The 65,129-nt window shown below is 38.2% G+C and overlaps 4 protein-coding genes and 2 long non-coding RNA genes across 9 annotated transcripts; 5 read left to right on the forward strand and 1 right to left on the reverse strand.

The window, feature by feature from the left end:
* Positions 1–4,234: 4,234 nt before the first annotated feature.
* Positions 4,235–13,694, forward strand: LOC131331087 (cyclic nucleotide-gated ion channel 1-like). 2 transcript variants are annotated; one of them, XM_058364916.1, is made up of 8 exons: positions 4,235–5,072; positions 5,343–5,559; positions 6,064–6,340; positions 8,133–8,244; positions 10,237–10,479; positions 11,336–12,032; positions 12,967–13,150; positions 13,184–13,694. In XM_058364916.1, exons 1-8 carry the CDS (start codon positions 4,746–4,748, stop codon positions 13,416–13,418), a joined length of 2,292 nt encoding a protein of 763 aa, XP_058220899.1. In that variant the 5' UTR covers positions 4,235–4,745; the 3' UTR covers positions 13,419–13,694. The 2 variants fall into 2 exon arrangements, with proteins under 2 accessions (XP_058220899.1, XP_058220898.1); XM_058364915.1 differs by having other exon boundaries at positions 5,343–5,555; positions 6,060–6,340; positions 12,967–13,694.
* A 4,191-nt stretch (positions 13,695–17,885) lies between these two features.
* On the forward strand, positions 17,886–20,835 carry LOC131331088 (uncharacterized). 2 transcript variants are annotated; one of them, XR_009201309.1, is made up of 3 exons: positions 17,886–18,248; positions 19,040–19,214; positions 20,310–20,835. It is a non-coding gene; the product is annotated as an uncharacterized LOC131331088 (long non-coding RNA). The 2 variants fall into 2 exon arrangements; XR_009201310.1 differs by having other exon boundaries at positions 17,926–18,248; positions 20,334–20,835.
* Positions 20,836–20,968: 133 nt separating this feature from the next.
* Positions 20,969–22,902, forward strand: LOC131331089 (uncharacterized). The gene is made up of 3 exons (XR_009201311.1): positions 20,969–21,256; positions 21,379–21,457; positions 22,477–22,902. It is a non-coding gene; the product is annotated as an uncharacterized LOC131331089 (long non-coding RNA).
* Positions 22,903–29,782: 6,880 nt separating this feature from the next.
* On the reverse strand, positions 29,783–33,137 carry LOC131331090 (type IV inositol polyphosphate 5-phosphatase 11). Of its 2 annotated transcripts, XM_058364918.1 has the most exons (8): positions 32,998–33,137; positions 32,705–32,873; positions 32,200–32,330; positions 31,281–31,357; positions 31,057–31,182; positions 30,661–30,848; positions 30,416–30,553; positions 29,784–30,118 (listed from the first exon to the last, which is right to left on the reverse strand). In XM_058364918.1, exons 1-8 carry the CDS (start codon positions 33,036–33,038, stop codon positions 29,945–29,947), a joined length of 1,044 nt encoding a protein of 347 aa, XP_058220901.1. In that variant the 5' UTR covers positions 33,039–33,137; the 3' UTR covers positions 29,784–29,944. The 2 variants fall into 2 exon arrangements, with proteins under 2 accessions (XP_058220902.1, XP_058220901.1); XM_058364919.1 differs by lacking the exon at positions 32,998–33,137 and having other exon boundaries at positions 29,783–30,118; positions 32,200–32,343; positions 32,705–32,846.
* A 14,250-nt stretch (positions 33,138–47,387) lies between these two features.
* LOC131331091 (protein DETOXIFICATION 33) lies at positions 47,388–55,187 on the forward strand. The gene is made up of 9 exons (XM_058364920.1): positions 47,388–47,828; positions 50,055–50,250; positions 52,551–52,896; positions 53,037–53,123; positions 53,560–53,616; positions 53,818–54,056; positions 54,234–54,352; positions 54,657–54,743; positions 54,893–55,187. Exons 1-9 carry the CDS (start codon positions 47,553–47,555, stop codon positions 54,947–54,949), a joined length of 1,464 nt encoding a protein of 487 aa, XP_058220903.1. The 5' UTR covers positions 47,388–47,552; the 3' UTR covers positions 54,950–55,187.
* Positions 55,188–56,399: 1,212 nt separating this feature from the next.
* LOC131331092 (uncharacterized) lies at positions 56,400–58,857 on the forward strand. Its single transcript, XM_058364921.1, has 3 exons — positions 56,400–56,676; positions 58,226–58,560; positions 58,647–58,857. The coding sequence occupies exons 1-2, from the start codon at positions 56,421–56,423 to the stop codon at positions 58,423–58,425; spliced, it is 456 nt and encodes a 151-aa protein (XP_058220904.1). The 5' UTR covers positions 56,400–56,420; the 3' UTR covers positions 58,426–58,560; positions 58,647–58,857.
* Positions 58,858–65,129: the final 6,272 nt, after the last annotated feature.

Here is a 65,129-nt window from a genome sequence, read left to right on the forward strand (position 1 = left end):
CCAATAAATTAATCCAATTGGGTACAAAACCCCAATACAAAATAATAAAAGGGTACTAAGGAAGACTTAGGCCTTAAAGGCTACAAGGCTACTAAGTACTTTCAAAATAAAATTTTGGTACTTCATCACATGGGTTTTAAGAAAAAAGACTAGTTTAATAAGCCCATGTACTTGGTGAAAGAATAACTCTATTACCCAATGGATAATAAATACCCTAACGGTTATCGTCCAATGGATAATAAGGTACGAGTACTTTAAATCATAATTTAAGTCTTTTAAAAGACTACATGTCCTTTTGAAATTTACCCATGTGTTTATATATATGTACTCTAGTCAAATATAATAAAAGAAAAGCTTTTGTCCAATGGGTAAAGATTTCCCTAACAATCTTTGTCCAATGGACAATAGTTATTATGGTACTTTTATTAGAAAAAATAATCAAAAGTACTTTTCAAAATAATTATAAATGTCATTTCTTTTAAAAGATCAAAGTACTTGTCAAATCTTTCAAAAACCCTTTTAATATAAAGAATTGGGTTTCTATTATCCACTGGATAATAGTTCCCCTAACATTTATTGTCCAATGGACAAAGAATAAAACCAAATTAATAAAAAGAAATAAACAAGAAATTCCTAGGGTTTGAAAAGTTTGACTAGTCACATCAACTTTATTGGAAGATTCTCTAGTCACATCGGTACTTTATTTGGTCAAAAGATTTTATTACCCAATGGTTACTAACTTCCCTAGCGGTTATTACCCAATGGATAATAGTTTCCCTTGCGGTTAATAACCATTGGACAAAAGAGTACAAGTACCTTTTATTAAAATAAAATTTTGAAAAGACTACATGTACTTTTATAATAAAAAGTTTATTATCCAATGGACAAAATTTACCCTTGCGGTTATTAACCAATGGATAATGGAGGGGTGGGAGAATCCCCAATAAACAAAGAATAAATGTACTTTGCACATGTTTTTATAAACCATTAAAATACTATATTTTGTACTTTACCAAAATATTTAAATAGGGGGCCTATTGTCCAATGGACAAAGATTACCCTAACCATCATGGACCAATGGGCAAAGGCAAAAGGTTCAAAAGTTTCAAAAGGTCCAACTAGTAACTAGGTAAGTTGGTTGCTCGGTTCCTCCAAGTAGTCGGTTGGAAATTAACCAAATTGGCCAAGTAGGGTTTCTAGTTGAGACCAAAATCTAACTACAACGAATTTTACAAGAAAACATATAGTCACTCAAAAGAAAATAAGTAAATTAAATAAAATTCAAATTTTTAACGAAATTTTTATAGACCAAAATTCAGGGTCGTTACAAGAAAAGATTTATATTACAATTTTTTTTTGTGGGGATCCAAAAGTTAACTAATCCGCTCATTGATCTTAAATTTTTTTTTGCATGACCCTGTAAAAAATCAGCTCAATGGGGCAAATATAAGTGTTTGATGTAATCTTACAACTTTTCATACAGAATTTTAATTCGGAATTCTGAATAAAAAGTTGTACAATTGGATCATACACTTACATTTATCCGATGGAGCTAATTTTTTGCAAGTGTTCTCGGAAAAATAATTTTGACTTAATCAATGGATCGGATAATATGTGTGAGACCCAAAAATGAGCCCCACAAAAAAATATATGCAGAATTTGTGAAAAAATGTCGGTGTCGAGTAGCAAAATTGGAGAGAGAAATATGTTTTCCTTTTGTTTTTGGACAAAGATTAACAATAGGGGTTTAATTGATGAGTACTTTAATACGTCAGGTATTTATGCGATGTTTCGTTAAGGTCAAATGTTTATATGTAATTTGCGTGAAAGATCATGTGCTAATATGAAAAGTTTTTTGTCAGTGACTTTTCCCAGTGGATCAGTGAGAAAGTAGACTTTTGTATTGAAATTGCGTTAGGTTACCGACACCGTGTAGATCGGATAACATGTGTGAGACTCAAAAATGAGCCCCACAAAAAAAATATGCAGAATCTGTGAAGAAAAGTTGATGTGGATAGCAAAATTGGAGAGAGAAATATATTTTCTGTTTGTTTTTTGACAAAGATTAACGGTAGGGGTTTAATTGATGAGTTCTTTAATACGTCAGATATTTATGTGATGTTTCATTAAAGTCAAATGTCTATATGTAATTTGTGTGAAAGATCATGTGCTAATATGAAAAGTTTTTTGTCTGTGACTTTTCCCTGTGGATCAGTGAGAAGTAAGACTTTTGTATTGAAATTGCGTTAGGTTGCCGGCACCGTGTGGATCGGATAATATGTGTGAGACCCAAAAATGAGCCCCATTAAAAAAATGCAAAATCTGTGAAAAAAAGTCGGTGTGGGTAGCAAAATTGGAGAGAGAAATATGTTTTTCGTTTGTTTTTGGACAAAGATTAACGGTAGAGGTTTAATTGATGAGTTCTTTAATACGTCAGGTATTTATGTGATGTTTCGTTAAGATCAAATATTTATATGTAATTTGCGTGAAAGATTATGTGCTAATATGAAAAGTTTTTTGTTTGTGACTTTTCCCTGTGGATCAGTGAGAAGTAAGACTTTTGTATTGAAATTGCGTTAGGTTGCCGGCACCGTGTGGATTGGATAATATGTGTGAGATCCAAAAATGAGCCCCACAAAAAAAAATTGCAAAATCTGTGAAAAAAAATCGGTGTGAGTAGCAAAATTGGAGAGAGAAATATGTTTTTCGTTTGTTTTTGGACAAAGATTAACGGTAGGGGTTTAATTGATGAGTTCTTTAATACGTCAGGTATTTATGTGATGTTTCGTTAAGATCAAATGTTTATATGTAATTTACGTGAAAAATCATGTGCTAATATGAAAAGTTTTTTGTCTGTGACTTTTCCTTGTGGATCAGTGAGAAGTAAGACTTTTGTATTGAAATTGCGTTACGTTGCCGGCACCGTGTGGATTGGATAATATGCGTGAGACCCAAAAATGAGCCCTATAAAAAAAAATGCAAAATTTGTGAAAAAAAGTCGGTGTGGGTAGCAAAATTGGAGAGAGAAATATATTTTTTGTTTGTTTTTGGACAAAGATTAACGGTAGGGGTTTAATTGATGAGTTCTTTAATTCGTCAGGTATTTATGTGATGTTTCATTAAGGTCAAATATTTATACAGAAATCCTATTGGTACCGACGGTACCCATAGGGAAAATGCACCGACGGCCACCGGACGGCCGTCTCCGGTCACCGGACGGCCGATCCGAGCCGTCCAAAAATTTTAAAAAATAAAACCGAGTGGCCTTACGCGGGAATCAATGGCATCCGAGGTGTGTAGGGTACTTGATCCGAGTACCCCTTTTTCGTGTATATACACGTATATACAAATATACACGAAAAATGGGTGCTCGGATCAAGTACCCTACACACCTCGGATGCCATTGATTCTCGCGTAAGGCCACTCGGTTTTATTTTTTAAAATTTTTGGACGGCTCGGATCGGCCGTCCGGTGACCGGAGACGGCCGTCCGGTGGCCGTCGGTGCATTTTCCCTATGGGTACCGTCGGTACCCATAGCAGTACTCATATTTATATGTAATTTGCGTGAAAGATTATGTACTAATATCTAAAGTTTTTTGTCTGTGACTTTTCCTTGTGGATCAGTAAGAAGTAAGGCTTTTGTATTGAAATTGCGTTAGGTTGCCGGCACCGTGTGGATCGGATAATATGTGTGAGACCCAAAAATGAGCCCTACAAAAAAAAATGCAAAATTTGTGAAAAAAAGTCGATGTGGGTAGTAAAATTGGAGAGAAATATGTTTTTCGTTTGTTTTTGGACAAAGATTAACGGTAGGGATTTAATTGATGAGTTCTTTAATACGTTAGGTATTTATGTGATGTTTATGATCAAATGCTTTTAATATTTGCGTGAAAGATTATGTGCTAATATGAAAAGTTTTTTATTTGTGACTTTTCCCAGTGGATCAGTGAGAAGGTAGACTTTTGTATTGAAATTGCGTTAGGTTGCCGACACCGTGTGGGGACAGCGGACAGAGGAGAGAGAGGAAGAGAGCGTGCAATTTTGTGGAAAAATACTTGTATAATTCAGGCTAAGGCATAATGTCAGGTTTTGGGGAGCATAAATGTATCCTTGCATGCACATATATGCTTGCTTGCTGATCGAATGGTCATGCAAACGTAAGGGGGATGAGGTTTTTCTAACAGATTAAAGGACCCCTCTCTCTCTCTCTCAAGAAAAACTTCCTGGAAATCAAACCAACAAGCTTCCTCGACTAAAGATGAATCTTCCTCGAAATTTCCCTCCATGTCTATCCTCTTTAAAAGCTTTCCTGTCGTCACGCCCCCGCTCGCAGAAATCCAGTTTAGTACCTAATGAATCTCCCAGTTTTGAAGAGTACCTCAAAGATGGACCGTCTATCAATATTTTGGACACCGTCGTATGCACGCTGAGAGAAGCTTGCGAGTTAGTTTTTTCTGCCTTTTGTTTTTCAGGAAAAAACGTTTTGTCGATTGTTACCTTAAGCTTTATGTTGTCGAGGTATTCCAGTACAGTAAGCATCTCTCCAGTACAGTAAGCTTGGGGGTGGGGGGAAGACGGAGGAGTAATTCTCTAGAGAAGAAGGTGTTCCTTTGGGGATTAATGTTGGAGCCACAATAAAATTCGGGGGCTGATAAGTTTCGAAGAAGCTTGGATTGCGGTTCTGAAAGGAGGAGAAAGCTTAAAAAGGTCATTGGAATCGCGTTGCTCAAGAATTGTGGGAAATATGAAAATCCTTGACCCGCGAGGTCCATTTCTTCCGAAGTACTGGACTAAAATAGTTTTCTGGTGGTTCCTGCTTTCAAATTTTTTCGATTATTTGTTCCTTTACATTCCTGTGATTGATGATGACAAGCAATGCCTTGGGTTGGACGAAAACCTGCAGACTGCGGCAATTGTTTTGCGTACCATTTTTGATGTATTTTATATCATTCATATGATCTTTCAATTCCGAACTCGTTTTTTTAATGTTCCCTCTGCTTCGGAAATAGCATTGAGATGTTCGTGCACGAACTTCCTCATTGACGTTCTTGCAGTTCTTCCTCTGCCACAGGTACGAGAAATTTCTTGAACTAGGCAATGATTAGTTGTGGTTTCTAATCATCACTATCTTCAACTTGGGGAAGCGGGCCGGAATGTCGGAGGGATTTATATTTATTACAAAATTCGGGTTCTAGAGATGATATATATCGAGCTTTTGTATTTATTTTGTTATGTCCAATATATATTTCCAAGTTGGATGAAAAGTTAATGGACAACACGTCAACACGTCACTTTAGGTACTTTCCGATATTGATTTCTGTCTCTATTGTAATGTGTCCAGGTGTTTGTTTTATCTATCATTCCACGCATGGGAGGTTCAAGATCTTCGAATACACGAAGCTTTTTGCGGTGGGTGGTTTATTTCCAACTTTTACCTAGGACATGTCTCAAACAACGTTTGTACAAAGAAGCAAAAATACCTTCTGGTATGTTCACTGGAGCTGCTTGGGATGGCGCTGCATTTGGTCTCATTAACTACATGTGTCTCAGTCATGTAAGTTTCCTCAAAGCAAGGTTTTCAAATCGTGAATCGATTAATCGAATCGGATTGACCCTCCTCGGAATCGTGAATCGTAATGACTCGGTGCAAATATTGAAAATACATTGAAAAATGTATCTACGCATCTACATAGTAATATTAAAAAAATTTAAGCTTACCATCCATATTAAATTTTGTTTTTTATTATTAATTGACCATCATATGGTCTAATAGGAAAGACACCTGTACATAATAAAACGATTAATACTACAGTAATGAATCATGAATCGATTTGTATCATTTTTACATGAATCGCGAATGGTTATCGTGAATCGTATGATTTTGACAAACATGGTTGAAAGTTTGAATGAATCCTTTGGACCCGTTAAGTTTGCTGTGTACCATAAAGTTTCTATGGCCATACATCACCAATAAAAACCTATGTACATGGACTTCTATTCTTTCTACTCTTAGGTTTCACCAACCTTTCTGATTATTCTACCATTCGATATCTTTTAGACAGCGGGAGCAACTTGGTACGCGCTTTCTATAGACCGAGGAATTATGTGCTGGACGAAAGCCTGTGGAAATCGGACTGAGTGTGTAAACTCTTTCGAGTATTGTGATCATAGTACAGGGTTTAAAGTATTTCTGAATGAGTCCTGCCCCATACAGACACCAAATGCTGCTCTTTTTGATTTTGGAATCTACCTCGATGCATTTCAGTCCGGTGTTCTAGGATCATTAAATTTTAGGGAGAAGTTCTTTTACTGCTTTTGGTGGGGCCTGCAAAATCTGAGGTAAGTACAGATAAGATCCTCTATTGCATGATCATATTCATCTCTGTTAGAATTTTACATCAACAAATAGATTGGGGCTACCTTACAATATGTTCAGCTACCAGTAAGTTTGTCATGTAAACTTGTTTGCTGCCTGTTCACTATCTGCGAAATGATGCCTTATCCAAACTTTTCATGATACCATGCTGCATGTGTCACAGATTTACACATGCGAATTTCACTTTAACAGTTAGACGTTTTTGCTTGAAGAGAAATTTGCTGACCAGATCCTGATCATATTGCTTTAAATAGGATAAGTAATACGAAACAACAATAATTGAACATCGAGGTTTTTTTAGGCTTCGTTAGTTTCGATATAAAATTTTTTTCTCATGTTTCGTTGTTTGGTTGGACAAAAATAGTGTAAAATATTTTTCAAAGTAAAACGTTTTACCTTATATGACTGAAAATATTTTCCTCTTAAATTACCTCTATGTTATTTTTATCTCTTTAGACGCCAGCCTTCCCTCTCGCTTTCTTCACCCCGCACTCCTGAAATTACACTCCATAAAGGCTATTAACCTTGAATGATGAGAGAGAGAGAGAGAGAGAGAGAGAGAGAGAGAGAGAACATGACATGACAATCTATCTATCTATATAATAAAACACAATGGTTTGGGGACAAGTTGTTAGAATGGCTAAAATTAATTTGATCCAAAAGCTGAGAGGCTTTCTTCCAAATTTATTAAAATGCCCATCGTTTTTGCCTAAATTACAAAGCTGCCACCAAGCCCAAGTATGCAGAATGTATAGTGCCGTAGACACGGACAACCACTAGTCTATATTATAAAACAGGACAATTTTTGTCTACACATATAAACAAGAACACCTCTCCAGACATCCAATCAACTCCTTTAATAAATTTATTCTCTCCCTCTCTCTTTCCTTACTTCTTAGGCAATGTTGCCTTTTCTAGAGAAGTCAGACATATTATTTATGTCTTTATTTAACAGTGTGCCTTTTATTATCAAAACGTTTTATTCTCTCTATCATCAATCTTTATCTCTATCATTGGGGTGATGTGCATTATCCACTCTTCCATCAACTGAGGTAATAATAGAAAAACATTATAAAAACTTAATCATTAAAGAATTAACTTAGTTTTTTTTTCAGTAACAAGTTGTTTCACCTATTTCTTGGATGCATGATTCACAGTATTAGTGCTTGATAATTTGTCTCAGTTATAGGCCTATAGCATTCCTTTGATTTGAATGGAAAAAGAAAAAAAAACCTTAAGTTGTAGCATTCCATTGCAAGAATCATTTTCACTGTTAAAGAAAAAGAACATTCGTTAACTTACGAGAAGTAGAGTTTTAAAATTGACAAATTTTGCATCAGGAAAACTATTCACCTTTTTTGGGTTAATTGTTGGTTGAACTATATTAATTGTATACAAATGTGATATGAGTATTGGTTGATCGTGATAGCTGTTAACGAATGGTTGGTATTATTTTGTTGTGAAACTATTGTTACAAGACATTAGTTAAGTTTACCCTATTTGAAGAGAATTTTACAAAATAAATTATAAAATTTTTCATTTGGGTTTGTCAAGTTGTGATCGCTAGAAGGGAAGGATATTTTTTTAAAGTTGTAATCAAAACGTGTTATGTCGTGCCTTTAGCCACGGCAATCACTAGTTAGTTTAAAAGGCAAACCCCCTATACACCTTTGCCGCTGGCTGTTTATGGGAAGAGTGGCATTATCGTTACCAGAAGTTAACCTTTGATAATTTGTAAATTGGCAAATTTTGCAGTTCTCTTGGTCAAAACCTCAAGACAACTACCTATTCCGATGAAATTTTGTTGGCAATGTTCGTTTTCATGTATGGCTTGATATACTATTCAATCCTCAGCGCAGAGATTCAGGTCAGTTTTGGACATTCTTTTATCATTACTCCTAGTCTGTTAATGTGAGCATGAGAATCTGTGGCAGCTAAATTAACAATGGAAAACAGCGCAAACGTGGTTAGTATGGCAACCTAGTACCTAGTAGTCATAATAGCTCACAACGGATTGTTTAGACCTATCATTTTAGTCTTGATGAAAACGTGATCACATATTCTCCAAATGCTGAAGAAAATGTTTTTCTTTAAGTCTAAACCATTATTATGGTTCAAAGAAACTGCCCTTTATAATGTCTTTGGGACACCAGAATGATGTTTCTTAATTGACAGTTCCACAATTTTGAACTGAAGTTTCTACTTGACCCTTTATAATAGCTCGAGTCCGGTTCGAGCTTGAACAGTTGAGCTGGAGTTCCACTCGTCTAAAATTTTCGAAGCTCACACTCGGGTTGATTTGGCTCGTTTAAAATTTTTTGAGCTCGTTAAACTCAAACGAGCAAAATTCAAGCTCGAGTTTGATAATTTTAATTTCATTGCAATATATCAATATTTCTTAACATCTATATTATAAAATAGAGCGGTCTTTTGTCTACCCATACAAACATGAACATCCTTCCAACCATTGGATCGCAATTTCTTCAATAGGTTATGGCCGTTGGATTGAATCATTGATTCCAACCTATTTTCCACGCCTGTCTACCCAGCAGTTTTCCTCTTCTCCATCTTGTCTTCTCCTCTTCTCCATCGTGTTTCCTCTCTTCCTTCTCTCTCTCTCTCTCTCTCTCTCTCTCTCTCTCTCCCTGCAGAATCCACACCTCGGTGCTCCGAAAAAAAAAAACAGCGCCCACAAAGCTTCTCCACCAATCAATCGTCCTGCACACTCACCAATCAGTCGTCCACAAAATTGATTTAGTTCTCCCTTTTCGGTACAACTCTCATCGTCCTTAGGGTCTTCTTGTAGAAAAAATAATGTGGCCTAAATTGCTATTTAGGATGAGAATTTTTTTATGGGAGTCTTACGGGGAAAAAAAATTATTATTTAGGATGAGAATTTTTTGCTGTTTAGAAAAAGAAAATCGATTTTGCTGATTAGGATAGGAATTTTTTTTATCTATATCTTTTGTTATTTGTCTTTCAAAGGTGCTCATTTTGAGTTTATTAAAATGCATATTTGACAAAGTGAAAATAGTGAGGAGTGAATTAATTCTTTATGCCCACTTTTGTATAGCTCTCTTAATTTTTTGATAGACTTTGTGGTCTGATACTACGAGAACAGGCAACATGACGGTAATAACACATGGAGACATGTCTTGAGAAATGTTGGGGACACGACAAAGTGAATTCAACACTTTTTAAAAAGAATTCCAATTGAGAGTTTATTTGTTATGGACTTTGTTCCTCTTTCGTTTGAATGGTATTGTTTGATCAAATCAAATCATGTTAGGACCAGCACATCCCTTTCCCTAGGTAACAATGTGATCATTTTATTACAGGACCAACACATTCCTTTCCCTTGCTCTCCCCCCTATCGCCAAGCTTATGACCGAAACGTGTTGCGCCGTGCCTTCAGGCACAAACATGCACTAGTAAGCCATAAAATTAAAATAATAAAATCCATCAAGAACATGATGAACAGAAACCTTATATGATATCTCTATAACAATGCATATATTATACTACCTGCTAAACTAGTAGTAGTATTTATGAATAGACATTCAAAAAATTATTACATATGTTTTGATCCCAAGTTCGCGAGCCTCATTGAACCAAATACTCTTAGGTTTGGGTTCAACTCGTTTATGGAACGAGCTAAAAGATAAGGCTTGGGTTTGGTTCCTTTATCGAGCCGAGTTCCGAATAATTTGCAAACAGCTCGGTTCATTTGTAACCCTACGTTGAAGTGAGTGTTGGGATAAAATGGCTGTTTTATTTCATGGTCTACATGCTCAAAGACCACCTCAATACCTCATTGGGGTGTAAAATCTTCAGCATCTAATTCCTTTTGGTGTAACAGAAGTTTCTGCGGCAACGGTACAAAGCAATGGGATTGGAGGAACGGGGAGTCAAAATGCTTGAAGTAGAACAATGGATGTCTACTCGTTCGCTCCCTGCAAGTCTGAGGGAGCGAATCAAACAATATGAACAGTACAAATGGCAGAAAACTAGAGGTGTTGATGAAGAGAATCTGATCCGTAATCTTCCAAAGGATCTAAGGAGGGACATAAAGCGCCATCTTGGTTTGGATCGGCTTATGAGAGTGAGTTCGATCTTTCGCTTTTGTTCAATGTAATTCATCCATTTAGGGCTTGTGAATGATGTAACAGTACTTATCCCAGTTCCATTGTTTGCTGCCTTGGCTGCTGACCTGCCCTGCATATATATATATATATATTTATATTTATATATATATATATATATATATATATATATATATATATATTTATTTATTTATTTATTTATTTATTTATTTATTTATTTATTTATTGCCTCAAGAGATTTCAAGATCAAATTTAGTTGATGAAATTTTCTGGTTAACTTTTACTATTGTTTTCCCTTTTCTATTCCCCAGTTGTTTCATTGGTGATTTCAAATGGGCCTGTATATTCTCTATTGCATTCTTGATCACTTGATCTATTATTAATTGATACTAATACTATTCTGCTCGAGGCTATGTTCAGTAGAATTGTAGTTTAAAGAACCCAAATGAAGATACAAATGCGAAGGTTTGAAAGCTTTTTTATTTGTACAACGAAGCAAAAATAAATTATTGAGAAGAAAAGGGTTACAAAGGAAAGCTCAAGTTGGTAAGAAACCAACAAAGCATCCAATGGGCCAAGCCCAGATCACCATAGGGGTCTAAATGGGTAAAAATATAACATTGAAGCCCACATGAAATCCAAAACTCAAATACAACAATGAAGTCCAAAACACCGAAAACCAATACAACAAGGTTTGAAGGCTCTATCTTATGGATACTTGCACAGTGCATGTGCTGCCCATTATACGTTGTTTGCTTATTGTTCCAAGGCCACTTCCGGTGACCACATTTGATTCTTACCATGATTATTAGATTGTGATTAAATTTTATCTACTCTTCTGGAATTATCTATAAGGTGCCAGTGTTTCAGCGCATGGATGAACAACTGTTGGACGCTTTGTGTGACCGTCTAGAACAGGTTTTCTACACGGAAGGCAGCTTCGTCATGCAGGAGGGGAAACCAGTTGATGCAATGCTCTTCGTAATGGACGGGAAATTAGCTTCTTCGACCACTAATGGTGGAAGTATTGGGTTCTTTAACATGGAATATCTTGAACGCAGAGACTTCGGTGGAGAAGAGCTTCTTGGTTGGGCTTTAGATCCCCATTCCTCAACTAAACTCCCATTCTCAACCAGAACGGTTAAAGCCCTCTCAAAAGTGGAAGCATTAGTCCTAAAGGCGGACGATTTGAAGATTGTCGCCTCTGAATCCAGGTGGTCACACGACAAGCAGCTCCGCCATTTTTTTAGATACTACTCGCAGCAGTGGAGGACTTGGGCGGCTTGTTTCATACAAGCAGCGTGGCGACGACATCGCAGGAAGAAGTTGGAAGAGTCTCTTAGGATCATAGAGGAAAATAGGTTGCAAGATGCATTGGCCAGAGGCGGCGGAAGCTTGCCGAGTTTGGGGGCCATCATTTATGTTGTTAGATTTGCCGTTAATGCCATCCGTGCCGTAAGGTGGAATGGTTCGGCTCAGACACCCAGGTTGCCGGAGAGAATTTTTCCCACGATGATTCAGAAGCCAGCAGAGCCTGACTTTATTGCAGAAGGTAAGTACTAGTGTACGTAGTTGGATTGTTGTTTTCGTTTCTCTTTTTGTAATAGCACTATTTGTATTGATTCTCTTGTGCTAAATGTGATATAATGCCTAGTACTGTGTCATGTGTCTGTACATGTATTTTCTGAATTGTAGAAGAGAATCCCTATTGTATCTCTTTAAGATAGATGGGATCATTTTCAAGCTCAATTTGTAGAAGAGAATGCCCTATTGTTTTTCTGGAGATAGATGGGATCATTCACAAGAAATGTTAGTGGACACAATGGCTTTTTGCCTTAAGATGTATTGTAGTTTTGGGCGGAAAATGTTTTCTGGAAAAACTCTTTTCTTGGAAAATATTTCCCGGCGTTTGGTAGAAAGGAAAACATAAATCACCGTAAAATCTTTTCCCCAGACAACGGAAATCAATCCTTTTAGGCTGGAAAATGATTTCCAGAATTTAGTCATTTTCTGAGAGACCGCGACTCAAACTCTAATGCCCGACTCAAACTTTGATGTACAGCTACTATCTCTCTTAATCCTTTACGGTTTAGGAAATTGTCTCGTATGTGGATTTGTTCCAATTTTTTCTCTCAAAATTGTTTGGTTTGTTTTAGTTTATAAACCTAGAATGAATATCGAACTCATATCTATTCACTTTCCATGCAAGAATTCGAGTACTCGTTCTTCTGTTTATGCTTGGATGTGTAGTCAGTTGAAGCTGTGTAAACACTACATTCTTTTTCTAGGAATTGGATTGGCTGGTTCTTATGATGGGGTTGGATAATGACAATTCTTACTGGTTTAGGAGGATATCCTTCAAAGGGAAAAAATGGCATAGTCAAGTCTCATTGTTTGGGCATATTCAAGTCTCATCGTTTTTGTACCCACATACTGTTTGATTATTTGGGTAGGCTATAATTTTCAAAATCTTTTTGATGATACAGATGAAGAAACCGCTGCTGAATCAGACTCGACTGAGTCTGGTGTTGCCTTTGAAGAGGGATCAAAAGGGAAATACGCAGCTTCTTCAAGTGAGGTTCCGGGCCTTCCGGTTCCAGCAAGATCTCACCCAAAGAGGAGTCGTGCCGAAGATGAGCGTTACGACAAGTTATCTACACAACTTGAAGAAACCAAGACAAAACTTGAAGAAGTAGGTTTAGCAACCAAGACAAAACTTGAAGAAGTTGGTTTAGCAATCAAGAAACTTACCGATGATCGACTTAATGTGAATGACCTCTATGAGGAAGTTATGAAGACAGAAGGTTTCGATGAACCGACACTTGCATTAGCATTTGACCACTTGGTTGAGAATGAAAAGGTTGCCAAGGCGTTTATTGTGAAGAATGCGAGACTCCGAAGGGTATGGTTGGAGGGTTTTTTAAAAACGAACGCGTGAAGTTAATGGCTTCAATTTGCAGAAAATATGTCCTTATTACCTTTGCATTATATGTTGCGGAACTTGTATTGTGCTTCTATTTATGGATTATTTTACGGTTGTGAGAATTATGTGGACGCTATTTTTGTGTGTCTAAATGAGTTCATGCAGCTATGATAATAGTTGCTCATTTGTGTGCTATACTAAGGATTGCTTGTTTGTGTGTAAATTGAGAGTGAAATGCAAATTCAGGTGGGTGATATGTCACAATTATATTTTGATCACCATCATATATAAGGGCACTTTGGTCATTTTGAAAGGTACGGGTAATTCTTTGTTATTTGAGAATCATAACTTCAATAAAATAAAATAAAAAAGTATTGTGGTCGTTTTTCCATGTTAGTTGTCTCCCGTGTCAACCAAACAGTAGAAAATATTTTCCAAGTTTCAAACAAACACCGAAAACCAAAAAAATGTTGTCCTCTACACTCGGCAGAGCGTTAATCTTTTGAACTACGGAGTGACCAGCTGCATTTGGTTTTAAAATGATCGGCAGCAGTTGACACTTCGGACCCTTGGCAGCTCTCCTGCTGAGCGATGCCGAGCACCTCATCCGGCCGTTCATCTCGGCACGAACGGCTTGGATTGAATCCGAGCGCATGCAAATTTGAACCGTCGATTGTTTGGCAAAGATTTGAGCCGTTCATTGCCAAGATGGACAGCCGGATGGGGTGCTCGGCACCGCTGTCAAGTACCCTGCTTGGCAGCAACACCCACTGCACTTCTAGGACTTCTGTACTTGTGCTTCAAAATTGTCAAATTGGACTATCACCTCTTCTACTTCAACTTATACAGTTATACCCTCTCTACTTCATTATTAGATATAGACACCCCCGGCTGGAGCAAGACTGGCCTTGTTCGTTTTCCATTTTAACTTTGTTTTGTTTTTTAATCATTATCATATTTTTCTCTTCAATCATTACCCTATTTTTTCAATTATTACTTTCATTTCTCTCTCTACTCGTTACCTCTCTTTCCAATCATTATCTTATTTTTCTCTCCACCCACTACCAAAACTAAAATACCCAAAAATGAAACCAAACAAAGACAGTTTTTCTGTCTAAATTAGCAGGCAGCATACCATGAAAAATTGACATATTGTATGAGATCAAAATTACCCACATTTTGTATTTGCTTTCTAGGTCCATGTTCACCACCACCCTCTCCACACACCTCCCGATCCATAAAACTACTACTAATTTGTATGAATTTGTAATCGATAAATGGATTTGACTAAACCAATAGAGCTAGCTCAGTTAATCAGGACTCTTGCATTTTACTAAGAAGTCAGGAGTTCGAATCTCCCCACCTGTGTGTGGGTGTTCTTTCCTTAGATGAGTTTTTTCATTTCTTTGTTTTACCCTATAATGGGCTTATTTCTTGTACGTATTGGTTAAGTTGTTTAGGCTTGGTTGTCTCATAATCTCTCATAATTGATGTAGCGTCCCGAATTGTAATTTGTACTTTATATATGATGTAAATGATCTATTCTATTGATTGATAAAAAATGAATTTGATTGGAGAGAGGAGATTAGAAGAGAGAATGGTCTAAAATATTATAATTAGAAGAGAAAAAGGGTGGTTGTGATTTTATTTTGCATATAGGACAAAAAGTAACCTTTTAAAGAAACGACTAATTTCTAATGATCTCGATAGAATAGGACCAAGAATTAAGAATCCCAAAATTGGATTTTTTTTTTTTTGTCAATATTGTATACATTAGCAAGAGTTAGTGACTTAGTGTGGTGTTAGAGTTAGCAAAGGGGAGTCCAGAGACTATCCATAGCTCTGGCCCCCAAATCCCGCCCTTCATGGAGCTCAAACCGAGGTCTCCACGAAAGAGGAAAATGAGACAACCAACTGCACTAGCAGTGGTCATTGTTGAACAGGTTCTTCTTGTTGTAGTTGGTACGTAGAGTTTTTTTTTCTTTTGTTGGAAGGAGAGTGGAGTGCCCTGCAATCGATCGTGTTCTGATTGTTTTAGAAATTTACATTATAGTGTACCTTTTTAGTTTTGAGTATAAGAAATATATGATTCATTTGAGAAACTCAGACTCCCCATTAAAAATAAACCCACTTCTATGACGGGCCGGGATCGAGTACGAGTACAAATCTGTAGCTCGAGTTTCTTTGGTCGCTCCAAATTTCTATTTAAGACCAGCCCATTTTTATGCAGGTTGTTTAAAACAACATACGTAATTTTTTTGAGACATGGATAGATTCCGTTTCGTTCATATATATATATTACTCCGTAATTAATAGTGGAGTACAACTGTACAAGATCTTCTTGTAGTTGGTACGTAGGAGTTTTTTTGTTGTCGTTGGAAGGAGCTGCAATCGATCATGTTCTGATTGTTTTACTATAGGAGTCGATCAATTGGGTTTGAAACTGATACTATTAATTTGGGCTGGGTCACTGATTGAAATTTAACGGGTTCAATTTGGGTCCTTGTTCAATCATGTATTTTATGATGTAATTTGTACTGTCTTTGGGCTCCTTCGTTGTATGATGAATAAGTTCTACTTGCACTAAACGGATTGCAAGCATTTGTTCTGGTAGTATAATCAAACTAATTTACAACTAAATTGTGTTAAACCTAAGAATTTTAAGATAATATAAATTCTTAACCTAAATTGTGTTAAACCCACTTGGATCAGGTTTTAAAAGTTGATAACCTGATGTAATAATAATATTAAAATGACGATCAAATTCATATTAAAAGTTCACCTACTTTTTATGTAGTTGAAGAAAATCGAACATTTTTATCTATCATATATTTATGTAGGTTCATACACATAATTTTGATAGCACAAAGTAGTGCGACCCAAGAAAAAATTCATGGGCCAGCCATCGTGGCGTCAGCACAAGTAGGAAAAAATTATTGGGGACCGTGCGCAGAGAGAAGAGTTGAGTTTTGAGACCCCAAAACGAACAGTGTCTGGTCACAAAAATTCAAAGAATCACAAAACTCGTGGGTGTCCATACACCCAAAATAAAATGAGTCACAAAATTTCATTAAAGATGAACACAACTTAAAGGGGCAAAAGTTCAGAGCATGCAGTGTGAACTCAAATTGAGTAGTTTCGAAGCTTAACTTGAGGGGAAAGGGAGAATTGCTCATCCAATTCCGAACGAAGGAAGAGAAATTTTTTAAAATTTTCCTTCTTTTTCTTTCCATCCACAAAATATATAGTAGTGGGAACAAAATATATAAATTTATGAATGCTTGCAATTATATGGTAATCATAACTCGATTGGGATTCTATTTTCCAAGTTGGAACGGCATTGATTTCAATAACCCATCATACACGGAAACTAACTACTGTTTTCCTAATTGGTGATGGATTTAGGGTAAACTACAGTTAACCCCCTCTAACTAAGCTTCACATGCACTTTGCCTCCTCTACCTTTTTGTTTTGACACTCAACCCCCTCTAACTAATTGAACTTCAAACGGTCATAACTTCTTCATCTGAAATTGAAAACATGCAAATTGTATATCGACTTCGAGGTCTTGAAGTCAGCTTTCTAATGACACCAAAATCACATCACGATTCAAAGCACACAGAAAGTTATGATCAAAACGGTCTTTCTGTTTACCAGCCCTTACTCTTTTGATCATAACTTTCTATGTGCTTTGAATCGTGATGTGATTTTGTTGTCATTAGAAAGGTGACTTCGAGACCTCGAAATTGATATATAATTTGCATGTTTTCGATTTCGGACGAAGAAGTTATGACCGTTTGAAGTTATGACCGTTTGAATTTCAGTTAGTTAGAGGGGTTGAGTGCCAAAAAAATAAGTTAGAGGGGACAAAGTGCACGCGAGGCTTAGTTAGAGGGGGTTAACTATAGTTTACCCATGGATTTATACAGGAATCATAACCCGATGTGTTCTGGATTCTATTTTCCCTGTTGGGAATGGCATGGAAATCAGTAACCCATCATGTCTAAAAGCCGTTGCTTTCCTAAGTTGTGATGAGTTTCACTAATCTAAGATCTACCACATATGGAATAAAGAAAAACTTGTAGGCCAGGTAAAAAAAATTAAGCTCATAATTTGATCTCCATGTTTAACTGAATTTCCTAGCGTGTATCTTCTCTTACATTGTTGGAAATTACATAGTGAGCCCAAATTGGTCATTCATAGCGTGCATTAGTTAAGAGTGTAGCTATAATTGCTTATGTGAAAAAACTAAATCAATTGAATATTTCCAAGTATAAAGGAGCATTTGAAAACATTTGTCATGGACATATTATCGAGTTATTTATATCCTCCTCCTATATAAAAAGGAGGAGTTTTTCGGAGGTCAATTTCTAATTTGGGACGAATTTGCCCCTCAATTGCAAATAGTGCAAGCTTAGCCACATGGGTAATTCGGTCTTTTTCAGCCTATGTAAAAAAAGTGGACGGCATCAAGCCACGTCTCCCCCTCCCTTTTTCTTCTCTTCGTCTTCTGATTAGAGAGAGAGAGAGAAGTTTTGAGGCGATTTTGTGGGTTCTAGCCTTCAACAGCGTTGCCGCTTGCCGTCCAGAGCTGACTGCCTCTTCACTCTCTCTGTCTCTCACAACACAAACGCACATATACCCCTGTCTCTCTCTCGCCGCCCATAGTTACCAGGCATCTGGATTCTTCTTTGGGGTGTGCTCAAGGCATTCTTCTTCGCAAGAAAAAAAGGGCTAGGGTTTCATGTGCGTTGTTCTCTCTCTCGATGAAGGATAGGTTTGCGAAAGCTTGACAAAGATCTGGATCCCCGTTGTTTTGCACATCGTTGTTTGATCACGAAAGAGGTAAGTGTTTCTATCATTCTATCTTCCCATGTTTGTATTTATCGATTTTGTTTTCCCGTTTTGGAGATTTGCCCACTCTGAGCCGTTGCATGCTTCCAGATCGTTCTTGTAGAAGTGTAGATAATTTAGTTCCAGTTGGAAGACCATTTCTTCCCTTGTTGGCTGTAGGCGATGCCGTGTTCTAAAATACCATGTTCCCATTTTTTTGGTCGTGGTTTGCGTGTTTGGGGTTTTCGGGTTGATGTGCAAAAGATCTACGTGTTCTCATCGTTTTGTCTTGCTATGTGTTGTTCTGCAACTGTTTTTGGGGAAATTGTTAGATATTGAAGTTGCGATGTGTTATTTTGCAACTCTTTTTGGGGAATTTGTTAGATATTGAAGTTTCCGCTGTTTTCATCTTCAAAAAAATTGGAGTAGTGTTTATTTTGAGAGCAACTTTGCTCAATTTTAGTGTTAAGGGTTTTCTGGTTTGCTGTAGTTCTTTGGTTTCTTAGATGCATCTATTTAGATAATTTGCCGCTGTCTTTAATATGTGCTTTTGTGGTGGGTTCACTCATGTTTGGTACATTCTCCGACTGGGATTTTGCGATTTTTGTGTTCCGGTGTAAATGCGGGTTCCAAAAAGTGTTTATAGTTTCATGATTTTTCTCAGTTGTTAATTTGTCATTGATTTAGCTAAATAGTGTTATTGCCTGCCATTTTTTTTTGTGTGGTTTCTTTGTGCATGGCTTAAACCCTTGGTATTGATTCACTAAATTTATATTTTGATTGTTGTTTCATGGCAATGGTAGTTCAGGTCCCCTTTGTGCGTTGGATCCGTGTGGAACGTCAAAGCCATCTGGCCTTGAATGGAGTTTTTTGCTGTGGAAACCGCCGGTAGAATGAGAACAATTGCTGTTGTGTCAACTCATAGAGCCCCTGGACACCTCTACTACAGACCGTTTAGCAACTTTGTGTGTGATTAAGGTGAAATTCTATCTTTGGGCGGTACCTTTGAATGAGATTTGAAGAGTAAATTAGTTGATTAGTTGGATTCAGTTGTTTGTCGCTCATTTGTTCGTTATAGTCTTCAAGGTATCATTATTTTGATGATTCATTGACATGCATATTATGTATTAAATTTGTTTCAACTAAATTTTATAAGGATTAAATATATTGCTTTACCCATTATTGTCCCTGCCATGATTGGGAACTCTTGTATTTTGAGAACCTTACATTATTTTTATTCTTTTTAGGTGTGGTTTGTTGTTGGTACCAGAAATAAGTTTCGCCCTTGATTAACATAAATGCGCCACTGGTTTCATTACTTTGTTTCATTCAATTGTATTTACTCATTTATTTATCTATCATTTCATACCTAATTTGTTGAGGCATGTCCATTGTGAACTTATTCCTTGATTTTTACATACTTCTCCGGATATTCCAAGGGTTTACATCTTTGCTGAAAATAGTGGGTAATATGGAATTGGACTTGCTTAGAAGTTTAAGTATGTGAGTCCATGGCTACTCTTGTAAACTTATTGTTATTGTGAAGGACATTAGTCCTGGGTTGGAGGCATTTTTTTAAACTCAAGAATGGTCAGTTAAGGCCGGAGATTAGAGGAATGTTGAATCAGACGATATTATGCCATTAGTTTTGAACATTTCAGTTTTGTTCTGTTTATTTTCTAATAGTTCATTTCATATACATTCAATGTCGAAGCATAATTTACGTTTGACCAAAAAAAATATGTCGAAGCAAATTTTACTTCAAGTTTAGAGAACCTAACAGTAGTTGAGGCTAAAATTAGTCGGAGGAGTTAGCCGGCCATCTTCTTTTATTTTCTTTTTTCCCAATTTGGACCTGTTAAACTTGCAAGTTGAAGAAATTGACAATGTATTTTTACAGTTGTATATGACACATTGAGGTTAATGATCTTTTCCTATTTAATGTTTTGCTAACAGTAAGTTCTATTTCCCATTTCGCATAATTTCTGTTTATTTTTAGTTGTGTAAATTTTATTTGTTTGTCTTTGAACTCCAACATTTCTCTCACACCTCTTCTCTCTCTTTTGAGTTCAGATTTTCAAAGCTAAAACTTTTCAGAATGCAGGAGCAACAACAATTAGAACTGTTTCTCTGTTATGCCCGATTGCTCCACATGTTTGGCACTCTAATTATGTTGAGAATATAGATAGTATGGTGCGTATTCTTTTTTGCAAGATTGACTCTCAACGCTGTAGTTTCGCATGATTAGATGCTTCGTGCCATTTTAAAATGATGATTTTACATTTTGAATTATGTAAATGCATTTGCTTCCACTTGGTCAATTGTTATATTTCATGTTCGTTTGGACTCCTCACATTGTCTGCTTTCAGAAATTTGCACAGCTGGCTGCTATTATTCATAGAAGAAAATTTTATCTTCTTTCCCATATGAGTAGTGAATTGTTTGCATTTTTCACATGTGATGCCCCTATTCATGTTTAGTTTTCATTTAGTGACACAAAGATAAATATGAAAAGAGATTTGCTTTAGTTTAATTCCTCTCCATTGTGTTCTGGTAAATATGGCATTACACAAATACCAACTAATCAAAACTTATTCCCTGCAATTTGGCTGGATATACTTGCATAAATGGCAATCATAGTGATTTCATTTGGTATTCACCTTTTTGGCCCTAACAGAGGTTTCAATGAACTAAATAGATTCACAGGACACAATCCCTTTTAAGCTTTTGCAGATCCAAACCTGTTTTATTTGTTGCTCCAGGAAATTTTCGTTCCTAATGGGGTCTTTGTTTGTTGTTTTGATTTCCAAGGACAGGAGCTTGAATCATGTCTTACCGAAAAGGAAAGATATATCAAGGAATTGGAAACTAATTTAGGTGCACGAAAAGAAATTAATAGTCATCAGCACAGTGAATTGAAGGTGCTCAATGAAAAGAGAAATAACGAGGCAAGAAGAATGAAGTCATTGGAGAGGGAGGGTAACCGTGTACGTTCTGAAATTTTCCTATTCAAGTCCAAGGTTTGTTTACCATAGCTAAACCTACTTGGCATCCTGCTGGTTTCTGTGTCAATTTAGTTATTTGTCGCATTTGTGTGGTGTATGTGGGTGTGGTACATCTCTTTTTAATATTGATTTTGCAGGTTAGACTCCGCTTGGGACTTTGGGATGCATAAGTTCAATCTAGATTGATTTATTTTGGCATTCTACTGGTGTGTGGAGGTAACCATTTCACCGAATTATTTAGCTCTCTACATTCTTGTATGGCAATACAAATGAAGAATCATTTGTCTGCTTTGTTTTCGTTAAATATTTTGGGTGCATTTTTGGGTTTGTGTCAAATCGATTCCATTTTTTATACTGTGTTATGTGGGGGTTTCTTCAGTCTTGTTAATGGTGACCTCTTTAGAGAATGTTTTGGCGATGGTTTGCTACATTTTTTAATTTTTTAATTTCCTGCCTGTGTAAAAAGAAGTTGTTTTGGGTTGCCATTTTTCAATTTGGGACACATTTGCCCCTCAATTAGGGAGCTACTGGTTTTGATGAGGAGGGTAATTCTGTCTATTTGGCTCATGCGGAAAACGTGGACCAAATCAAGCCACCTCTCCCCCTCCCCTTTTCTTCCTCCGGTTTAGAGAGAGAGAGAGAAGGATCGCCCCATCGGAACTCAGAATCCTGATGCGATCCTAGCGCGGCAACCCGACCCAAGCCCAGCTCAAGTCCATTGTATTTTTTCGTTATTTTGACCTCATGTCCAAACACCTCAGGCCCAAGCCCTTCGACTGCCAGCTGAGGACGCATTCAAGGTGTTGGACAAGGGTGTTTATTTAACATGTTTTTACATTGCATTTAAATTTGTGGCTTGGTCTCCCAACTTGGTTGTCCCAATTAGCAGTTTGTCATACACTTTGTTACATTGATTAAGTTCATTTGTTTGTCAGACATTTGCTGTCTATTCTAGGAATATCACATCTTTATGCACCACATTGCCATTTTTTGATGAATTCAGATAAATTGGGCTCCATGCTTTAAGGCTTTGCATCTAGACGATGTTGCTGACGAAAAAGTCACTGGAAAAAATATTGGCTGAAATGCATTTTGCAAAATATACGGGAAAATGTAAAATTTCCAAACCACGAGCTCTTTGGATTTCATTTTCTAATATTCGATTGTTTAGTTGTATTTATTCTTTTGGCCACTTTTGTTAGATTTACTCTATTGTTTAAATTATTTTGTTACAGGAAATGTTCAAAATTCTTTAAAGCTTGGCAATGTAGCTCACACAACAGTCGCGGAAGAATGATTCAAAGGAGAACTCCCAATATGTGTAGATTTGTTTTTACTTAGACATTCAAGTTTTTGAAACTATCGTGAAACATGAATGTGCATGTGGATGGTGTTTTGCGTTTGGTGTGTTGCTTTTCCTCTTTAACGGACATGACATTTGTACCTTGCACATAGACTTTCTGGCAGCTGTGCACCTACAACGTCTGCAAATAACCCTTTTGCTACTTTAAAACCATCTACCTATAACTACTGCAAACTTTTCTGTGCTTATGCTACTGCAACAGCTGCCAATAGATTGCACAGTATGTAATTTCTATATGCAAGGAAGAACTAATGCCTTGGCTGTTTTGATCAATACATGTGCTGTGCCTTCGTAGCTATTACCCGCTGCTTCTTACAGTTTCAACTATGCAGCTAAAACCCAAAAAAATTATTGCCCTCAAACATAACTTCTTCCTTTCGACGGGCATGGCATTCGTGCCTTGCACGAACGAAGAACCTAGTACTACTAAGTAAAACAAATGAATGTGATTATACGACTAAGATGTTGAATCACGTCATAGTAGTTTGTAGTAATTTGGCCGGCTCCAATGTTTGGATTGTCCAAGCCAAACCCAAACTTAATTGCCCGCTTATTATTAAGTTATAAAAAATAAAATGACATAAGTAAAAAAAAAATTGGCCAATTCTAACGGATGTCCCTGGGGCACAATTTTAACCGTATTAAATGAGGTAAAAGTTGGTATGCACCCTTCTAACTTGGAAGGATAATTAATGCCGTACATTCGTAAATTAAGAGTTCTCCAAATACTCTCATTAATGATGGACTGGGGGAAGCTGCTGTGCAGCTTCGTGCTGCACAGCGTGCTGCGCACCCGCTGGGGAGCCTTGCCGGCATCGGTCTGGCGATCGGAGACGTTCAGCGCGTAGAGCTCGTCGAGTTCTGCGCATGCGCCCAAAATCAGCTCGATCAAATATCGATAAGTGTCTCATCTGAACACATATAACTTGAAAAAAATGGTTTCAGTGGTTTTGATCCAGTGTTTTGTATCCATTAGGATTTATTTTTTTCAAGTTATATATTTTCCAATGAGGCACTTAACAATATTTGATCAAGCTGATTTTTGGCGTACACGTAGAACTCGATGAGCTCTACGCGGTGAACGTCTCCGATCGCCGGACCGATGCCGGCAAGGCTTGCCAGCGGGTGTGCAGCACGCTGTGCAGCACGAAGCTGCACAGCAGCTTCCCCCAGTCCCATTAATGATCGTAGTAGTATCAAATAGGGTCAAATCTACCCCTGTAACTAGGGGCGCGGGGCGGGGCGGGTTTGACCCGCCACCCGACCCGACTGGTCGGGTTGACAATTTCTACAACCGAAACCGTGTAACTGGAAGAACCGTCTGGGAAACTGATTCTTTTCATCGAGGCGGGTCGGTCAGGTTGGCCAAAGGCAGAAGTCGCACAACGAAATTGCAGATTGGAGGAGACTGACGAGTAAAGCAAAGAAAATGCAGAAAATTTACCGATTTGCAGATCGGTGGAGTCGTGGACGCTGGACGGTTTGCGTCTGTTGAGAAACTGAGAGAGAGACGGTGGACTGGACGGCTCACGGAGGAGGCTCACGGTGACAGCATCAGATCTGGAGTGGAGGAGCGTGGGGGTGTACTGAGACTTGGGGGCTGGCTTTGGCTTTTTTCGTTTGGGAAAAGGAAAGTGGGAGACCGACAGTGACAAGGGATTAGGGTTGTAATATATGTGTGTGTATGTATATATATGCCTTATAATGTAGTGTTATATATATATATACTAGCGAATGCCCGCGCCTGAAGGCACGGCGTAACACATTTTGAAGACAACGAAAGCTACTGGTCCAATTTGAGCTTTGGATCTTTTCGGACAAATGGAGTGATGGTTCTTAACAAAATTAAGAGACCCACATCTCAAACCAAAAAAATCGAGAAACCGTGAAAACATCTAGAGACCGCCTATGAAAAAAAAATCTAGGAACCACTCACCTCAATTCTTGCAGTCTTGGAAGCGGAATTAGGTAATTTTTGGTGGGGTGGTGGTATTGAAGCGGAATTAGGTAATTTTTGGTGGGGTGGTGGTATTGAACTGAAGGAGGAGAGAGGGAGAGAGTAAAGAAGAATAATAGTTTACTTGTGGAGTGAGAGGGAAAGAGTAAATTAGAAAGGAAATGCTAACCGTGTATGGAAAGGATATCACGTGCAATTTGAGGTTATATTGCAAAGGATATCATGTACGTAGGTATATCGATTATTTTGTCCACCATTTAAGGAATTATTATTTAACGTACCTTTTAGCTATGGGAAGAGATATGGCATAAATTACTTCTTTCACTACACAAAAAGATGTTTCCTTTTACTGAGAGAGAGAGAGAGAGAGAGAGAGAGAGAGAGAGATTAGGTGATGACTTTCCAAATTTTATTTAATCTTCTTTCACTACACAAAAAGATATGTTTCCTTTTACTGAGAGAGAGAGAGAGAGAGAGAGAGAGAGAGAGAGAGAGAGAGATTAGGTGATGACTTTCCAAATTTTATTTAATGTTCTTTCACTACACAAAAAGATATGTTTCCTTTTACTGAGAGAGAGAGAGAGAGAGAGAGAGAGAGAGAGATTAGGTGATGACTTTCCAAATTTTATTTAATGTTCTTTCACTACACAAAAAGATATGTTTCCTTTTACTGAGAGAGAGAGAGAGAGAGAGAGAGAGAGAGAGAGAGAGAGAGAGAGAGATTAGGTGATGACTTTCCAAATTTTATTTAATGCTGTAAATCCTGTAGGAATTGAATAATTGTTGGGTTCTTAAAATGGTAATGACAGAATTGTAGTAGAGGGAGAGGGAGAGAGCACTACATCAATTAAGCCAACGGTCTAGATTTATATAGAAGGATGGGATAAATCTTAAGCGTTGGCTGTTTTTTGGATTCAAACACTTCTCTGTCATATTATATAGATATTCGGCTTGCTGAGAAGGTATTATAGAAGGTGTAAGATGGTATGATTGCACTAATTGATCTTATTGATTAAAAAGAAAGAAAAAATCGTTTGATCTTATTTAAACTGTAAATGTCAACATACTTTCCAAATATATTATTTCAATCGTCCTGTGATTTCGGGTAATTAAAAGGACCATAAATATTTGTACCATCCTTTCTAAATATATCGTTAGCCCTTCTATCCGTAGATCTCAGCCGTATGAAAAATGTGTACCAATCGTAGGGTCCAAAATATAGGAGGAATTTTAGGGATTCAAAAACCTCCCTGTCATATTATATAGATACACACAGTCAGTCTCAAATGAGGGAGTCCTTATTTTAGTTAAAATACGGACCTCCTCATTTCTCCTATTTTCCGATCGAATTTCGATGATCCGAGCCACTCAATGTGTTCAGAACGTGATTTTAAGGGTATCCGCGAGAAATCGGCAAAAAAAATGACTGGAAAGGGCTTCATCCGAGCAGTTTTTGTTTGAACCATTCGATAAAAAACAAACAAAAACTGCTTTGATGAAGCCCTTCCCGGTCATTTTTTTTACTGATTTTTCACGGGTACCCTTAAAATCATGTTTTGAACACATTAAGCGGCACGGATCATCGAAATTCAATCGGGAAAGGGAGGTCAGCATTTTATTAAAATAAGGTGGTCCTTATGGGAGACGGACTGTGTGTGTGTGTATATATATATATATATGTGGTCGGGTTCGACTAAGCGCCGACCCGGACCCAATCGAAAATCGAAAATTCTGCACATCTCAGACCGTAACCAACCGAATCACTGCTTCTGAGCTGTCCGAAACCCTTCGGATCAGGTCGAACCCGCGGGTAATTTGCACACCCCAACTGTAACAAATTTTACTAGCTCTGTATTACTCATATATACTTTGGTTATTAAAAATTCATAACTATTAACTACTCCATTATAATTAAAATTAAAATTTATTTATTTTAAAAATATTTTATATTATAAAATATTTTACTTCAAAACAAATCGAAGCCTTAATAAATGGCACAGGACTTGAACCCACGTCCCATAAGTCTCATCTTATCCACATGTTGTTGACAATAAACCGACAAAGATTTTCCTCTAGCATCTTTCTCTACACTTGAATTTGCATCCAACAAGAGTCGAACCTGTTTCACACACCGAATAAACCAAATGCAACCTTCTTGCAACATCTTCGTCAAAGTATTAGTAGTAGTATTTCCTCTGTCCTAAAATTGATGACAATTTTTGAAACTTGTGTCATTTTTCGTCCCTTATATTTTTCATGAGTTTGAAAACTTTGTATAATAGAACTAATCAACAACTATCAAACAAGATCCATATTGCATATTTTTTTAGATCCATATTGAAAGATATAAGGAATTGAAATTGACACGGATATCCAAAATTGACATCTAATTTGGGACGGAGGGAGTAATATAGAGAGAGATATATCATCCCCCTCTCTCTCTAGAAAACACTTCGACTCCCTTTTCTCGAAACCACTGCTTAGGCTGCTGCTGTCCAAGGGAGGTGTTCCTCCTTTCCTCCTCCCCCGGGCCTCTTTCGTTTTTTTATCTTACCCTCTGTTTTGCAGGTAAGGTTGGCGATCGTGGGAGTTTATGGCGGTCTCTTCGGCATTGGGCTCGTGTGCTTTTTCGGTTTTGTTTTTGGGATCTGTAAATGCACAAGTTCACGATGACTGGTCTCGCGGCAGTGGACCGTCGGCGGTCTCCTCCTGCGTGCTACTCCCCTGATCTGCTCGTGGCGCGGTTTCGGTGGCGCTTTGCTTCCTCCCATGTATCTCTTCCGTCTCCTGATCGACCGCCAGTCTATGCTGTTGGGGTAGTCGGTTTGCTTAACGGCGAGGTCCGATCTCGGTGGTGGAGTTGTCTGCACTTCTCCCACTGATCCTTCTGTTGGGTTTGACCAGTTCTTTGCTTAACGGCGTGTGGAGTCTCGCCGTGTGGAGGTGTTGGCGGTGGGATGGAGCGGCGCCGACACTGTTAGGGTTTGTAGCTGTTAGGATTTGATTTGGGCTTCCATTGTTTGGGCTTATTCTATTATTTGGGCTTTTAGGCCTTTTAGGTATTGGGGAAATGACGGCTAATGACGTGTTTTGATAATGAGAAAATAAAAGCCAATGACATGTTTTGATAATTAATGCACCCCAATGACAAGTTAAGAACATTTGTTAATGCTGAAAATGTCTTAAGCGGGTATTAATTAATTATCAAGGAAAAATGACGGCCCAAGATGTGTTTTGCTAAATTTGGGATTTGGGTCTCGAATGGGTATAGGATTATTCTTAGCGTTGTTTACTCGGTTGAGTCGGTTGGGTCTCGAGTTAAAAATATGATGTCATCACTTCTTGTTCCTACTAATCTTTATAAATTGCAGAGGTTAATAAAAAAATTTGCCTTTCAAAAATTTTTTTTGATTGTCCTAACCCGCGGTTACCCAAACCCAAGGACTTGCAGGACTTGTTCGTGGGCCGGCTCTTATTTTGAATGAATGATCAGATTGATTGACAGAGTCTACAGATGGAAGAATTAAGCGCACCAATATTAAACACCACAAATCTTTTTGTCCACCCCTTTTTCTTTTTCTTTTTCTTTTTCTTTTGGTTTACCCTTTTTTTTTTTTAATCATCAAAAATGGTAGGAGGGGACAATCAGCATAGCAACTCCTCTCTGGGCGTGACCATAGGGGCTCCCAACCCGCCATGGAATGTCCGGTTCGAGCTATAGCTACCGTTCGGGAGAACGGGCTGTCACCACGGCACCACCTAGTGCACAGCGGCGAGAAATCCCCCTCTTCGGTCCAACTACGGATTCGAATCAAAGCCTTTAATGGCACCACCGGGTACCTGCACACATGTGCCTCCCGGGACTCGAACCTACGTAGTTGTTAAAGAGAGGTGATGACTCCCACAATTTGGTTGGAGAGGGAGAAAGAGGAGTGATTCGGTGTGGTCAAATACCCATTATTTCATACAATGCTTGACTCATAGCTGTTGACTTTTTGTCAAAATATAAAATAACTGCCATGTGGCATCATTTGATTGGCGTACCATTTTGGGTATTGACAGGAATACATGAGTCATGACATGCTACAAACCACTCTATAAGTTACATAATGCGTGGATGAGTGTAGGTGCAGGAGCGTGAGCATAAAAGCATTTTTTCAAAACTACCCAAATAACTAAAATTCATTAGGGCGATAAAAAAAACTAAAATTTGTTAGTGCAAGGATTAAGAACACAAAAACAGAGCGAGAATTGAGAGTTGAGCGTTAGCCATTTTAAACAATTTTGCGAGTAAAAGGCTTCATACTTGGGTAGACTAGCCCATTAGGAGGAGAGCTTATTTGTTAGTACAATTAAGCCCGCAAAGTCCTTAGACCTCAAATCAGACCTAATTCCGCCAAGCCCAAATAGCGGAACCAGGAGTCTCTCAAAGTCTCTATAGGGAATTCATGAATATTTCTAGGCCTGCGATTGATTTTCGCTCAAAAAATGATACTCACACAACACCAAACACAACCTCTCACATACATGTGGGCTCCACACACACACTACTATGTGTGGGCCCCACATGTATGTGAGAGGTTGTATAAGTTGTTGTGTTTGAATTGTTATGTGAGTAGCATTGTTGTTTTCGCTTGGCCATCGACGTGTATCCTTATTCGGTTTTGTTTGAGTTCTTTCGGTGAATTTGCAACGTGCAAGATGAGAGAGGTCCAAATTATAGGCCTTGAAGATATCAGCGGCAGACAAAGTCCTTGCTCAACCCCAAGTATTCCAATATACTCAGTATTTATGTTAATTTTGTTAGGTTAAATTGAATCAGTTCATCAGTTCGTTTGGTGCGATCAATTTTCGACTGATCTAAAAACAAATTGGCGGAAGGATGTCCAAGGCTAGCTACAAACAACGCAAATCAAACAAAATCGTAGAAACCAAATAGAAGAAATGGGTTCTTCGAAAAAAATTGTTGTTTCGAACCCGCTGATTGTTGAGGCTTTAAACATGCTGATGTCTTCTTAGAGTTTTGTGCATTCGAAACTTCAGAGTCCATCAATGCCGTGGAGAGAGAGAGAGACGCCACCAAACCTTAGGAGAGATATCAAATCCCTAAATCTCATATATTTAACCACTGGGCCAAATCTTTGGGTTATTACTCCACTTTGTAATTTGGTGTGAAAATATGGTTGGAAACCTTCTACTACAATTAATTAAGTAGCAACGCCCAAACTTTATTAGATGATCCATAAGCGGAAAATTGTCCAGAACCATTCAATTAATTAGTAGTGTTAATCAGTACAATAAATTCGGGTTAAGCTTATAAATTCCAGTAAGATCACAATTAAAGTCAAGATTACACTTTTATACCAAGACAACTGATTTCTTGCTAATATATAGGTGAGGACTGTTTATTAATCTTTAAGCAGAGGTGAGCTTTAACCGGTCTATGATCCGAACTGTTGATCGTCTCTATCGATTCGTAAGAGTGCAGACACGCATTGATTGTTTCTGAATCTTCGATTTTGAACAATATTCGATCCGTCCATGATGGTACTCTTACCTGTAAATCAAGAAGAAACATAATGAATCAATGATCAACAAAACCAGATGTATGAAAAGTGCTGATCTGAATTTGTAAATTTACACATACTTATGACAAACAAATATCCAAGCCGCGTTATGGGCATCTTTACTTATTGCAGGACCCTAAAATTATAATGACCCGATAAGCGTCCAATGACCCCACAAGAGTTTTTTACTAACGACGAAAAAGTACTCATCATTCATATTACATGCTATCAATTTAAATACTACCATGTAACTAAGGAGGAAGGGTGAGGAAGAAATGCATACTTACTTTGTGACTTGTATCATAACTGGTGCTTCCAATGTCATATTTATACGTTGGTTTGAATGCCAATGTCCCCTCGCAATATCCATCGAAAATCTGTCCTCTTTCAGCCTCTTGCAAGAGTTGATCTTTACTCGTGAGTAACTGGAGCGATCAATCGAGAGAAAAAAGTAACACCGTAAAGCATAAATAAACTTCCAATACTACATAAATAGTTACGCGCAAATATTCGAGCGTGTCGCATGACTCACTTGTTGAAGATTTTCATTTATTAGGTTTCTGGCTGGAAATGTGTTGATACCCTGCAACCTGTAGTTGAGATCTCCTAACCATATGGTGATTTGGGCAGGCCTGGCATATGGGTTCCAGTTCTTTGAGAAGAGGGAGTTTGATATGTGCCTGAACTGTGAATTTCTCTCCTCCACATTACTAGTGTGGGCTGCAATTGTAACAAAATACATTTAACATAAAATGTTAAAAAAAATCAAATCATTAAATTTTCGAAACTGTTAGGGAACCGTAATAGTTTAACGGAATTTGTTCGGAAATACGGGTGTGCGGTCTCGGTTAACTCCAATGTGACGTGAATTGTGAATCACACACCCGTGTTTCCGAAAAGTATTTTGGGAATGTCTCCTCAAAATTACCAGAGAGATGACAAGAGATGAACTCCATGCGGATTCCTTTGAAGTTGATTCTGATACCAACAGCCCCTTTCTTTCTCCTAATTAAACCTCCACATCCCCCAACCGCGTACTTATCCATCTTTAGTTCTACAAATTATCAGAAATTTATGAGAATTAGAGCAAATTATTATTTCAAGCTTAAGCTTAATTAAGTACTCGAGATTGGGGGGGAAAAAAACGCTGACCATTTGTGAATAATTCTGAATTCTTTGGTCCAAATACATACAGCTGCAAGGATTGCATGGTGGCTTTCCGTAACAGGCTTCAATGATTCAAAAATAAATAAATAAATAAAAAGAGAAAAGACACTTAGAGTTGTGTTTGCGATTTAAGGAGAAAAATTAATTACTTAAAAGTTCAAATTTCCATACACATTTTAGAGTTGAACACATTCATAAATCGATCAGGAGACACTTCGCATTACAGCAACACTAATACAATGTAGAAAAACGCTATATACTTTTCTAGGCGTTTGACTCTACACGAAAATATCCCGGTTCCGTATTTGCTGTGCCAATGTTTTGCAGAAGAAAACTTGTACAATAAATGAATCCACCAAAATTGTGATGTGTTCACATCTAGCCGTGACGTACTTAGTTCCAAAAAATTACTCCATCTGTCTGGATTTAATAGTTCCTAGTTCAGTCTTAACGGGATAAAAAATAAGTTATATCTTTAAATTAGTAATGAATTTTATATCTAATATAGATCTTGTTTGATTGATTTTAATTAGTTTTATAAGACAATATTTTTAAAATTACATAAAAACATTATAAATTACAAAATATAATCGGTTGAAAAGTGACACAAACTTCCAAAAAGATCTATTAAATCCGGAAGGAGGGAGTAATTGGTTTCCCAGGATGATGGTGACCATTCTTGTACTTGCGAGGAACCGGAGGGGAGAAAAAATTGAACATGCACCACAAAATCTTAGACCGCGATACTTAAGAAATTTCAAACTGGAGAAAGAAAAGGGAAAATGGATGATAACGATAAGAGGTGGCAAATTAACGGATGGTGCGGGCAAACGAGTTTGGATTGAAATTGCCACCTCCGACAACGATATAAAAGGAGAAAGTGAATTGGAAGAAGTTAACCCACATGTGGGATTCGAGTAGAGCTGCCTTCAACAACCGCGAAATATTGTTCCGCGGCGCCTCCTGGAGGCCGACCACCAGCAGATGGAACTTTCGATCTCCCCCAACCAGCTCTTCTATATCTTCATAAGACACCTGCAATATTACCCTATATGTATAATTATAAGATGGTACGTAATTAAGTTACAATCTATGGAGGATATTCCGGTAGAAAAAACGCAGCTGGATAGTTGATTCAATATTGTGATAATTTTGCCCAACGCTATAGAAAATAGTATCGAAATGAAATGAAGCATTCGAGCCGTGACGCTTCATATGGAAATCGGGTTTGTGTTTTTAAACATCATTTACGGTCTATGGAAAAAAATTAAACAAAACATTTCCAACAGCTGAACCGATCGAAGAGGTCTATTATCAGAAATCTGAAAAACAGACGGGAAGCGATAGATGGATAGAATCTTATTAACTTGGAAAAATCGGATACGGAATACACAAAAAAAGGTTTTCACCTGCCCATTCATGTTCCAAGTCACGATGCAAATGCAGAGGTCCGGAGTACTGCCCGCGGAGAAATCACAATAGTTTTCGACCCCGATAGTCTTCACTCCTTCGTGTATTGCGACATCGTCATTGTCCATGACATCTTGTGGTTTCCTCTTCCACTTGAATCTTGATCTTCTGCATAGATGTGTATACATAAAGTCCAGTTAACAAAATCCATTGAAAGGTTTTTTTGGCAGGAAACGTTTTCCGCCCGAAACAAACGGAGCGTAAGAAGGAAGAGATGAATGATTATACATACCCTTTACCAGTACCAACATGGATATGGCATAGGTTCCCCATTGATCCTGTGAATCACTCAAGCCACCACTTTTGTTGGAGAGAGAGAGAGAGAGAGAGAGAGAGAGAGAGAGAGAGAGAAATTTGACTTCGGCATTAACAAATTTCTCTTTCTCTTATTATATAGAAAAAGTGGAAATTTGGCGGGGAGAAGTTATAGAGGAAAAGTCAGAGGTTTGAGAAACGTCAATTTGAAAGTGTCACATTTGATTACTACTTTCTAAGTTTTTTGATGAGAGTTAGGTTCGGGCGTTATTGACATTTTATGGAGAACTCAAAATCAAAATTGAAAGGTACTACCAGAAGACTAGCAATCCTAAGTCCAAATCCAAATGATTAGATTTCCTAAAGTTATCCAAAACAGTGAATTTATGCAATTTCTTCTGAACCAAGGAATGAAGTATTCAATTTCATATTTGACGTTCAATTTCCTTAATTGAGACTCGAAAGGGCTTTTTGGGATTTTAATTTGAAAATCTTCTACTCCACTATTAATTAACATATATGAACGAAACGGACCTTACCCATATGTCTCAAAAAAATTACGTATGTTGTTTTAAACAACCTGCATAAAAATGGTTATAGATAGAAATTTCGAGCGACCAAAGCAACTCGAGCCACAGGTTTGTACTCATACTCGATCCCGGCCCGTCGTAGAAGTGGGTATATTTCTTATACTCAAAACTAAAAAGGTGCACTATAACATTAAAGTGTGTAGTGTGTGTGGGACCCACCACTCATGTGAGTGGTGGGTGTGTGTTTGGGTGTGTGAGTGGGTGTGTCCCTAGCACCACTCTTTCTAAAATCATCCTTTGTACTATCATTTGCAAAGCAATTCATATATGAAACTACAAAATCCAGAGTTGGATGCTTTTAACCTTTTTTGTAACGCCCCGAATTTTGGGAACGTAAATAGGCAATTTCATTGAAAAATTAAATAGAGTTTGGCTCAATATTACAACATAATTCTCCCAAGAGTACTTTATTAAACAAAAGGAGGGTGGACTAGGGTTCCTATCTATTACTCCGCCTCTTCTTCCATTCTGGCCAGCTCCTCGGCTCCGAAAGCTTTCAAGGTATAATGTTCACCCTGTTCATCTATGAGGTCTGACACATTATACCGGCGTCGCCACCAATATAATATGTCAGGGTCACCAAAGGTAACACCGTGAGCTTACAAAAGCTCAATAGAGTAAACCCTACCCACTAACTCATAGCTTACAAACAGTAAATCATATACGACGAATAGTAACAATCACACATCCACATTCACTATTCAAGTATCGTTGGTGTCCATATTTTCTGTGTTTCTCCTACGCAACTCATCATAGACCGTGTCTCCATTTTCACTTTTCATAACTAATCAACATTTTCAAAATCCGTTTTTAACACACCCAACCTCGGTTCCGCCGTTCCGGGTTCCCGAGTATCCTCACAATGGTTCCGCCGCACCGGTTTCCCATTGGCACACATTTGCATTGGCTCCTCTCCGCGGATAACCAAGCCACACACCCAACCTCGGTTCCGCCATTCCGGGTTTCCGAGTATCCTCACAATGGTTCCGCCGTCCCGGGTTCCCATTGGCACACAAAACACACACCACACAATGGGCTACCATGTCCGGCCACATTGCGGTTTCCAAAACATTTCACCCTTTCAAAACACGCCCTTTTCGTTACCCACATCCTAGGTGTCATGTTTCTAACTTTCTCGATTTTCGTGTCACGTTTTCATGCATAGACTCCGCGGTAGAACTTTTCACAAAAATAAGCATAAATCATTCATTGAACTATACTAGCAAGGTCATTCAACTCAATATTACTAAGCATTTTCGAAAAGATCAAAATATGAATACTTCAAATCAAGCGTTAAAATCTTATCTTTCGAAAATCGTTCTATCTTACTTTTTGAGAAATTCTAAACAACATATGTTTATTCGGAGTTACCAATCGATTGTTCTAACGTGCTTATACCTCCATTAGTGAAAATAAGTTCGTCAACTATCATGCATTTCAAACGATATAAACGAAAGATAACCTTATCTATTCTAAAGAAAACGATCAAGAAAGTTGTACTTTGAACTTACGGACATTCTACTTTTCAATATATGATTCTATACTATACGTAGAGTTGGTAGACTAGGGATTCTACTTATACTTAGGGAAGTGAGTAGGGAAAATCTACCTTGATCCGAAATTAGTCGGGGCCGAATAAGCTAGTTGGAAGATTTTCTACGGGCGGTGAAACTTGCAAATCTGGACCGAACTTTGGATGACAGTAACTTGGTCGATATTTGGCCGAATACGATCGTTCTTGGGTCGAAGTTGAAGCTCTCGAAGTGCTCTACAACTTTCGTGAAGGAAGTTGATCCTAGAAACTACTTTAGGTAGGAGAAAAATGGTGAGAAAGGAGAAGACAGTATGCTGTCTGGAAATAGAAATCCGAGATTTTTACTGAACTTCGGATGTCAATATCTTTGTCATTTCTTCACCGATTTGGATGGTTCTTGTGTCTAACTTGAAGGTTTCGAAGTGCTCTACAACTTTTCCGAAGGGAGTTGGTTCCAAAAACTACTTTAAGCAGGAGAAAAAGGAAGATTTGTGGAGGGCAGTAAGCTGTCTGGAAATGGAAATGGTTTTTGGAGAGGAATGAGAGCAAGGGAGTGAAGGTGTGAGTTGAACTTGAAGTGAGCTTGCTATTTATAGGCACAAGTCTTGGCTCCCTCCCCCCTCCATATGGCCGGCCTCCCTCTCCTCTCTTTTCCCCATGGATTTGCTCCATAGTCTTGTCATTTCAAGACTTTAGTCAAAGTCCTAGCCTTTCCTCATGTCAATCCAATAATAGACCAAATCCTAGGTTATAATGAAGGTTCCATGGCTTGTCAAATCCTAGAATGGGTTGGCTTGTAAGAAAGAATAACATCATTGGCTAGGATCATACTTAAAGTGGTCTAGTCATGGGTTGTCAAGTAGTAGCTTGTGTAAGTGTCCAAAATTTGCACACACACACTCCCCCTCTCTCTCCCCATCCGGCCTCCCTCCTCTCTCTCTCTCTCTCTCTCTCTCTCTCTCTCTCTCTCTGGTACATATATATATAGGTGTATATATATACATATAAAAGAGTATATATATGTGTGTCGAGGAAAGTAAGTCTAGGGTTATTAGGTTTAAGGCTAAAATCCTAGGGTTGCATGCATGCATGGCTAGGTTAACTAGTTTTGGAAGTAAAATGATGATATTCCTTGGCCCATGATTTTGTATGGTCAAATCAAAGCCTTATTGGCAACTTGATAATCAATGACAAATGGTCAAAAATTTCCCTAGCATTTATGGACCAATGGGTAGAGAAATATTAGGGTTTGAAATGACTTGTCATGGGGTATAATGATTACCCCTACAAGTCTAAGGGTTCAATTAGGGTTCGGGGGGGTTCAAAGGGCTCCAAGACGGTCAAAAAGGTCCAATTAGGGTTCGGGAAGTGTAACTAGGAGAAATGATAGTTTGGTTTGTCCAACTAGTCGGTTGAAAATTAACTCTACTAGCCAAGTAGGGCTTTTAATCAAAAGAAGAATTTTAAAAGGACTAAAACTTAATTATGACGAATTAACGGAATTAAGAGAAATATTTAAAGTATTATCAAGCAATTAAAAGAAATAACGACATTTAAATGAAATTTTTTAAAAATTAGAGTCGTTACATTTTTAATGTTATGAACATTTTGGGACAGGTCAAACTGAAAAGATAAGTAAAAATGAAAATAGGAATTACTACTAAAGATATATGATTGGATTTCTTTTTGAACATAATTTATGTAGAAAAATTGATTTTCACACTCCTCTTTTTATAATCCAAACTCCATTTTTGTCTTTATCCTCATGAATTTTCTGTCTTGCTCTTAAATGTGTGAAAAAATGAATTGATAAAATGACAAGAAAGTAATTTTATGTGGATAAAGACAAAAAAAAAAAAAAGAGTGAATTATAACAAGAGAAGTATAAAAATCACTTCAATTTATTTGGCTGCAAATATTCATCTTAATCCGGCCTAAAATTAATAAGTCAAGAGCTGTCCCAACTCACTATGATTGGTTCTATTATGCCTAACCTACTAAATTATAAGTACTCCTTCCGTCTCCCTTTTAAAATTTAATATTCTATTTTAGGATGTCCCTTAATAAGTGTCCATTTTATAAAGTTAATGAGTAAAAGTTGGTACATTTTACATTTTGCCCCTAAAAACATATTCCATTTTGAAAAGTTATTGAGTAAAAGTGTAATGATGATATCTGCATAGATGGTAAATATGAAAAGTTGAGGTAAAAATTGATATAAAAGATGGAATAATGATATTTTCTTAATAAATTAGAGTTACAAAATGGAACATTTAAAAAGGGGCCGATGGAATATATACTATTCATTGAATATTAATAATTCAATCACTCTCTCATTCCAATCAATGGCTACATCACTCAATGGATGCTAGTCACGTTAAGGGCCGGTTTGGACGCACAACAGGTTAATTCGGCAAACCAATCGTGTCGTCCGCAAGCAGTTTGAGGTTAGTTATAGGCTTGGCTCGATAGTAAATAAGTTGAGCTCAAACTCAATTTTAAGCTTATATAATAAGTGAGCCAAGCTCGAGTTTGGATTTTAAACTCTTTTAGTAAACGGTCCGTCTAATGGGTGCTATATTGCACCCCTTAACCTCGGAATCAGAGTAGTATTTTAGTTCTTATGTGGGTCCTTTGGTTTTGCTGGCACGTTCTTTCTTTGTGTGTACCAAGGCAAGTGTCAGTCCAAAATGAGTGTATAGCAAACACATATGAAAAGACAATACTACCCCTAGATTCTTTTTAAACTAAATTTTGCTCGGCAAATAGTTTTTATGCAGAAATTCTAGCCGTACCGACCCATTTCATACCGAAACCGTATCGACGGCTGTGTCGGGCCTTCTATGGCCACCGGACGGCCAATTCAAGCCGTCAAAAAATTCAAAAAAAAAAAAAAAGCCGAGGGGGCCCCAAACGGGAATTAATGACATCCGATTTGTGTAGGGTGGTTAGATTGAGTACCCTATTTTTCGTGTATATACGTATACACGAAAAATAGGGTACTCGATCCAAGCACTCCACACACATCGGATGCTATTGATTCTTGCCTGACCCCTTGGTTTTTTTTTTTTTGAATTTTTTTACGTCTCGGATCGGCCGACCAGTGGCCGGAGACTTCCCGGCAAGACCGTCGGAACAGTTTCGGTATGGAATAGGTCGGTACGACTAGCAGAACTTGTTTTTACGGTTCTTCCTATGTAACTGACAACTGTAAGTGTTACTTACTTCTTTATTTTCTTTTTCTTTTCTTTTTGCTTTTTTTTCCTTAAGGGGTTAGAAGTTAAGGTAAAAAAAAATTATATTTGATTTTTTTCCTAAAAGGGCTGTTTTGGGTTGTTTCAGAAGGATATACTATGGGAAATGATTTTGCCACAATAATATAAAATTCACATTGAAAAATTAAAATTTTAGTTTTAAATAATTTTATATTTAATATAGATCTCATTTAGTACATTTATACGAGTAGAGTTGAGTATATAATTTGTGTAAAAAATGAATATGTATAATAGTGGAGTAATAGTTATAAACATTTTTAGAACGAAAATAAAAAATGAGATACAGAAAAGTGATGAAGAGAGAGAAACGGAGAGGAGAGGAGAGGAGAGAGAGAGAGAGAGAGAGAGAGAGAGAGAGAGTAAAGTAGTACTTGTAAAAGTAATGAGGTGGGAGCGAGTACATGAGGTGAGAATTGGGAACAACAAGAAGGGTACAAATGTCATTTCAGTGCACACGGTAAAAGTGATGTTGCACACTCTGACATTGAATTTGACTTTCACAGCAAAAAAGCTGCAAAGCTAGCGCGTGAGCTACACAAACCGGTGCCATATTGCGGTCGTTAGCATTTGCCTTTAGTAAAAGCTCAAACTAGGCTAGTTTTGAACAAGCCAACTTTAAAAAATCCAAAGTTTGGCTAGGCTTGCCTCGGCGCGTTTGCGACCTCAGATCGGTTTGAAAAGAATCACCCCAAACCAAGTCAGGCCTACTCTTTCAAACATCCCCCAAACAGAGTTGACTTGTCCCTGCAACAAAATTATTACACGTGTCGTGGTCTTAAACGTAAATCCGTGTCGATAATTCAAAATCAGGCCTACTCTTTCATACGGACTAGATTATTTTGGCTCCTTAGCCCAACTAATTGTACCTCTTGGCTTAGTCCCGAGAGATTTTAGATTTGAGTCCAACTAGTTGTATCTCTTGGCTTAGTCCGGAGAGATCTTAGATTTGAGTCCATTTGATTTTTAGTCTATCTGATTGTATTCCTTAACTTACAAAGGAAGGTCTAAAGTTCAAGTCTATGGAGAGGCGTCGAATCTCCTTTAGTTGTTAACATACTAACTCCCATCTAATCCCCAACTGATGAGTACAATATTGAAAAAAAAAAAACTTATAAATATTTCAGTGGATTTAGCCATTTCGTATATAGCAAGAATAGACTCAAGATTTGAATGTTGGGTGAACCAACATTACTACAAAAGATTAAATATATGGAAGATGGTGTAATACAAATTGCAAAATGCTATCATCATGCACGTCAGTATATTGTTTTATCAACCAATAGAATTACAAAACTATGATCGTAATATTGAACTGCAAAAATGCAAATTGGGCATCCGTTTTTCTATTATAAAAAAATAGAACGTATCTTTTGAACATCGAATTCTATTTCTAAGTAAATGTCAGAATCATTCGATGCACTTTTATGACGTAAAATGCACTTATAATGAAACTTGGATCGGCAAGTGTCAGGTTTTAAAAAAAAACGTTGGATGGCCGGCCGTCCAGCTGTCTTACATAGTTTCGAAAATTTCACCAAAAAACTACAACAATTACGAAGAAAAAGAGGCTCATCTGCCTCTCGATCCGTCTTTATGCACGAGTATGCATACGTATAGGCAGTATAGCCTATATTCACAACCTATAATATATGCATGGTAGTACCATATTTTTTGGGAGGGGGGCGGTAACTACGTGGTAGTACCATTAGAAGCATGTGTGGACTGTGGACTCATGTATTTCACCAACAGTAGATAGGACTTAGGCTCCCTTTGATAACATTGAAAGATGGATGTGACTCGTAAGGAGATGAAATTAGGATTTGAATTGGTAATGAGAAGGAATTGTTAATGAGAATGGATTGATAATGAGTATGTTTATTTGGGATGAGATTAATTAGATGATGAGATTATTAATATCATGTTTGTTTGAGATATGATTAGATGATGAGATTGAATTGATAGAAGAAATTGGTAATGCGAAGGGATTGATAATGAGAAGGGGTTGAGATTGGACTATGAATACCAAGTCCTAATGGGTATTAGCAATATCCCAAATTAGGGTCTTAGCAATCCGACCGGATTTATAGTCCGAACCAATTTTGAGAAAACAAACAAAATATTGATAATACCTTCATTCTACCAATCCAATCCCAACCCCTCAGAGGGTTGTCAAATGGGGCCTTAGGATACATGTTTAATTGACGGGTAAAGTTGCAGATAGAAAAACTTCCTATAACTTGGCTTCCTATCGTATCATTACTGATACGTAATCTATTTTTCAGGTAATTGGTGTTTGACTTACGTCTAGTCCCCTTAAATGAGACCTTTATTTTCTGGCTAAATGGTAGATATCCAAATTTTGTTTGATAGGTAATTTTATTTCAATTATCCTAGGTCGAACAAAAATCGTACTCCCTCCGTCCCTTATTTATAGTCCGGTATTCCATTTTGGGCTGTCCCTTAATAAGTATCCATTTTGTAAAGTTAGTGGGTAAAAGTTGGTGAATTGTCTATTTTATTCCTAAAAATAGATTCCATTTTAAAAAGTAAGTGAGTAAAAGTGTAATGATGATGGGTAAGTAGGGAAAGTGGAGGAAAAAATTGATGTGAAAGATATAATAATGATGTCTTTTTAATAAGTTGGAATTACGAAGCAGAACATTTAAAAAGGGACGGAGGGAGTAGTTATTTTGTGGGCCCATACTTGTAGACTATTCATGAATTCAATCAAAGGGAAAATTTCAAATGAAAACTTCTTAAAATGTGGATTTCTCTTTTTCGGTCGAATTTTAATAATTTGAGCCGCTCAAGGTGTTTCGAACGTAATTTTTAAGCTTAAAATTACTTTCTTAAAAAATAAATATTTATTTTTCTTTTATGAAACATACCTTATTATTAGAAAAAAAAATAAGTTTTTGTTCACGGCCTTATTATTTCTTCAGAATAGTGAAAGATGAATTGGGCCAATACCAAAATAGACCTTGTGGCATCGCAAGATTTAGTACTTGAGAGATGTCAATCCAATGATACTACGAAATAGTACACATCATCATCACACAGGGATCGTACCAATTAGTAATGCGACTTTTGTAGGCCACTCATTCGACACGTTCGATGGATGTGTGCCATATGTTACACATATACAATATCTCACCAAATTGAGCACGACATTAATCATTTTACTATCATTACACACGTAATAGCCAGATACATGACACTGGATACATGAAAGTGTCCATAAAAAGGATTTACGTTCTATGTGTAAATTCGAGCCGTTCATTCTCTTTTATGGACACTTATTATGTTTTCTTTTTCATGTATCATAACATTTCAGATCGCATATATATTGTACATGAAAAATTAATTTTGTCACTCTATTTTTCTCTAACGGTACTCTAATTTTCTCACAAAATAAATCACATAATAGAGACACAAAGGGAAGTGTTGTTAGAGAAAATGAGAGCGACAAAATCACTCATCATATATTTAAAACTGTTGTAACGAACGCTATGAATGCAAGCTAAGAACGAGAAATTAAAAACTAAACAAGAAATCACAAAGACACAAGATGTACGTGGTTCCCCAAGATGGGTACGTCCACGGGCGAGGAGAGAGAGGATTCACTAACCAACGTGGAGAAGAGATACAAAGAGCCGGCTATAATCCGTAACTCTAGAAAGGCCACAATATGAAAGCCCAAAAGATAATTCCTAGAAGTCCCCCAAAAGCCCTATTTATAATAGGCTACAAAACGGGAACAACATAATTAACCAATGTGGGACTAAAGAATACAAGGCATTCCTAACAATTCTCCACCTTGACTTGAATTCCACTGAACCAAATCACCAAATATAGCTATCCCCTTCTAACCTCTCACTCGCCAAATGCCCCCGAGGGGCGATCAACTGCAAATACCAAGCAAGCCCAAGCAATGCTTGAACTTGGCAACCGGAACCGGTTTAGTCAACATATCTGCTGGGTTATCTGCCGTACCCACTTTCTTCACCTCAACTTGCTTCTGTGAGATGATATCCCGAACGAAGTGATACCTGACATCGATATGCTTAGTCCTCTCATGATACATCAGATTTTTAGTCAAATGTATAGCACTCTGCGAATCACAAAATACTGAACTCACACCCTGTGCAAGACCAAGCTCACAAAGCAAACCTCTCATCCACAATGCCTCCTTCACAGCTTCAGCAATGGCCATATACTCCGCTTCTGTTGTAGACAGCGCAACTGTAGCCTGTAAAGTAGCTTTCCAACTAATGGCACTTCCGGACAGAGTAAAGACATAACCTGTCAGAGACCTCCTCTTATCGTGGTCACCGGCAAAATCCGAGTCAACATAACCAACAGCATGATCACCAGAATTGACAATCCCAAACAATAGACCAACACCTGCAGTTCCGCACAAATACCGTAGTATCCATTTCACAGCCTCCCAATGTGCCTTTCCTGGACGCCCCATATAACGACTAACGACTCTAACTGTATGTGAAATATCAGGACGAGTACATACCATGGCGTACATAAGGCTCCCAACTGCGCACGAATATGGAACCTGAGACATATACTTCTCCTCATCCTCCGACTGTGGTGACAACTCAGCTGAAAGTCGAAAGTGTGCTGCCAAAGGGGTACTGACTGGCTTCAAGTTCTGCATGGCAAAGCGCTCAAGTACTTTAAGAACATAAGACTTCTGATTCAAAAATAATTTGCCAGCTACTCGATCTCTGCAAATCTCCATACCCAAAATACGTTTTGCCGCACCCAAATCTTTCATCTCAAATTCACCACCCAACTGTTGTTTCAACCTGTTGATTTCTGACACACTCTTGGCAGCAATAAGCATATCATCAACATACAACAGTAGATAAACAAATGAACCATCTGGAAGTTTTCGAAAATATACACAACTGTCATACTCACTCCTAGAATATGACTGGCTTATCATAAAAGTATCAAACCGCTTATACCACTGCCTAGGGGATTGTTTGAGGCCATACAAAGACTTACGAAGTAAACAAACGTGATCCTCCTTACCAGAAACAACAAATCCCTCAGGCTGACGCATATAAATCTGTTCCTCAAGCTCGCCGTGCAAAAACGCAGTTTTGACATCAAGTTGCTCTAACTCAAGATCATAACATGCAACAATAGCAAGTAAAGTGCGAATGGAACTATGTTTTACAACTGGTGAAAATACCTCATTGTAGTCAACACCCTCCTTCTGGCTGTATCCTTTCGCCACTAGCCGAGCTTTAAACCGAGCGTCTTCTACCCCTGGAATACCTGGTTTGCGCTTGAAGATCCACTTGCATCCAACAATCCTCTTCCCTTTCAGCGGTTCTACTAACTCCCATGTCTGATTCTTCTGAAGAGACTCAATCTCCTCATTCATAGCAACAAACCACTGTGCAGACTCAGCGCTCAAAATAGCTTCCGTATAGCTTGAAGGCTCCTCATACTCAACTGTTTCAGCAACTGATAAAGCATAGGCCACCATCTCAGAATAAGCTGAATACCTTTCAGGAGGCCGAATCTCCCTCCTTGGCCTATCTTTAGCAATAGTGCGTGGTTGCTCAACTAATGCATCAACCTCTGTGTCTGAACTCTTGAACTCCTCTTCAATTGGCTTCTCAATGTGCTTCTTCCCTGAGTCGGAAGCTTCACCCAAAAACTCCACCTGCTTTGGAACACTATGTTCCTGAACTGTATCATCAACCTGCTTAGACCCCTTAATCAGATAATTTTCATCAAAAGTCACATCCCTACTGATCAAAAACTTCAAATCATCAGAGCACCATAACCTGTACCCTTTGACACCTGCTGCATAACCCAAGAAAATACACTTCTTGGCCCGTGGCTCCAGTTTACCTTCATTCACATGAGCGTAAGCTGGACACCCAAAAACACGCAACACAGAATAATCAGCCGGATGACCTGACCATACCTCAAACGGAGTCTTACACTCAATAGCAGTCGACGGAGACCTGTTCACCAAATAGCATGTTGTGGAAACGGCTTCAGCCCAAAATTCTTTGCCCAATCCGGAATTGGACAACATTCAACGTGCCTTCTCCAAAAGAGTCCTGTTCATTCGTTCAGCCACACCATTTTGCTGAGGGGTTTTTCTCACTGTGTGATGCCTCACAATGCCCTCATCACTGCAAAATCTATCAAACTCGCCAAGACAAAACTCCATACCATTATCAGTTCTCAAACGTTTTATTTTCTTACCAGTCTGATTCTCAATCAAAGTTTTAAACTGTTTGAATGTATTAAAGGCGTCACTCTTATGTTTCAACATATACACCCAAACCTTACGAGAGAAATCATCTATAATACTCATAAAATATCGAAAACCACCTTTAGAAGTTACCTCTGCGGGACCCCAAAGATCCGAGTGAAAATAATCCACCGTGCCTTTGGTGCGATGAACAGCTGTACTGAATTTTACCCTGCACTGCTTGCCGTAGACACAATGCTCACAGAAATCCAGTTTCTCAATTTTCTGGCCACATAGCAAACCCTGTTTGCTCAAAACTGTCATCCCCCTCTCGCTCATATGCCCAAGGCGCATATGCCACAAACGAGTCAAGTCTGAATCTGAAACCTTGGATGAAGCAACCGTTGCTGCAGCACCTAAAACTGTACTGCCCTGGAGTGTATAAAGGTTACTACGCTTTTGACCCTTCATCAGTACTAATGCACCCCTTGAGACTTTCAAAACTCCACCTTCACCGAGGAATTTGCAACCATGAGAATCAAGAGCACCCAGGGATATAAGATTTTTCTTCAAATCCGGAACATGTCGAACCTCAGATAAAGTCCTAACAATACCGTCATGCATCCTAAGCTGAATCGTTCCTGAACCAACAGTCTTACAGGCCATGTTGTTGCCCATCAAAACTGTACCACCATTGACCGCCTCATAAGTAGAAAACCACTCTCTATGCGGACACATATGGTATGAACATCCAGAATCTAGAACCCACTCGGTATTAGAGCGAGAATCGCCCTCTGTAACTGATAACACATTATCTGACTCATCTGAACTTTCAGCAATTCCAGCAATTACTTTACCCCTTTTCTGGTCTTCTTTTTCCTTCTCCTTGAGTTTTAAACAGTCACTTTTCCAGTGCCCGGGTTTCTTGCAATAATTGCACTTTCCCTTCTTCTTACCTGATGATCTGGATCTTCCCCTATTACTCGACTCCACCCTTTCTGTTGTTCTTCCCCTAACAAACAAACCCTCCGCATGTGCATCACCTTCACCTGACACTTTTTTCCTCAATTCTTTCGAATATAGGCTGGCCTTAACATCCTCCATGGATATCGTGTCTTTGCCATACAATAGGGTTGTAACAAAGTGCTCATACGAAAGTGGTAAAGAACATAGCAAAATTAGGGCTTGGTCCTCATCCTCAATTTTACTATCAATATTTTTCAGATCCATAATAATACGATTGAACTCGTCTAAATGATCTTTAACAGGTATACCTTCTCGCATACGAAACGTATAAAGACGTTGTTTGAGATATAACCTGTTGGTGAGCGACTTCGTCATATATATGCCTTCCAACTTCAGCCAAATTCCTGCTGCTGAAGTTTCTTCTTCTACCTCGCGAAGAACGTCATCTGCCAGACTCAACTGAATAGAACTCAGAGCTTTGGCATCCGTATCATCCCAATCTTCCTCTTTGATTCCAGAACTAGTCTTGCCTAACAAAACCTTGTGCAATCCTTGTTGGGTTAGCAGAGCCTTCATCTTTACTCTCCAAAGACTGAAACTGCTGCTCTGCCCATCAAACTTCGCAATCTCAAATTTAGCCGCCATAGCCACAATCGGAAACGAAACCCTAGTTTTTGCAACCTAAGGCTCTGATACCAGTTTGTTGTAACGAACGCTATGAATGCAAGCTAAGAACGAGAAATTGAAAACTAAACAAGAAATCACAAAGACACAAGATGTACGTGGTTCCCCAAGATGGGTACGTCCACGGGCGAGGAGAGAGAGGATTCACTAACCAACGTGGAGAAGAGATACAAAGAGCCGGCTATAATCCGTAACTCTAGAAAGGCCACAATATGAAAGCCCAAAAGATAATTCCTAGAAGTCCCCCAAAAGCCCTATTTATAATAGGCTACAAAACGGGAACAACATAATTAACCAATGTGGGACTAAAGAATACAAGGCATTCCTAACAAAAACTATAAATGGTACAATTTGGGGGTCCTATTATGCTTTATTTTGGATATTTCGGAAAATATTTGAGTAAAAGTAAAAAAGTTTCATTTTTCTGATTCTTCCTGTCGAGACAAATCAATAATTCATAATTTGGCGCAAAATTAACAAATTCAAATTTTTTTTGGAATAAAAACAATACGCCCAAAAAACTTAATGGAAGCGAAAGTTTAATTTATCCTAAGTTCACGTTGGTAATTAACTTATGTACAAAAATTTTTAGTTTTGTCATTACTCAATTTTTTTTTTGCGTTTGTTAGTTTTACGCCAATTTTTTGAGAAATATAGGAGGGTAAGGACGAAAAAATAAAAAATTAGACTTTTAAACAAGTATTTTCAGAAATATTCAAGAAAATGTCCAAAAACTGATTTGTTTGAGCTTTTTTCTTTGGATATTTTTCAAAGTACTTATGTAAAACTCATAATTTTTGACTTTTTCGATTCCTCTCATCCTTACTCACCTATATCACATAAAAACTTGGCGTAAAATTAACAAATGCGAATAAATAAACTGAACAAGTTTGAACCAAAAAATTATCCCGCATTAATCACTTGGTAAACACCACTGACAGTGACTAGCAGTACTAATTGTCTAGTTCAGAACAAACAAAAAACTTTCTTTTAATTCTTCCTCACTTCAATCAATACATTAGTACACCCTTTGACCAACCCCCTTTCAAACTCATTTCCACGGTTACAACTACCTGCCTTGGAAGAACCACCGATCCATGCCGGCCCAACAAACAAATCCAACCCAACCCTCCTCACATTTTGGCCGTACATAACTTATTTATAAGCATAATCCCAACTCCTACCCACACACACACACACACACGTGATCCATTTTCTGGAAAGGAGTAGTTGATTGTTGTTGCAGCTATGGGCACGGCCAACACTCCACTCCTGCTGAACAGCAGCCGCAACGGCGAAGGGGAGGAGGAGGGGGACGGGAAGCCGGTGACGTCCGTCGCGAGGGCGTTTGGAATCGAGTCGAAGAAGCTGTGGAAGATCGCCGGGCCGACAATTGCGACGGCCCTATGCCAGTACTCGCTCGGCGCGCTGACGCAGACGTTCGCCGGGTTCGTCGGGGAGCTCGAGCTCGCCGCCGTGGCGGTTGAGAATTCCGTTGTCGCCGGCCTTGCTTTTGGGGTCATGGTAAGTAGAAGCTTCTTATGTCTTCAACGCATTCCGTTATTCCAGTTTTTACTTCCCCTGTTTCATTGGAGTACTATTTGTCCATTAACCAAACCAAATCATATCGACTCTTAAATCTTAATTGATTGGAGTTGGTTATATAAATTAGTATTTTTCATTGAACTCTGTCGATGGTATCGTGTTCCGTAATATCTAGTAAGCTTTAGATTTTTACGCACTACCACTTTTAAGGTCAATTTTGGCCTCCCTGAAGACCTTAGTTTATTTTCTCTCATCTTAGCTCCTAATCATGCTAATTCTACCATTCCACGAAAGTTTTCGTTTCTAATTTTGTCTCGCAAATTCTTACCATACATCCATCTCAGCATTCTTATTTCGGTTACAGTTTCTTAGTAAACCAACACTATGTGCCGTATAACATTATTGTCCTTATAGCATTACGGTAGAATATAGTACTGTAGTACTTTTGCGTGGAGTATAATTCTTTAATTAGAAAGTTAATTGAGATATTTAAATTAGTGAGAAAAGAGATTGTTCTCGAAAGTATTTTTTATTTTTCATCCGAAAAGTGCTCTTTTGTTCGTCCCAGATTCTGCCGTCGTTTTTCGAGCAATAATTATAGTGACACATCCAAACACACACTTTACACTCACATGAATGGTGGGCCCCATACACACAATAGAGTATGTAGTGTGTGTGGAACCCACCACTCATGTGAGTGATGGATGTGTATTTGGGTATGAGTTTGAGTGTGGTATTAGCACCATTGTTTTTCGAAACCCATGTCATTTTCTCGATCAAATGGAATACACTTCTCTGTACTTTTTTCAAAAAAATTCACGCTAATAAAAGAAATAAATTCAGAAATCTGAGTGAAGATGCTTTATTTTGTGATCTGAAAAATGACAAGTTTTGTAGAAGACTAATAACGTGGAGCGGTAAAAGTAACAATGCGAAACAAAAAAACGTTCCCCTATTTTTCCATGGATATGCTTATTGAGAATAAATTCTTCCCCTGTTATCTTACTGGTTATAACAAAAAAAAATGTTTTGGAAAATGTAACTGTAGCAAGAAAGGATAAATAGTATCTCGAAAAAAAATCTATAATTTAGTAGAGGAAATTGATTTTCATACTGTACTCCTTTTTTTTTATTAATGCATTCTATTTCTTGTTTTAGTGTGAAAGTTACACAAAAAAAATTCACTCAAGGATAAAAAATGGAGTTCGCTCATCAAAAAATAGAGTGTGAAAATCATCATCTTTGGTGGTCTGCACTTTTAAAGTTAATTTTCTAAAAATAAAAGAAAAGAATGAAATATTGTAGTAGTAAATGCTTTCTTTTAGAAAATGCCAAAAAGGTGGCCTCATTTACGATTGGACTGTGTTTTCCATGTAAAGCTTAATTGCATATGAATCAATTACTCTTTTAAATCAAGATTCAAGACCACCCAAAAAGTTAGCTGAAATGTTCGGTAGCAAGTGAATCCCTCCCCACCCCAAAAAAACAAAAAACAAAAAGAGGCTGCAAGCCTGCAACTGTTTGTAAAGGACAAAGTCCTGACCACCGAGGGTGGTAGCCTGGTGGGCAGGTGCCCCTCATCCCCAGGCAAGGTCTCGGTTTCGAGCCTTGTCAAGTGGCAAGGGGGTGGGGGATAAAGCATTATGTCCATTTGTACTTAGGTGGTGCTGTGGTGACGGCCTGTTTTTTCGGACAGTAGCTATGGCTCAAACCGAACATTCCACAGCGGGTAGGGAGCTCCTATGGTCACGCCCAAGGGGGGTTGCTACGCTGGTCGCCCCCTTCCACCCTTTTTCTAATCAAAAAAAAAAAAAGGACAAAGTCCTGAAATGAAATAAACACGTCAAAGGGAACATTTGGGGAACGATAGATTCGGATTCTCTCCGGTTTAATTTTCCGGTTCAAATGTCAAATTAGACGAGATATTTCAAATTTGAAGCATGTATTTCTATGATCAATAAAAGAATTTGCTCAAAGGGTCTAAATCCGTAAGAATATTTGAATAAATCGGAATCATTAATTGCCACAATAAACGATTGTCTCGTCTGGTCAAAATCAAGAATAAATTAAGAACAGGAGAGGATCAAATTCCTTTCACTTAAAAGCTTCCTTCATAAATTTGCTGGGACAGGACAGGAAGATTATAACTGGGTTATTTTTTTCTTCTGGTTTTGTTGTGAAATACTCCTACAATGTGGAATGTAGTTGGGAATGGGGAGTGCGTTGGAGACGCTGTGCGGGCAAGCATACGGTGCGGGACAGTACAGGATGCTGGGGGTGTACATGCAGAGATCGTGGGTCATCTTGTTGACCACCGCCTGTATTTTGGTTCCTGTCTATGTCTTCTCTCCTCCCATTCTCGAGCTCTTTGGAGAGACCACCGAGATCTCTGAAGCCGCAGGTACAATATTTACTCTCTCTCTCTCTCTCTCTCTCTCTCTCTCTACATACTTGTGTTAGGAAGGACAATAGGATTTGGGGACAAAACAATCCACGGGTCCGCCAAATGTACACCTGATTACGGGAAAGTCATTTCGGGTCTCACCGAGTGATTTGAGCCATTTAATTTGTTTAAAATGTCTCTTTAACGGTCCCTTTTGGATGGGGGGTTTTCGGGAAAAAATAAATGAAATGAAATGAAGGGAAAGAGTTTTTTCTCCCTGGTTTGGATGGTTAAAGAGGCGAGAAAGAAAGGGTGAGAATCAAGAACACCTTCACGAAGTCATTTTTGTTTCTCACCAAAAGTGGTGAAATTTGGTAAGAAGAGAAAGTAAAAGATGTATCCAAATGAGACGGTGATAAAACGTACTCCCTTTTTTCTTTCTTTCTTTTTTCTCATCACTAAAAGAAATCGCACCCATTTTTTTTCATTTCTTTCTTTCATAAAAAAGAAAGACGCTCGTTTTTAGAGTTCAGTATTTATCGTCACTAAAAGAAATCGCACCCCTTTTTTTCATTTCTCACCGAAATAACCCGAGGGGTCCTAAGGGGGCTCTCGAGAAATCATCAAAGAAAATTTTGACATGTGGACTGTTGGAGGAGTCTATGTTTTTTTTCATAAAAAAGGACTAAAAGAAGATTCAATGTTCCAAACGTGTACGAGTTTTGTGCTGAATGGTGACGTGGCTCTTCTCTCAACATATATTTTTTTCCCCTTTAGAATATTGTTTTTAATTACTGCTTTTTTTTAATAATTGCATTCTTTTTTTAATCTTCTTGGATTACAGTTTGTCCTTTTATGTGTGGACCAAATACTCCTATGACAATAGTTCAATTATTTTGATTAACTAAAGGGATTTTGTTAGCATGTGCACGTAAGGCATACCGCATATGCTAAGGATATCTCTTTCATTTAACCATATTTGTATAGGGACTCTCTAAGGTTGAAACAACTCTATTAGAAAACAGAAAACACATCAGATTAACACACATCAAAGTGAATCTCAACTACTAGTTGCTTTTTTCGGGATACTTTCTTGATAATTTTTTTTTGTCCCTATCATTTCTCTTATCTTAATTAAAACATTCCTTTATTAGATTGAGATCCACGTTAAAAACATAAATGCTTCTTCCAAAAGCATTCATCCAATATTACAAACAAAAAATTGGGATCAATTCTTGAGTTGTTCAAGTCTTTTTCTTCCTTTTATTTGCTCCATTTGAGAATGTAGCATTCCCCTTCTCTAGACATGTAGAGATATTATGGCCAACACACTTGCAAAGTCCTCAAGTTGCACTCCCTTCCGCCTTTTGTGTTCTGTTTTTTTTGCTTTAGACGCCCCTTTGTCTTTGAAATAGGAGGGAAATGAACAAAACAATCTCTACGAATCCAATCATTAACATTGTGTTCAATATCATTTTCCATGTCCGTTCGATTTGCATCATCCAAAAAAGTTCTCTTTTCTTCTTAATAACGCTTCACGACACCAGCGAAGTGATAGATAAACTGATAGAATTTGGTAGTAATCTTTGTGAAGACATACACTAAGAACAAGCCGGCAAAGTATGCCCCAAAATGGAAACATTTGAAAATACACTGTGCTTTTGGTTACTCTTGGCGATCTCACCATCCCACACGATGTTGTGCTTTTGGCTACTCTTGTCCTTGCAATATTGCAACACACATTCACCACCCTTGTCTTGTTGAAACATTTGAAAGCACACGGTTTCAAAATACACGTACTGTGCTTGCTTGCTCCTCTAGTGGCGACAATGTCCTCAAAGAACCTCAACATGTTTCCAGCATTGCACCTGATCCGATTGTGTTTGTTCAAAATCTTCAATTTTCTAATAGAAAATGGTAAGTAGCTTTCCACGAAACCCTCGTAACAGTTTATTTCATCAGCCTTTTTAGAGTTCAGTTTTTATCCATTTTCTCTTCATGCTAATGGCAGTATATAAGTACATAAAGAAGAAGCTCTCATATGCCCATGGACTTCAAAACATCCGGGAGGTAGAATGGCAAAAAACTGGAGGGAGAAAAAAAAATGAAACTTATTTTGTTGAACAGTTTTCAAGAAAGTACAGGGGTACTTAACTAAAATAAGTAGGAGTGTAGACTTTTGCAAAAGATCGTTCTAATACCTGATGATGAGGCGCAGGACTTCTGTTTTGAAATGAGAAGAAGGTTATCTGCTGCAATTTTTTTTTTTTTAAATTTCAATACACCATTCCAAACCCTCAGGTGACATTCTGGTGCAGGGAAATTCGCTCTGTGGATGTTACCGCAACTATTCGCATACGCCCTGAATTTCCCGATACAGAAATTCTTGCAAGCACAGAGGAAAGTCCTTGTGATCACATGGATATCAGCTATAGTGCTGGTGTTACATGCATTTTTCAGTTGGCTCCTAATGCTGAAGCTCGGGTGGGGATTGACCGGGGCAGCCATTACTCTCAACACTTCTTGGTGGCTCATCGTGATCTTGCAGTTGCTCTACATTTTCATAACCAAATCGGATGGTGCTTGGAGTGGATTCACGTGGCTTGCATTTGCGGACTTGTGGGGATTCGTCAAGCTTTCTTTGGCTTCTGCCATCATGTTATGGTAAATTAAGACATCCATTGATTTGTCTTGATATTTCATGGGAGAATATTTCCATCATCATCACCAAATAGTTTCACTACGTTTGTATTGTGTATGGGTATTGCACCTTGTTATTGAGTTTTGGTGGATTGATTTTGCAGCTTGGAGTTCTGGTACTTGATGGTTCTTGTGGTGATAACGGGTCGTCTGAAGAACCCTTTAATCCCGGTTGATGCCATCTCTATCTGGTATTGTTCCCAATCATCCCTCCTAATAAGAGCTATAGCTGTAAAAGTAAAGGCATTAAGAATTCTCATGGAGATGTAATCTTCCTAGTGAGACCTCATTTCAAATGGTGTTGCATGTTTATCTACTCTACTGAGCAATGGAAATAAGGCCTCTGAAGTTCTAAAATTGGCTTCCTTGAATAAGGAAGGGATTGCTGATCGCATTAATAATTTAGAGCAAAATTTCTAGGGAAGAGGAGTGATATGAGTCCCTCATCTCACCCATAAGCAATTCCTTTTTCGTTACAATGATCGACTCAAAATCCACACGCCGAATTTTACTCTTATAATACTGGCATATTTCCTTTTCCCATGAATTCGTAACATACTGATATGTATCGTTCTGGGTATATGACAACTTCTGCATCTTTAACCTTGTTGTAAATAACTTGTGCAGCATGAACATTCAAGGATGGGATGCTATGATTGCTATTGGATTTAATGCTGCCATAAGGTTAGCTTTCATTATCTGGCAATTAGCCTCTTCTGTGCAAATTTCTAATTTCTTTCCCTTTGTATCTGACAAGATAGATGAGGCAAAGAAATTGGAATTTTGTTCTAACGCAACCTGGCTGTTGTTTTGTACTATATCTTGTCAAGAATGAAATGAAGACATAACCATAAACTATTTAACCCTTGCCCCGTGTTCTTACAGTGTGAGGGTATCAAATGAACTTGGAGCCGGTAATGCACAAACAGCAAAATTCGCAGTGGTTGTGGTGTCCGTCACATCCATAGCCATAGGAGTTGTTTGCATGGCTGTTGTGTTTGCAACAAGGGATTACTTCCCTTACCTTTTCACAAACAGTGAAGCTGTAGCTGCAGAAACCACCAAACTCGCGATTTTGCTAGGATTCACCGTTCTGTTGAACAGTCTTCAGCCAGTCTTGTCCGGTGAGCACATTTTAAACATAACTCCACTTCCCATTTCCCATTGAACCCTAGTTCAGACCTATCTGTTTAGTTATTCTTGGGAAAATCATCGATAAACTATCCAACTGTTCTGATATTTTCAGTTGAAGAAATTAACTTACTCAAACTCTTGTGTTTTTTTTTCTTCTTCCTTTTAAGGGGTTGCAATTGGAGCTGGGTGGCAATGGCTTGTGGCATACATCAATATTGCATGCTATTATATAGTTGGATTGCCTGCTGGAATACTGTTGGGATTCACATTTGATCTCGGAGTCATGGTAATATACTGATCTTTTCTTGGATGAAACATATTGGTAGTTCCACAGATGAAAAACATTCAATCAAGTGATACTTCTAGCTCTCAAAGAAAGTAATTCACTATTATGGAGACAATCACATCTGGGATTTCAATAGAATATTTTTTCCATTTTTGTTCTACTACCATCTTTTCTGGTTTTCTAATGGGTACGTGCAAAAAATCAATTATGCACGGATTAAATCTGGTGGAACAGCACAGAGGTTTTCATTTTCATACCCCCTATAACACTCGATTATGAATGATTCCGAATTTTTTGTCTGTAGGGAATTTGGGGTGGGATGATAGGAGGCATTTGCTTGCAAACAGCTATCTTAGTAGTCGTCACTTCGATCACAAACTGGAACAAAGAAGTGCGTCTCCTCTGTATTCTCTCCATTTCATTTTTCCCATGCGTTTCGGCCGTTTCAATAACAACTACTACTCCTACTATATGGTTACTCCATATTTGGTGCGATGCAAAATTTGAAACTAAAAGTGTTTGAATGATAAAAATATGCAGGCTTCAGAAGCAGAAAGCCGGGTCAAGAGGTGGGGAGGTGCAGCTGCAGATCAATGATTCGTATAAAACTCAAAAAGAGACATAAGTGTTGGCGGCAGAAGAGTCATTTTTGCAGATGGAAGAGAATGTAAGAGACTATATGGTGCTCCGAGTGCGTTAATCATCTAAATGAAATCTTCTTACTTCTTTTCATATTGGATAAGTGGCGGGCGCAATATTTAGAATCGGGGGACCAAACAATATGTATTCATTTTGGTTTATCTAATGAAACTCTTGCAAGATAATGCTTGAATTAGCTTGTTTCACATGGTAATTGGGAATTTTTTTTTTTTTTTTATCCTGGTAATTGGTAATTGTTGGTAAATGGAAATTAAGTGTGGAGGCTAGTTGAGAAGGAAAGAAAACGAGACCAAAGCAAGAGACGGAGGTCCTGAGATGGAGGGGATGTGTCGAGAGTCTCGTGAACCTTGAATTCCGTACACGGCCCCTCGCGGTTTCAAAAGGAAATAGTTTCGATTTTTGCCATTATAAAGGAAACAGTTATATGGAATTATGGATGAATATAAATCTCGGCCAATTTGGGAATAAGAAATCTTCGGCTATTAATTTATTTTCAAATATATCGCTAGCTATATTACCCATAGATCTCAGCCGAAAAATATGTACCAATCCAACAGTGAAAAATATGTACCGCTCTTCCATATGAGCGGTATATATTTTTCACCGTTGGATTGGTACATATTTTTCAACCGTTGGATGAGAAATCCTTGGAAATTAGTCACTAATTTAAATGCCTTTCTTTTATTAGTCACTAATTTCAAATTTGAAATATTCTAATCCTATAACTAATGAATTGAAATATCCTAATCAATCATGGTAATTTGTGACTAATATTCTGGGAATTTGAATCCTATTAGGAGTTATCCTAATCAATCATAGTACTCACGGAAATTTGTGACTAATATTCCAAAAAATTGAGACCTCTCTCTCTCTCTCTCTCTCTCTCTCCCCATTCAGAACACGTCATTCTCCCACAATAAACCAAAATCGATGGCTAATTTTTTTTGAAGTAGCAAAAAATCCTACGTTCCCTACCTCTGAAATCTTACGTTCTTCACATTACGTTCCATCCCTCTGCTCTGAAACTACAGTTTGAGGTGAGTTTATTTTTCTTTACAATACCTTGCTTTGAACGAACATAAATAGAGCAAAGGGAATGACGAATGACGTCGTGTGTAGGAGAAGGGGTATTTTTGTCCACGTCTGTTTTGAATTTCATGTATTGGGAAATATTTTTCTCCTTCCCATGACTTTTTGAATTCCTAAAAACTTGTCCATGACCTGGACATTTTTCGCCCCTCTTCCCACTGTTCAGTAATTCCCCAATTTGTTTCCCAATAGAAACGACAGCGTATAAAATACACTAGTCTAAACCCCAAAGAATGCAAGCTTCCCCTTCTCTTCTCTTCTCTTCTCTTCGTCACTTCCTCTCTCTCTCTCTCTCTCTCTCTCTCTCGAAAACGCGTTCATGGGCTATTTGGATGGGGGATTAGCCCCGGATATAGCACGCGGCCAGATTGCAAATCCCTCCCTTCCTCTTCTCCTGTTTTTGCCCGTTCGTTTCCTATTCCTCGTGCCTTTTGCTCACTTTTCTTCATCCCACAAACCAGATCGAGAAGAAGAGAGAGAAGAGAGGAGGAGGTTGCCGATTCAAACTCTGGTGACTCCCCCGCCGTATGTCGACGGTTCCCGCTCTATACCTCGTCTTCCTCCTTTTTCCTCAAGTATTGTTAAGCTCCATTGTCGTAGGGTTTGAACTGGTGGTGGTTTCGCGATCTGAACTCATTCTTGTTTCGCGATTTGGTTTTCGATTTAGCTTCAGATTTGTGCCCTAAAATTTCAGATTTTAAACCTAATTCGCGAGTTGGTTTGCATCCTAATTTGTGCCCCAATTTCTGAATTCATTGCTCAAATTTCAAATTTGTGCCCTAATTTGATATTTGTGCCAAAATTTCAGAATTTCCTCAATTTGTGAGTTGTGCCCTAATTTATGAGTTGTGCCCTAAATTCAGATTTGTCCTAATTTCATATGAGTGCCCTAATTTCAGTTTTGCCCTAATTTTTTAGTTGTGCCCTAATTTCATATTTTCCCTAATTCAGTTGTGGCCTAATTTTTGAGTTAGATGTAAGATTTCAGATTTTGTCCTAGCTGTTGTAGATTAGTCGACTTGTTATGACATGTTTTGGGCACTTGACATGCTATTTTGTGGTCATTTTACATGCTATTTTTTGAGATCAAATGGTGCTATTTTTTAGGTAGTTAACATGCTATTTTTTGGGGTGGAATGTTGTTGCCAACACGGGTCTCTCTCTCTCTCTCTCTCTCTCTCTCTCTCTCTCTCTCTCTCTCTCTCTCTCTCTCTCTCTCTCTCTCTCTCTCTCTCTCTCTCCCCGGCTGCTTTTTATGTGATTCTAAGGTTCCAGTTGATGCCATGGCCAGCGATTTCACCGCATAAATCCGCAACTCGTCATTCAATTTCGCAATGGTTTAGGTCGCTCTGTCAATCTTAGAGCCGCCTTACTTCAACCGCCGTTGTGTTCTCTCGTTGAACAACAACAGAAGCAAGGATAACTCACTTATTCAAGGCCAAGGCTGCTCGCTCTACTTCTCCTCAACAACTCTAGTTATAATCCTCTACTGAGCTCAGTCTTCGTTTTGCACGTATTGAATACATGTGAGACCCAGTAAGTTCATGGACCCTATGGAAATTTGTGGTGCATAAGAGTGTTGGAGCACCATTCGGTGCCCAAGGCCCTGAATAATTACTTGATCGCTCATGGTCCTAAGTTTTTATTATATGTTCGTGTATTATGTATATGTGTCTGTCTCTGTCTTGCTCCCTCTGTATATGTGTTCTATGGGCGTGTGTACAAAAGGGTCTGCAGCCTAACAGATGGTATTGAATTGCAAGTCAATTTGTATTGAATTGCAAGTCAATTTTTCCAACATGAATGGGTCCAATAAAGGCCCAACGATTTGGTCATGCAATAGGGCATGAATACTTATGTGTGATGATCTCTCGTGCGAATCCTCAATTGAGACAGCATATCGACCTTAAAAGAAATTGGAATCCATCGTAATAACAAATTTTCATTATATGAGAATTAGATGACTAGACTTTGAACCACAAAGGGTGGTAGTCTAGTCGTTCATGGCTTTGGTTTGGGCGACCACGAGGTCTAAGGTTATAGAGAGAAAGCAGTATGCGGTCGTTGATTTTGTTGATTTAACCTCCAATTGATAAGTTACATGGTTGATTTTATAAAAACCAGGAACTCATGGCTGCCCCTCCACCCGATCTGTCTTCTGCTTGTTACGGCCCTTTTGTTGCGTGCCTTCCCCCATTGTTGATCAAGGGTTGGAAGATGTTTGTGCATTTGCTTCAACCAGTCAATATTTGAGATTCATCGTTAGTCGTCAATTTGGTCTCAACCTAGCCGAGTTGGACGGGTGGTTACCGCATCGGGGTTGATGGAACAAATGCTTGTTGTGCCGGGCAACACGTACGATCTCAGCCACAACGTCGATACTGGAGATTGTCCTACCAGCCCAATCACGATCCTCCAATTCCTCCGCGACCACCTTGGGGTCGTCCCCAGTCCTGTAAGTTGTTTCCATTTTTTTTTTTTTTTCTTTTTTTGCTTTTGAATTTTTATTTTATCATCTCAACTATTTCTGAAATTTTTTTTTTAGCGACCTTTAATATTCCCCCTATTCATACCCTACGGAGCGTTCAAAATGTTCAGAACATTGATGGCGGGGTTCACGGAGATGAGGAGGCTGAGGTGGAAGTTTTTAAACCTCTGGACGCAATTTGGATACAAGTTACACAGGGTATCGATATGTTCGGATCAATTTTGGGAGAGCTTGAGGCTGTCGATGAGCAGTTAAAACATCATACAAAACAGGTTTTTTTTTTTTTTTTTGGTCGTCGAGTGTCCAATTTATTAATCACTGAACGAACTTCCCTACACACTCACTCCTGAAAATTCTCATTGTATATTCACTCTCTTAATTAGATGGAAAGTCTAAGAGGACATCGTAGCCATATCAAATTTAAACGAATATGAATTCAGAGAGTGAATATACAATGAGAATTTTCAGGAGTGGGTGTGTAGGGAAGTTCGTTCAATGATTAATAAATTGGACACTCGACGACAAAAAAAAAACCTATTTTGTATGATGTTTTAACTGCTCATCGACAGCCTCAAGCTCTCCCAAAATTGATCCGAACATATCGATACACTGTGTAACTTGTATTCAAATTGCGTCCAGAGGTTTAAAACCTTCCACCTCAGCCTCCTCATCTCCGTGAACCCCGCCATCAATGTTCTGAACATTTTGAACGCTCCGTAGGGTATGAATAGGCGGGAATATTAAAGGTTCTCGCTAAAAATAAAAAATTCAGAAATAGTTGAGATGATAAAATAAAAATTCAAAAGCAAAAACAAAAAGGAAACAACTTACAGGACTGGGGACGACCCCAAGGTGGTCGCGGAGGAAGCGGAGGATCGTGATTGGGCTGGTAGGACAATCTCCAGTATCGGCGTTGCGGCTGAGATCGTACGTGTTGCCCGGCACGGCAAGCATCTGTTCCATCAACCCCGATGCGGTAACCACCCGTCCAACTCGGCCGGGTTGAGACCAAATTGACGACTAACGATGAATCTCAAATATTGACTGGTTGAAGCAAATGCACAAACACCTTCCAATCCTTGATCAACAATGGGGGGAAGGCACGCAGCAAAAGGGCCATAACGAGTAGAAGACAGACCGGGTGGAGGGGCAGCCATGAGTTCTTGGTTTTTATAAAATCAACCATGTAACTTATCAATTCGAGGTTAAATCAACGAACGCATACTGCTCTCTCTCTATAACCTTAGACCTCGTGGCCGCCCAAACCAAAGCCATGAACGACTAGACTACCACCCCTTGTGGTTCAAAGTCTAGTCATCTAATTCTCATATAATGAAATCTGGCGAGGAGTCACTAGAGTTTGAAACCTCCTCCTCTCTTCTCTCTCTTCTTCTCGATCTGGTTTGTGGGATGAAGAAAAGTGAGCAAAAGGCGCGAGGAATAGGAAACGAACGGGCAAAGACCGGAGAAGAGGAAGGGAGGGATTTGCAATCTGGCCGCGTGCTATATCCGGGGCTAATCCCCCATGCAAATAGCCCGTGAATGCATTTTCGAGAGAGAGAGAGAGAGGAAGTGACGAAGAGAAGAGAAAGGGAAGCTTGCATTCTTTGGGGTTTAGACTAGGTGTATTCTATACGCTGTCATTTCTATTGGGAAACAAATTGGGGAAATTACTGAACAGTGGGAAGAGGGGCTAAAAATGTCGAGGTCATGGACAAGTTTTTAGGAATTCAAAAGTCATGGGAAGCCCAATACATGGAATTCAAAACAGACATGGACAAAAATACCCCTTCTCCTACACACGACGTCTCCCCTTTGCTCTATTTATGTCCGTTCAAAGCAAGGTATTGTAAAGAAAAATAAACTCCCCTCAAACTGTAGTTTCAGAGCAGAAGAATGGAACGTAATGTGAAGAACGTAGGATTTTTTGCTACTTCAAAAAAAATTAGCCATCGATTTTGGTTTATTGTGGGGGAATGACGTGTTCTGAATGGAGAGGGGCTGATTATAGCATTAGGTCTCAATTTTTCGGAATATTAGTCACAAATTTCCGTGACTACCATGATTGATTAGGATTAACTCCTTAGGATTCAAATTCCCAGAATATTAGTCACAAATTATCATGATTGATTAGGATAACTCCTAATAGGAGTCAAATTTCAATAATATTAGATTACCATGATTGATTAGGATATTTCAATTCGTTAGTTATAGGATTAGAATATTTCAAATTTGAAATTAGTGACTAATAAAAGAAAGGCATTTAAATTGGTGACTAATTTCCAAGGATTTCTCATCCAACGGTTGAAAAATATGTACCAATGCAACGGTGAAAAATATATACCGCTCATATGGAAAAGCGGTACATATTTTTCACTGTTGGATTGGTACATATTTTTCGGCGCTGAAATCTATGGGCAATATAGCTAGCGATATATTTGAAAAGAAATTAATAGCCGAAGATTTCTTATTTCCAAATTGGCCGAGATTTATATTCATCCATAATTCCATATAACTGTTTCCTTTATAATGGCAAAAATCGAAACTGTTTCCTTTTGAAACCGAGAGGCCGTGTACGGAATTCAAGGTTCACGAGACTCTCGACACATCCCCTCCATCTCAAGACCTCTGTCTCTTGTGATGGTCCTCATCGCTGAACCCTTCTCTAGCGAGCAACCTATTACTCTCTCTCTCTCAACACCCACCCACCAATGTCACCCTTTGTTTCTCCTATCTAACCCACTGAAGTTGGACACCACGAACCAATCCCGCGATTGACCTCGACTTCTTGATTCCCAACCCATCTAATCTTCGATTTTTTTGCCCTGTGTATGATTTCTAACCCATCTAATTTGTGTATGATTGTATTTTGTATGCTCTTCAGGTGTATTTTGTGTATCATAACAGAAACCGTAAGGGGCCGTGTTTGGTAAACGGAATTCGAGGTTCATGAGACTCTCGACACACCCCCTCCATCTCAGGACCTCCGTCTCTGGCGATGGTCCTCATCGCCGAACCCTTCTCCGGCGAGCAACCCATTACTCTCTCTCTCTCTCTCTCTCTCTCTCTCTCTCTCTCTCTCTCTCTCTCTCTCTCTCTCTCTCTCTCTCTCTCTCTCTCTCTCACAACACCCACCCACTAACGTCACCCTTTGTTTCTCCTATCTAACCCACCCATTACTCTCTCTCTCTCTCTCTCTCTCTCTCTCTCTCTCTCTCTCTCTCTCTCTCTCTCACAACACCCACCCACTAACGTCACCCTTTGTTTCTCCTATCTAACCCATTGAAGTTGGACACCACAAACCAATCCCGCGACTGACCTCGACTTCTTGACTCCCAACCCATCTAATCTTCGATTTTTTTGCCCTGTGTATGATTTGTAACCCATCTAATTCGTGTATGATTGTATTTTGTAAGCTCTTCAGGTGTATTTTGTGTATCATAACAGAAGACTAGAAGGTATTTAATTTATTTCCTCTGATATTTTGTGCAGTCGGTTTTAGTTCAACATCAATTTTCTTGAGTAAATAATTTTGTTCATTGTTTGGCAACTTAACCAGTACGACAAAAAGCTATGAATGGCCAAACAATCTCTACACCTTACAAAAGGGCAACAAAACAACAAAAGAAAAGAGCAGAAGCATATTATCCTAGCTAAGAATCATTGAGTCCCATTGCCATACAACAAGTTTGGTTCTCAGTAGGCAAAGGCATATTCCTCCAAGAACTCACATTGCTACCCACAAAATGAAGGACCCCAATCTATTTTTTTGTTTGTTCATTATTGGGCAAACCATGCAGATTGCTTGATCGGTGTGAGAACACCTCTCTTTCAGTCGTATTCTTCCCCCAAAACTCCGATTATTCTTGGTTTGGGCTTATTGGTATTTTTACCTCTTTTTGTAGATAGGCAACTTGAATTGTGTTTTTTCATCCAAACATCATATTTGGTCCCGTTCAATCAATTGTTTGAAACCCTAACCTTTGTGTCACCCTCCTCTCACACACGACTTTTGGTTTACACTGTGTTTATATATTGATAGCAAGAGAACACACACGTAAGCATCGAGGCTGGATTTGGGGGTTAATTTCTTGATTTAAACTGTGTTTTGATATTTATCCTCAAGGTTATTTGTTTCATTGATTGGCTAATTGTTAGAGAGTTTTTTCAATGAAGTTCTATACTCCGTTTTGCAGTGGTGATTTGCCAATTTTAATCAATGTTTGCTGGTCTTGGATTTGATAGAAACATTTCTTCCATGGTCAGATCCCCTTTTGATCTGAACCCTTTATATGGCCAATTAATTTCGGCCTTTTCCCTTTGCAGGTATGATTTGGCGATTGCATGGAGGTCTATATGAAAATCCCTTTTGACGTAATATTCTATTTCTCATGCTCTCTATGGTTGTTTTTGTTTCTTTTTTCCCTTTTATTGTGCTAGGACGTTTTGGAGTGGAAAATTTTCTAAGAAGCAAACTATTTTTGCAGGTTACAAAATACTAGCAATTAAGTTTAGGCTTAGTTTTTAACTTTTTATTGAGGTGCCTAACCATCTAATTTGTTCATTGTGAGTGTCCGATCATCTAATTTCATCCATTGTTTGCAATGAAGTCCTGTTTTCTGTCCTTCTCTGAGTGAATAGTCAGAAGACTTTGATGATTCCAGTTTCTTCAATAAGGAAATTCTAATTAAAAGCATTGCATTAACTATCCTTAAATCTAATGGAAAAGGACACCACTCCACTCGCTTGGTCCATAACTACTTCGTGAACCCAGATGAGCTTATACATGCCCGAGGAGCATTTTGGCAGATTAAAAAAAAAAAGAGCTTATACATAGACCGATCAAATCTGTGGGCATCTAAAAATATTTATATTTAAAAATATGGAAAAAAAATTAAGTACTCCAATTTTCAATCCGTTTGAACCAGTGCGAAGATTTTATTTTTTTGATCATTTTATCATAAAGGATCATAATTAGTTTTTATCTTCAGCGCTCTCATAATTAAGTATCTACTCTTTCTTTGAGACCTTGTAGAGCAAATACTTAATTATGAGAGCCTCAGAGACAAAAATTAACTCTGAGCCTTTAGAATACAAATATAGTGAAAAAATTAAGTACTCCAACTTTCAATCCGTTTGAACCGGAGCGGAGATTTTATTTTTTCATCATTGTATCTTAAAGGGTCATAATTTATTTTTGTCTTTAAAACTCTCATAATCAAGTATCTATTCTACAAGGTATCAAAAGAGAACGAGCATCAGCAAGGCTGAAACAATTGCTTTCAAATTGGCCACGTGTCAATTCTTCATCACTTTGCCTCTCAACCTATTCTACATGGAGGGGCCGTGTAGAATTTTCTCTCATGGGTTGTGATATGTAGGAGTTTAGTCTAAATTATCTTGGCTGGGAAGAAAAACTAAATATTGCGGTGGATTTAATAGAATCAATAAATTAGGAAAATAGTTGTCTAAGGCTTCTATATTTATTTGGTGAATCATAATTAAACTATATATATTATATGGTTCGGATCGGTTTGGAATCATAACCGTGAACGTGAATTCACAAACCAAACTATATAATGCGGTTTCTAATTTTTTTTAAACCATGAACAAACCATACTACTAAATAACCGAACCAAACCTTTCGGTTTGGACTAGTTTCGCAGTTTGACGGATTTTTTGCTCACACATAATTGGAAGGTCCCTCTTTCAAGTTCATCAAATCTAGACACTATATATATGCAAGATAAGTGAGAGAGCCATTTTTTCTCCAAGAGTGAAATTTGATGCCCAATGCAACCAGCAATGAACCCAAATTTTTTTTTTACAAAATTTGTGCCTATGCTTTCAGAAATTAGAGCTTGCAGTTTCAGAAATTATGGAAGCAATCTTAGCGTTGGGAGATTTTTCCTCCAAAAGTGGATGATTCATCCACAACTTAAGCCATCATCAGCCCTCTTAACTTTTATTTCCACCGTTTGTTTCCGTTTTTTTCCAACATCAAGTCCCATTAGTCGTTTGACAGATTGGGACAAAATGAGACATTTTAATTAACGTAAATAAAGTTTAGGTATAAAGTTGAATTTTTTTTTTTAAAAGTTTGAGAGTCTATTCGCCATTGAGTGTAAATTTGGGGTATTTTGAAATTTTCCCTTCCATAATTAAACACGTGTCTAATAAATCGGCAACCACCGCACTCTTTCCTAAAAATTGTCACAAAATAACTAGAAACGTTGTCAAAGATGTGTCAAAACATCGTGCTAGTAAAAAATGTAAAATTATACCCAAATGCTTTTAGCGAAAAGAAAAGGCTTTCATGAACACATCGAACCAGGAACTTGTGTTGTATGAGTGCACTATAGTGGCCTGTTTGGATGGGGGCTACCGAAGGGATATTAGTAATACCCCATTCTTAGACCGTGGGCCCATGGTTAAGCCATGGTTTGAAAACACATTTTGCCGGGGCATTAGCTAAATTCCGGATTCTCTTGTACCCCCTAATACCTCCGGCGGGGGATTATTTATGGGAATGTTTTGGAG

The sequence above is a fragment of the Rhododendron vialii genome, chromosome 6a, assembly GCF_030253575.1.
Source record: "Rhododendron vialii isolate Sample 1 chromosome 6a, ASM3025357v1".
Lineage (NCBI taxonomy): Eukaryota > Viridiplantae > Streptophyta > Magnoliopsida > Ericales > Ericaceae > Rhododendron > Rhododendron vialii.

What these genes read in the sequence shown, in the direction of transcription:
- LOC131331087 (XM_058364915.1), top strand. Translation starts at nt 4,746, where the DNA reads ATGAAAATCCTTGACCCGCGAGGTCCATTTCTTCCGAAGTACTGGACT. An exon ending in GTTTGGATCGGCTTATGAGA is followed by an intron (nt 10,480 to 11,335) that starts GTGAGTTCGATC and finishes ATTATCTATAAG; the next exon opens with GTGCCAGTGTTTCAGCGCAT. An exon ending in GCCTGACTTTATTGCAGAAG is followed by an intron (nt 12,033 to 12,966) that starts GTAAGTACTAGT and finishes TTGATGATACAG; the next exon opens with ATGAAGAAACCGCTGCTGAA.
- LOC131331090 (XM_058364918.1), bottom strand. Translation starts at nt 33,038, where the DNA reads ATGGGGAACCTATGCCATATCCATGTTGGTACTGGTAAAGG. An exon ending in CTTGGAACATGAATGGGCAG is followed by an intron (nt 32,331 to 32,704) that starts GTGAAAACCTTT and finishes GTAATATTGCAG; the next exon opens with GTGTCTTATGAAGATATAGA. An exon ending in GTTATGATACAAGTCACAAA is followed by an intron (nt 30,119 to 30,415) that starts GTAAGTATGCAT and finishes CTTGATTTACAG; the next exon opens with GTAAGAGTACCATCATGGAC.
- LOC131331091 (XM_058364920.1), top strand. Translation starts at nt 47,553, where the DNA reads ATGGGCACGGCCAACACTCCACTCCTGCTGAACAGCAGCCGCAACGGC. An exon ending in GCCTTGCTTTTGGGGTCATG is followed by an intron (nt 47,829 to 50,054) that starts GTAAGTAGAAGC and finishes TGTGGAATGTAG; the next exon opens with TTGGGAATGGGGAGTGCGTT. An exon ending in GCTTCTGCCATCATGTTATG is followed by an intron (nt 52,897 to 53,036) that starts GTAAATTAAGAC and finishes TTGATTTTGCAG; the next exon opens with CTTGGAGTTCTGGTACTTGA.
- LOC131331092 (XM_058364921.1), top strand. Translation starts at nt 56,421, where the DNA reads ATGGGCTATTTGGATGGGGGATTAGCCCCGGATATAGCACGCGGCCAG. An exon ending in TCTTCCTCCTTTTTCCTCAA is followed by an intron (nt 56,677 to 58,225) that starts GTATTGTTAAGC and finishes TATAAAAACCAG; the next exon opens with GAACTCATGGCTGCCCCTCC.